The sequence below is a fragment of the Caloenas nicobarica genome, chromosome 4 (genome assembly GCF_036013445.1).
Source record: "Caloenas nicobarica isolate bCalNic1 chromosome 4, bCalNic1.hap1, whole genome shotgun sequence".
Taxonomy (NCBI): Eukaryota; Metazoa; Chordata; class Aves; order Columbiformes; family Columbidae; genus Caloenas; species Caloenas nicobarica.
Genome location: NC_088248.1, coordinates 32487269 through 32559357, shown reverse-complemented (window position 1 = coordinate 32559357; position 72089 = coordinate 32487269). Strand labels below are relative to the sequence as shown.

General features: G+C 40.7%; 1 protein-coding gene across 1 annotated transcript; it reads left to right on the top strand.

Annotated features, from left to right (window-relative positions):
- The first annotated feature begins 22582 nt into the window (after positions 1–22582).
- On the top strand, positions 22583–66163 carry GATB (glutamyl-tRNA amidotransferase subunit B). Its single transcript, XM_065634592.1, has 13 exons — positions 22583–22752; positions 24766–24916; positions 38846–38959; positions 42041–42239; positions 43216–43338; positions 46602–46715; positions 47750–47834; positions 48202–48246; positions 50339–50528; positions 56709–56842; positions 57258–57336; positions 62874–63008; positions 65557–66163. Exons 1-13 carry the CDS (start codon positions 22607–22609, stop codon positions 65683–65685), a joined length of 1644 nt encoding a protein of 547 aa, XP_065490664.1. The 5' UTR covers positions 22583–22606; the 3' UTR covers positions 65686–66163.
- The last annotated feature ends 5926 nt before the right edge of the window (positions 66164–72089 follow it).

The window sequence follows — 72089 nt, the reverse complement described above, 5'->3', positions numbered from 1 at the left end:
TTTTAAGTCCACAGGCCCAGACAGAATCTGAAGCCCTGAAGGGGCTGAAAGCATCAGCCAATCTGATAGTAACATCATTATGAAAATTCATGGTGATCAGGTCACTGACCAAGGGGAAAAGTGTGTTATATGCTGGTCCTTAAGAAAAGGAGAACCCAAAGAACAATCTCACTGGAAGCCCTAGAAATCATGGAGCACATCATCTTTGAATACATTTCCAAACACACACAAAACAAGAAGGTAATCAGGAAAAGTCAGCACTGAATTATTAAGTGGAAGCCATACTTAGCCAATGTATAACTAGCAAACTGGAGAAGAAGAGAGTGCTGGATATAATCCATCTATATTTTAGTAAGGTTTTTTGGAAGAAGTAAGGACTGAGATAATGGACTGTTAGGCAGGCTGAAAATAGGCTGGGCTGCTGGGCTCGTACTGTTGAGTACCTACTGCTTAATGGTTGGCTGTCAAAAGCGAGAAACATATGCCAGAAATTGATACTAGAGTCCGTATTGTTCAGGAACAGTTGAGCAATAACAATGAGAATCCAGAATAGCATAAAGTTTTGTACCTGGGGTGGAATAAATCCATGCACCTATATATGCTGGGAAGCCGCTGGGTAAGTTTCAGCCCTGTTGAAAAGAATCTGTGAGATATATCAGACACCAAGCTGAACACAAGCTACGAATGTTCACTCAAAGACCAAAGCAAACTGAGTACTTGACTGTATCAGCAGGAGCATGGCCAGCAAATTAAGGGGATTTATTGCCCCCCTCTACTGGGTTCTGGTAGACCATCAGGAATCTGTGCCCAGTGTCAGGTGGATATGGAAGATTCGAGAACACCCAGAGGAGGGTCACCAAGATGGTCATGGCCTAGAAAACATCATTTGTAAGAAGCAACTGAGGGAGCTGGGCATCTGTAGAAGAAGCTAAGGGTTGCTAGAAGGAATACAAAGCTAATAGAGCCACAATCTTCTTGACAGTAGATGATGTAACAAGCTGTCTTGACCACAATCTGCAGCTTCAGAGGTTCCAGCTGGACATCAGGAAAAACACACCGCTGATTTGTGTCCTAGAGCTCCTTAATTTGTGCTAGAGGATCAACATATTCCCTGCTCAACATGACTTGCATCCAAAGTACAGACAGCTAATGCTGAACCTGTTGAATCTAACAGCCAGGTAAAATATCTCCAACTGAAATACCAAGAAATTAACAACAACAAACCCCACACACCACACAACAACAAAACCCAGTACAATCTCCATCTGCACCATAAGGCCTCCAAAACTCTGTACTGACTTACCACGAAAACTTTTTTGTTAAGGGGATGACAGGAAACAGGAGTAGAGACTGAAGTAGAAAGCATGTCTCCCTTTCTACTTATATAGTATCCTGTGAAGTTGCCAGAAAAAAGGGCTTTCCAGGCCTGAGCTGTCATTGCATAATGTTTCAAAGCCATACTTTCCTTCTGTGCTTCCCTTCCAGCCAAGATCCGTAAGTTTCCCGCTTACAGAAGGAAAAACCCAAGGCCCTCTATTTGGAGCTACTCTGTATGCCTGCAGTAAAGCTGTCAACATCTAAATGCTCATGTAAACAGGTGCATATTTTAGTTCTTTCTCCCATCAGCATAATAAGTATTATTAAGACTAGGGCAGGTGGCAGATTTTTAAAAGGCTTTAGTTATATCAATGGTAAATTTGAATGGATTTTTAGTCTGCTCTAGTAAGGCAATAAAATATAATAGCCTCTTAACTGACACATTGTTATCAGTCTTATTATGGCTTTCTTCATGCCTGTCAGTGGATTATGGTAATTTTTTTAGTCACGGGTCTAATCAAAGTAGAAGGCTGAGCTACTGACAGCTCAGGAGAGAGATAACTGCTTACATACTGTCATGAAATTCTAACACAGGCAGAAACTTCAGCGTCTCTCTTTCCCAACTCTCCTCCTAGTAAAGCAAAGCAACTTTTAGAACAACAGGTTCCTTTTCCACATCAGACAAAGAAGCAAAGAGACAAAAGTTCAATGCTTTCCTTCAAATTAATACAGCATTCAGAACAAGAATCTTTGTTCTTCTAGGCATCTGGTGTGCTGCAGTTTAGAAATGGTTTTGTGATCACTACTGTAAACTCATCTTAGCATCTACCTCTCTGAAACACCTCCTCTACTTGTTTCTGAGGATCTGGTCAAATCAAACTATTACACTACATGGCAAAAAGTCATAAGTAAGCTTGAAATACCATTTTCTCATTCAAGCAAGCAAGCTGCATTTAGTTTATTCTTCAAAGCACCAAGGAATAGCTTTGTGCAAGCATTATATAGTGGCTTAGAAGGGGAACAGCCAGGACTGTAAATACATAGAGGGTGTGCAGTGTGTATGAGTAGGCATACATTACATGCAATGGATATAATCACTCTGCAGTTGTTGGATTGTGTAATACGTGGGGAATTTGTTTTCCTCAAGCTTTGTGCGTTTCTAAAGTAGACAGAACTACACAGAAGATCCCAGCATTAAAAACAAAGAAACAAACAACAAACCTTACAGAACATAAATCTTTCACATTCCAAAAACAGTGGCTCTAGGGTAATTTGTACTGAACTTGAGGGGGACAGATTAAAAACTGTGGAAGCTGAATTTATGCACAGTTAGAGTGTAGGCAAAACACTGCATGAAGGCAGTTGACATCAGCTCTCCAATAAAAGAAAGAAAACAGAGGAGCCTCCACCTTCCATTCTCTTCAGGCCTGCTCCATGTGCCAGCTGCAGTGATGGTCAGTGACCCAATGTATCTATTAAAAGCATTACTGTGATCAGTAACATATTTCACATTGGCTACTGAAAAAAGAGATGACACTAGTGCTTTATCACAGCTGATGTGAGCTTGAAACACTCACCTAGAAGTAAAAGGATTGACTGAAGAATACAAGTCTGAGATCCCACCTGCTAGACTGTCTACTAAACACTAAAATTTAATAAGTGGCAAAAAAGATGAAACCAAACAAACAAAACACCCAGACAGCAGACTGGTAGCACATATTATCTCACCTGCATTCATCACCACTGATAGTACAAGAGAAAATGTGAAGAAACAGAAGAGTAATCCAGGAAAGTAACACATCCTGCTGCTGAAGACAAAACCAGAAAGTTTTTGCTGAATTTAGTAGGAATGTTACCACAGCCTGGATTTCATTAATATGCCTTTTGCATATAAAAATAGGTTGCGAGTGTCCTTGGTGAGTGACATTCCTTCAATAAAATAATTCCTTTCTTTCTCATGAACCTGTGATATGTCAGAATGCTCAGGCACAGGAAGCAAGCACTATGAAGGTGTCCAAGAAAGAGCCTACTCACAAAACTCAGCCTTTCCCAGAAGTGGCAATATCAGTCTGAAAAGCGGCCTTTTACATTTGAGTATTTGCAAGTCTTCTGCTTCTCCTTCCGCCACTTATTTTATTTTACATGAGTTATCGACTGCTTAAAAAGGCTACAATTAAAAACAAGCTTGGGCAAGTGAGCTAAAGATATAATCTTCACATAAAATAATGCAGACAGGTGCTGAAGTTTCAGTGTTGCCTGATATTACGTTTGCATTATCAGCAATGGTACAAATCATACCCAAAGAACATCTTCATAAAGAAAAGCAAAATCTTAGGAAAAAAAAAAAAATCCAAATTTGTTTTCTGTTGTGTGCAAGCTGAGAGGAGTTTAATTTTCCAAGATGCGTTTAAATTCCTGGCTACTCGAATGGCCACTGTGTTATCAGTCACATGCAATAATAAGAACTCCACAGAGCTTCATGAGTCATAGTATTGAATCCAAAGTTGATTGATGTAAAGGCAAAATATTATCTTCTCATTGAGTTTAAAGGGTTTTGGCTCAAGCCGATAGCAAAAGACATGAAATGAAGCATTGCAAAAACACTTGGAATAAGCTAAACCACTTCTTAAGATTAAAGACAAATTATTATACAATACAGAATCTCCAGCACTTACTGCTTATCATTGTAGGATTTAATGCTATTTTCCGTAGTTCCTATTCTGCAATGAACTAAGGCTATCTGCAATAGAGATTTCTGTAAAACATTTCACCCTGCTTTTGAAAATCCTTAATCTTTTTCACCAGTTTTTGTTATAGACTTCCATCTCATCAATCCTTTTTAAAAGCATACTAATTTCAGAAACAACTGAATCAAGCTTTAGCATAAACAAGTCAAAAAATCTAGCTTGAGGGCAGAAAGCAGTGGAATCTGAAATATTTTCCAAATAAGAGCAATACGGAGTTAACATTTGTGGCTGAAGGAAAGCCACTCCAAGTAGCACAATGGGGTTCAAATTATATATGTGAACAAATACCTTCTACTAAAATCCCTCCTTTTATCAGTTTCATAATTTACTGTTCTCTCTTGACCTGTCATATGTTTATCTCATTCACTATCTTAAGGCATATGGGAGGCAGGCAAAGAGAGAAAACTCTGCTTCATTCAGCAACCAAGTTCTAACTGACCAGAACTATACAACATGAATTCTAACTAGTGTCTATATCTTAAAAATATAGTTTTCAATAGGTCAGTTATAGGCTCTGATTAAATACTATGTGAGCTGTTTCTAAAAAAAAATTTAAAATAAAATTTGCCTTGTAAATAAGAAAACCTAGCCAAACTGGAGGAAACCTTTTCAAACCTCATATCAATACTCATCTTTTGTTTAATGTTATAAAATTCCATCTCATTAACATATGATAGAAATACGTGTATGTCACTGATACTACAGACTGGTAAGTGCCCAGCAGTGATGGGAGAGATAGCAACAGAAGAAAGTATCGCTCTTCTAAACGAAAGCCACAGCTAATGCCACAATATTGAGCTCTGGGATTACCAAGGATAATATATAGTCATGTGCCACACTGTAACACACACTGCTTGCAGTTCTGCTCTGGACAGACTGTGCCCCGCCTTTTAACTGGCACTGAAGCCTGGCACTTCAGTGCATTATTTCACATGGACTTACACACAACAGGAGGCCAGCTTGACTAGCAAGTACTGCCACTGCACAACAATGCAGTAAAATTAACATTTTAAGTTTGCTTTCCCTGTGAGGTATTCTCTGCCTTCCTAGTGGCACGCTTCCTGCCGGGCCGCCTGCTAATTTAAGTTGCTGGAAGGTTCAGCTGATGGCATAACATATGCTTCTTGATGATATTTCTCACTACCATAGCAAGGACAACTACCAATTGCAAAATTCATTCTAAACTGTCCCCTTTAAAGATAACTGGTAAAATACTAACATCTCTTTCAAATTCCCTGGAATAGGAACTTATTTCTCCCTCTACACTGCTACCACTCTATAAGGTTCTGCTTGTAAAACTGGCACAGAAGAAATAGGCAATATGATTTATGCTGATTTTGGCCCAATAAAGGAATAAAAGCTATTATAATAGAAGGAGCTGAGGGGTGAAAGGTATACAAATTAGTTATGGATTCCTGACATCACCTTTGACCAATGTCTTCAGGGGATTCAGGATCTACTCTTAGGGATTGAAGGTTGGTTTGTTTGTTTTGGGGTGTTGGGTGGAATGTTCTTTTTATTCCACTGTTGGGTTTTTTTGGGGGGGAAGTGGGTTAAGATTCAGTAACACAGATCAGTCAGCTGTGAAGGTCACCAGAATAAGGACATGACACTAGAGTGTTTTTCTTCCTACTGTTTTCCCTGTACAGCGCACCTAAGATAATAACATCATCATATGCTACTTAGTGGAATTGAATCAATTATATCAGATTGCTGTGTTGTGTTCAAATACATGAAGCCAAATAATGAGCATTTGGTTTATTGTTCACCCTTTTCAGGAAACTCGGTCTTGTGGGAAATTGACAATCAAAATAAACTACTATGTTACAGCCTGCGGGGAGCGCTTCTGTTCCAAAACCCACAAGTACCCTTGTCTTTCACTGTGGAGGTATCCCCCAACAACAGAGGCTACTGCTGATTAGCAGGCAAATACAGAATAAGCCACCTGTATGGCACACAACAGATTTCTGAACAATATCACTTTTAAAGACCCAGAAGTATCAGGCCACAGATGCTGCTTTAAAAATTATCACTGGGGCAATTTATTGCCTCTCACCTCAATCTTTATTGTTGCAATTATGCAACAATACATGCAAATCAGTCTCTAAATTTCACCACAGCTGTAGTTCTTTTTCACAAAATCCATGGCATCACAATAATAAAAGTAAATACTAATAATCCACATCATAGTCTCATGATCCTTCATCACCATCTCTGATCTGGGGATCAGCTGGACAGTCAAAGTCACATATCTTGGTCCCTACAGAGGCCTGATAATAACAACAGCTTTTTAGTGACAAGGGTGCTCATGGAAATATCCAAGGTACTGAGAAAGGAGAAAGCATTTAAAGTTTTGAGCAGTTCCCAGACTCCCATGACAACCGGCACCATACTAGCCTTTCCTCTTTAGTTTGTTGTTGTTGTTAGGATTTTTTAATAATTCCCTGCTTAGAGGATTCAAGATTTTCTGCTCTTCTTTCTCTTTCTAAAGTCAATCCTCTGAACAAGTTCTACGTATGCTACGACATAGGAGGAGGTCATATTCTTCCCATCTGGTCAACCAATACTTAATAGATTGCACCATGATGATTTCTCAAGAACTTTGGGTAGAGGAGGTCTTACAATCTATTTATCATATGCAGTTCAAGCGCCCCAGCCAGATGGACAGAGCTTGCTTTCCTGCATAAGCTTCTGTCCATTAGAGTCCTCTTTGCTAATAATTTCTTTTTTCGTTGTTGTTTTCCATGCAAATAATTGATTCTCTATAAAAATAACTCTTTAAACACATGCATATTCTAACATTCTTATTTCAGTCCTATAAGGGAACATTATGAAAACAAAATGGCAGAAAAATTAGCTAAAAAGACACTCACATCCCTAAACGTCTATAGGCTTCTCAAATTATAACAGACAATTCTGGATCTGACAGGATGTGTGGGAACAACAGAAGATTCAGCAAGGAGAAGAATTGTAAATACACTCAAGCAACTGCAGCTGGAGTGTAGAAAAACATAGAAATCACAAGTAGAACCTCTGCGTTTAGATAACAGGCCTGTGAAAAAGCCGTAAAGGCACCTCATCATACATCCCTGAGATTCCTACAGGTGAAGATGAAAGCACTGTGGTAAACTGCGCCTGCACGAATCCCTATATACAAGCCAAAAGAAGCAGGCCCAGTTGGTCTTCACCAGGGGCTGAATTCTGCAGTGCCTGCATCTCTGCTCGTGTGACCTCTGCCCAGGAGTTTAAGTGCTGTTTCAGAGATCCCCTAGAAGCAAAGTGACAAAAGTAAATTCGCTCTTTGCATTGCACCTGTGGCCTTTGGTTGTTCTGCATCCTGCCTGCATTGGCTCACACACAAGACAAACCCTATTGTGGTTGCTCCATATTGTGGAATTTTTATGATCATTACCTCTGACTGTAAGATGACCATAAGTTTGCAAAGACAGATTTTCAAAACAAGTCTCCTCTTCCAACTATTTCAGAGTAGGGAAAAAACAAACCCCACACTACTCAAAAAACAAATCTTAATGTGCTACTAACAAGTCAAATGGACTACAACAGCATTAAATCCCAGAAAAATCCCCTAGAGAAGAGTGACTCACCATCTAATTTTTTCAATTACCCGTCATAAAAATTATTTCTGTATTGCAATCATTTCTTTTACAGGAAAGAGGTAGAACCTGCCTTCTCTCAAGCAGAACAATTAGTCCGTTACAAAAAACTACATCACTGTCCAATTACTATTAGAAGTTTTCATATCACAAGTTCGTATACTTAGGCAGAAATAACTAAGTGTTCAAAGTACACAGTGGAAAAGAGCTTGCTAGGTATCACTTCTGTTGGAAGAATCTGGTCGTTACATTGGATGACAGATATGAATTAAATATGTTATGGGGTTTTTTTTAGTACCATACAATAAGAAAAGCAGATGTGCCATTTGTGGACATAAATATAAGCTGAAAGATAAGTGAAGTAACTGTTCAACACAAGTAATGCATCAGCTAAGCTATGGATTCACATCTGGGCATGACATTTCAGGAAAAACACAGACACATGAAAAGAGTTCAGAGAAGGAGAGAGATCAGGGATCTGAAAAATATCAGATATGAGGAAAGACAGACACAGGACTATTTAGCTTTAAGAGATTAAATGGAAACTAGTAGTAGTAAGAGTCTTACTGGCTTATAAAGGAGTGCTGCAAAGAAAGGATTCATTTGTTCTGGCCATTCACTGTGGATAGGACACAAAGCAGTAGTCTTAATGACAGCAAAAGAGAGATTTGTGGTAAATATTAGTAAAAGTTTTGCATTAGTAAAGATTGTGGATGACTGAAATAGGTTGCCTGTAAGGTAGGAAATACCTACTGCCTGTAGTCCTTGAGAACAGGTTAGACAAACACCTGTCAGGAACACCACCAGAATACAGGCTCAGACACAGATGACTTCTTATGATCCAAGAGTATTTTCCAATTCTTTGCATACTCTCTTCCTTTTCAAAGCATTTTGTAGCATGTTACTGTTACCCATTTTAGCCCAGCTCCACTTTCTGGCCTAGGACAGTGCAAGTGTCCATTCACTCACCAAAAGCTGTTGCAAGCAGAACTGTCAGGTCTGAGGACTCACCTGGTGTGAGCTGGAAAAAAAAGAAAAAAAGGAAAAAAAAAAGCTATTGGATAAAAATCCTATAGAAAATGTCTGAATTTGTGAGGAAACAAAAGTAGTCTACACAATAAAGTAATAACTTTGGAAGTACAATCTACTGTAAGACTTCTTGAGTGCTGGTGAAGGTCCAAGAATATTCTTGCTAAACCAAAGCTACGCATTACTGTGGCTGAGAAGCAATACATCAAAGTTGTCAAATTATCCAGTGTACTGTGCTTCATTTCTCTTTCAAAAATTTTGAAAAGCTATATAAATTCAAGGAAGACATACACATCATCTTGCACCTGACACATACATGCACATACTAATTGTGTTTAGGAACTGAAATAAAAGAAATTAAGAAAGAAAAGTTTCAAAAGTGACGAAGCAAGAACACTGTAATATTTGCATGCCCTATCTGTCTCTGTGTTCATTTGTCAAATAAATCACAGCACAAACAGATAACCTGACTTATCAAAGCATTTAAGAATTTTTTCATCCCTTACACATGATTTAACAACTCTAGCATTTATTTATGGAAGGAGGAGGTAGTAGATAAGAGGGAGTTAATAAAAGGGTTATTAATGAGTAGCACAGTACCATTAATAAGCATGGGGGCAGACGAGGCAAATACTTTAGTAATAAATAATAGAATTATTTGAAGTGTGGCACACTGGCACGAAGTCTCTGAAGGTCTTTCTCCTTATAAAAATAGCTGTTGCACCACTGTGCTGATTAACCTCCCAGCTTTGTTATGTTATTTATCTTCCAGTAAGAACTGGCAACCAACAGGATGCCTACAGGATGAACATTACAAAATTTCATGCAACTATATAGGACAAACATGGCAAATTACTCAATATTATAGTTGGATTGATACTTATGCTTATTTTATCTTAAAATCTTGCTACATTATAAGCTTATTTTTTAAAAATATTTTAAGATGTGTCCAGTTGAGTGAATAGTCCTTATTAGTATGAAATCTTATGGGACTATTTGTGCAATCAAGGAATTACCCAGGTTAGGAAAGAATGAAGGGTTTTTCCTCCATCTTTCAGATTAATTGTGGAATGAGGCAACAATTCAATATAAACACTATTATCAGCCTCTGGAACTTCAACTACTTTTGTGAAGAACCGAGTCAAACAGTATATTCATAAGGAGGAGTAATTTACAACTTGGTCTCACTGAATTGAAAGGATGAGAGTGCCATTAGTTTCATATGCCCACGCCAAGGCATAGAATAAGTGAATAGCTTGTTCTACAGCTGGAACAAATGTAGCAGCAGAACAACTGGAATCCTAGACAGGATGGCAAAACCATGACAGCCCTCCTGACAGTCCAGCACATTAGCACAAATCTACACTCTGTCATGGCTTGTGCCAATACACCAGAGCACGGACACATGCCTCATTCTCTGCCATAGGAGACATGGTGTTTATGCCTGGCATAGAGGTGGAGAAAACAGCAAATACAGTGAAATTCGTCTGCCACCAAGACCTGGTAGCAGAGGCAATGATGCCTCTCTCACCCTAGTAGAGTCTCACTTGGTGACTATATTCAGATTGGGTCAGACTGCAAGATGACATTTACTTCTCTTCTTGCATATGAAAGGAAGAACAAGTAGACCACTCACTTCTCCTTTCCTGAGGAACATCACTAAAGGCCCATATATATACACATTTCAATAAACTATAATACATTTCCTCTTCTGACTGCATTTTTCCTCCATTTCCACTCCAACCTAGTTGAAAGGGTAGTCAGTCACTGTTTGGCTAGATCCGAATTGTCCTAATATGTAAATTAGATCCCCCTCTCACTTAAATACCCTGGAGAGAAATTTTCCTGCATTTAAATCATTGTACCACCCATTACATGAACAACGAATCCAGCCCCAAGTGTTTGCCTGTGCTAATGAATACATAACTAATGAAATAAAGATTAATTAAATACTAGTGCAGTGACATAAGACAGGAAATACAGGATACTAAATTTTACTAATGATGTATTTGTGAAATGTGTGAACAAACTCCGGAATGAAAGGTTAAAACATCTTTGAATCTAGACATCAAAACCAAATATGCAATACACTCATTGCCAGCATGCAATACACAATTACTGTATGACATCTGTAACTGCTGTGGCAAGTCAGTAGCGCAAGCAGGATGCAGCCCAAGCCATAAGACATGAGACACTGCATTTACCAGTTTACTACTAGGCGGCAGTGCTGCAGGGCACAACCTGTTCATAAAATCCTCTACCCAATGAACAGACTTTCTGGACTGGATACCATCCTAGACTACATTCATTTTATATGGCTGTAATGGCACTGTCTTCATTACACTGAGGTTTGATTTAACTGGCATTGATGAAAACCAAGCTTCAACCGCACCACAATTCTGTTTGCTGCCATTGATTACAGGAAGAAAACATCCAGCAGCATCTGCACTTTGCCAACATACAGGACTGCTGAGAAGCAATTTGAGCCCCGTTGTCCGAACAAGGACATTACAACACATTATAACTTAAGAAGAGCATCAGGTTGGTTTTAAACTACATTTTAACACAATGGTACTTAACCAGTTTTTTCTGAAGTTCTGCATTGCCAACACTCAGAGGAACACTAATAATGCTTTATTTCTTCAGCCAAAACCTTACTACCTCTTCAGCTTTCTCACACCAGTTTTGGGACAATATGCTTAGGACTGCACTATCTGAACATGTTTTTCTACTTGGAAAATCCTCATAGGTTTCATGTTCTTTCAAAGGCCCCTCCCAAATATATTTCTTTTGTATTGTTAATGCTGTTGTTACTGCAATTCAGGCCACAGGAGTTCTGTTTGTTTGCTGCTTTGCTGTCATTGGAATGGAACTGAGGGAAGCTTTCTTGCCTCACCTAAGGGTAATTATACTAAAACTGGTATGTGTTTGTATGATTGGTCAGCTGTTATCACATCATCTGCACCAAACCAGCAGTGTGCCCTGGAACACTGTTCTTTTTGCAGTTCTTTTCTCACATACAACCAACGATGCAAGAGGGAGCAATGTGAACCCTACCTCAGACCTACTGTAACTGTGCTGAAAAAAAGTAGAAACATTGCTGTAAAATCTGGGTGGAAGATTTATATTACCATTATCCTCTAGATAATTCCACTGTTGCATATAGAAGCCAATATATGAAGTGATTTCCAGCTATCTCTTAAAAAATTCATCTCTGAGAACTAACCCAGCAGACAAATACCGAAGGTCAGATTTTTGTTTGTTTGTTTAATAAGTAGGTAAATAAATAGCATTAGACAAGCCATGTTTAGGAAGCCTAGGTCAATGGTACTTAAATAGCAGTGTGTAGGATGGACATCAACTCAGAAGCCTGAGGGGAAACAGGGTTTCTTGGCATCCAGAGCCACTTGGTAAGTTATAGTGGAGAGTCTTCTCCAGACTGCAGAGCTTCTGAGAAAAACTACACAGACTATGGGAAAAAGAATCACTGCTGCTGGTAATAATGAAACTTGGTGATAAATCTGCTGGGCTCACCTGACAATCCTAGAAAACCAAGTCACATTCAAACCTTTCAAATATCTTTCCCAACGTGTGCTCGCCTGGACTGCCCCTCTTCTCATGTTAGTGACTTCCAGCCATGCACAGAAAAGCTAGGCCTTTGCTGCGTTCAAACAGGTGTCAATGGGAGAACTGCAGAATAGATATGAGATTAATTCAAATGTGTGTGGGGAATGACACAATGATATCTAGAACCCTGTGTGCAACCTGTTGTCAAGATCCATTTATAGCTTAGGTTTCAAAACAGACAAAAGAATTGAAAGAACTCAGAAGTACTTAAGTCTTGACTGGAAAGAGCCACATAGGTATCCAAGTCTGTGAGTGCTCACGTGAACTTAAGCAGAAGGAAGGCAGGCAGAGAGGTAGCTAAATCAATGTTTCTCTCAAGGTGGGGCAGTAGGCTTGCAAGAAAAATAAAGTACAAAAGCATTAGTTCAAGTTTTCTGTCATGGACCTGCTTCCCTCTCTCTCCTCAGAGGGATTTAGAACAGCAACCTACAAACTTTTTGTCAGCAGTAAAAAAACATAAAGGTTCGGCTATGCTCTGACCTGGTCCCATTACAACTAGACACATTTCTGTGCAAATGAATCACAGGATAGACGACAGAGAGGAAACACTAGCTACTATCACCATCGCACATCTTGTTAAATTCACCTCACTAATACTAGAGCAGATCATGTAAATTACCTGCCTAGTAAATTGGGTCCTTTGAGTTTTCAGTTTGGTATAATCACTAGTTTGATTAATCATGTGGCAGTTCACTAATTCTGCTCTGCTCACTCAGAGGAGTGGATACTAATGTTTTTAATGTTTCTTTTTTTAAAAGCTTCTAGAGGGCAAAGTCCATCTTTAACACAAATTATTAGTTCATTCCTAAAAAGCAAACACCTGGCTGACTGATTATGGATGCCCTTGAACAATCATAGTACGCACCTGACTTGGTTTATTTCCACTTCTATCAACAGCAGTGAATCAACAGCTTACTAACTGAAAATACCTAGTGCCATCTTGGGATCTCAAAGACTGGATACTCCATACTCTCTTCATATTTACTTTCTATAGAGTTAGTAGTTCTGTATCTTCCAATTGCAAGGTACATTTTGATATTTGGTATTCAATTTATAGTCCCAGCTTTGATAGTGTGGTGGCATCATTAGAAACTGCACCCTTAAATTTTATTTTATATTATTAAAGAGAGTTTAAATAAAAAATGAGAATATGAATCTTAACAGCTTAAAAATACTACGTAAGAAAACAACCTCACATCCTTCTTGATTTAAGCCAGTCTTATGATCCGGATTTGGGAGTTCAAACTCTCAACACTAAGAACTGCTCTTTCAATAAATTCACATCACATGGATTTGGATCCATACTTAAATGTATAACAGAAATTCAAGCCTGAACATCTAAGTGAATACAGCCACACTGTGAAGAGATAAGCTATGAATGAATAGCTTAATTGGACACTTGCAAAATTAACTTGTCAAAAGTAATTACTCTATACATGATCCGACTGGAAATGTTTTATATCGACCCCATTTAAAATAGTATTTAAGCTATTCCTTGGCCTCTGAAAGATATATTTACAATGTGCTGCTTATTTACTATGCTACTACCATGCATTTGCAAATATTTCAAGCACTCTTTGGTACAAAGAGACAACAAATTCATTTTGTGTTCAGTTCTGAAAAAGCAGATACACTGACTATATTTTTCGTGGAAGTTTTCTCATTCTTTCTTAAGTTCGAATAAAATAATCCTGACTAAATTTATGTCTTTGCTTTCTGTGTATAACATTAAAAATGGATTTTAAAATGGAATAGCTAGAGACTGTGAGACCCTTAGTGATGGCGAAAGACCAAGTAAACATGACCACAAGCAAGACTCTGTAATGACAAGACATCACAACTCACACAGAAACTATTGTGGAAGGTAGTTTACCCGTTTTCATTGAGGGTATAAGCTACTTTGCATTACCAAACACTATATACAATACAGTATGTCCAGACCTGCATGTTTCATAGCACAGCTTATCATACTGCTCTTATCCTTTGTGTTTTCCAGTCACTGACTGCCAGTAGTAATATTTGTTTTTATGTCTGCCCATTTGTTTTGTGTGTTTTCTTTCCAATTAACACTTAATTCCACATCTCTGAACATTGTAAGAAAACAACAAACATACTTTGGGGAAGAGGACTGCAAGAGGAGGTTAAATCTCTCCCTCTCAGGACCTAAAAGAAATAGTAAGTTTTACATGACTCACATAGCAGCAATAGAAACTATCTAGTTCAGGAAGCATTTTATCTAGTATCATGAGATAGCAGACCATAACTGGAAAAATAAAACCTCCTGATACACAGATGTAATTCTTTCATCCATGCACAAGGCAGCTGCATATCTATTCAAAACAGCATCTCGCTGAATTTCCATCTCAGTAACGCTGGAAGCAGTAATCCAAAGCGTGCTGATGAGGCCAGATTCATCACATAGCCTTCCAATACACAGTCACTACTGCATGCCTCGCCTAGCAGAAAGGTCCTTCTATACATTCATTAAAAACATATAAATTGTCTAGTGCCTGGTAGAGTATCACTTCTCATACTTCCTATGCAATCACTTATTTGCCTTAATCTACGCAGTAGCAGAGAAAAGAGACCAAAAGTATTGTTAGAACAAAAGCCAGCAATGCATTCATATACTGTTACCACTACTTAAGCCCCTACAGTGAGCACTAGGAGAGAGAAAAATACTACTAGATAGAAAGCTGTGCTACCATACTATAAATGCTAATACTTGGAAAGAGAAAGGTGTACAGCAAAGCTAGAAAGGTCAGTCTCTAAAGTTCATGAGGCAAAAGCATTACTGCAATTATCTAACACATTCTAACTCTTGGTTTTGGTTCAGCAGCAGTTTTGGGATCAATCTGAAACTCTGACTGAAGTCCCTGAGAGTTTTGTTTGAACAAGGCCTGTAGAAGCAGCCTTCTGGCACAGCTGAAGTGCACTGTGCTGCTGCTGGCTTGTACTGAATTCCTTACACAGGGTGCTGTACCAGCCAATCTAAGTAGGAAATAGAAACTTCAAAGATTATCCAATTTATTAAAACGTAATGAGTCATTAACCCAATATGTGCAAATCACATACCACCTCTTCCATTCTGGCTTCAGACTGCAATTCACTTACCAGTTACTGAAGCACCTCAGTCCCAAAGCAGTTACTTAATTGATTGGTTAATAGAAGTTTCTACAGAGAGAATTTCACTTCCATAATTGGAAGTATAAGGGGCAAATCTAAGACAACGTTAAAAAAAAAAAACACACCACCAAAACCCAACCAAACAAAAAACCCAAACAAACAAAAAAACCCAAAACAAAAAAACCAAAACAAACAAAAAACCACACAACAAAACAAAACCCCACACAACTAAAACAAACCACAAAACCAAAGCCCCCCAAAATCAGCACTTAATTATTTTCCTTACCTTTAAAATAATAGTAAAAAAGCTACTCTACTATCAGTGTCCTTTATACACTGGCATACAGCTTAAATACAGCTGTTACCCAAAAGACTGCACAATTATTCATATTTTTTCTAAGGAATAAACTGGAAAACAAATGCCCTGTGATAAAATACACGCAAAACACTACCCCAAGAGTCTTCAGTGGGGCCACGTTATCACACAAGCAAGCAGGTCACAAGTTCAAAACAAAATAGATTCTGGTTAGTCAGCAGCCTCTCTGAAATAGGCTGCTGTTACTGCTGGGTAGCAGTTCACACCAGTCACCACAAACTGATGGTGCCACAGAAAGCCCAAGAATAGAATAAACTACACAAGATTAAATACTTGATTCAGCTTTGTTAGCAGTCATTTCCGTTAAGGCGCTAGATACACAAGTAACAGAACAGGTAATACGTTTGTGCTGCTTCTGTGTGTTCTATCCTGTTATGCACCCAAAGGCTCTCATTTCTGCAGGTTGTCACAATATGACTGTTTACAAGCTCTCAGTGCCTATGAATAACACACTAACCATCTTTACCAGGTCCATGGAGAAATCATAACCAGGATTCAAAACCAATGAGTCTTTCAGAGTCTGTGGAGGCGGGGGAAGAAGCAAGCAACAAACAGCATCCCTCTATGCAATCTACTAAATAGTGGTACTTTCTTTTGTATTTCATTCAGCACTTTGCTATGAGTATTTGGCACTTATGTAGGAATAAGTATTATTTAAATTGTGAGATGGATGAAAAATTTCAAGGGCACTGCCATTCTCTTTTCATTCTCAGAAGGAAGCAATGCTTACTTTTTTTATTTAACTATAAGAACAGTTTCCAAACACACACGTATGTCGTAAATACAATACAGAGAGGAAAAAGACCCAACAAACACCACAAACATTCTTGTCACTTATTAAAAAAAGCAGAACCTAAATCAGATTTTGCTTCTAATGCTACAGGCATTGTGGGAAGATGAGGACAGCAGTACAACTATATAAGTAATAAAAGTTAAAAAAACCCCTGTGTCTCAGAGTAAAGAGATTATATCCAGCAGGATAAGGGTTTTGACCTGTGTTCTTCAAGCCCACTCAGGTGATGCATAACACAATGTATACCTGTATACATTTGAAAGCAAGGAATATACAGTCTTGAAAAAAAATAACCCCTTATAAATCAATCCTAAACAACCAAAACAAAAGTCTGTGTTGTTGCACAGAAAAGAGGTGAGACAGGGCTGTCTCACTTCAGGATCTGGAACCTTATTCAAAGCTTTTAAGCATTTATCTGCAGTATTTTCTCTCTTCTTCATTTACATTTCTGCTCTGTTTTCAGTGCAGTAATTAATCACAAAATTCCATCTGGTCAACAGTTTTAGTTCACATCCTTACTGCTTCAGACAATTAAAAACAATCCTTAGTGCTAAGAATAATAAAGGCATGCCCTAGAAGCACTGTGCTAAGGCTCTGGAACATAATTTTCTCTTAAAATATAACCTCTTCAAGTTGGCTTCAATCTACAAGTAATCTCATATTTTAAAGAAATCCCTCTCTGAAAAGCAGTACCTTGACAGGATTTAAACTTGAGACTATCTTTAGATTGGTTTTGATTAAAAAACTAATTTCAGACTAAAATAACGTCATTATTATAACTGGCTTACTCCAAGCATTATGTTACTTGACAACTCTTTCAAATAATTCCTTCACTTTATTCATGACAGAGAAGTCAATAATAATTGAAGGTTTTGTTAATTATTAATGCCATCTCTTAGACAGGGAAAACACTTTGATGTGTATTCTTCATTTGACTGTTCAACTAAAATTTTTCTTCTTTAACAAATTTAGCATAGATTGTTGTGTCTATTTTTTTCCTGGGATGGGGCTGTCAGCTGGAATCTTGTAATTGAGTATATGAAACTGAAGCTATAAACAATTTTAAAGGATACCAGAATGGACAATCTATACCTCAAGCGCAGGTATAGTTTGTCTGAAATTAAATAGTTTGACAAGCATCAAGACTATGTCAGGCTACCTTCAGAAACAAGAGATTAGGAGTTAGTCTTGTACTTCGTACAATAGCATTTAGTCCCTTCCCTTATCCTGGGGTCAAGGGAGAAAGTTCTTGTTCAAGTACTGGTTATGTGAAACCATATGCTGCTGAAATCTTATATCCCTGACCTTATATATAAGTCATAGATAGCCTGAAACAAGAGTTGTAACGAGAGTTGTGGCTCTTAATTTAGGAAGTAACAGGCTTCAGACATAACACAGCTTTTTGAAATTGCAGTTGAAAATTGTAAACAGAAGAAATAGAATACACAAAAATGCAATGCAAAAAGTAATAAAACACAGGAACAATTCAGTCTCACTTCTATATATTTTTCTCTGCTCCATATTGTAACGAACAAAAATGGATGAAGGGAAAACCAAAGGCTAGAAAAAAAACATTTTAAAGGCTTTCTTACAGATGCCAACACAACTAGGGAGAATATACAGGTAAATTTTAGATCAGCTGAAATATTATTAATCACTTTCTTCTGCATGCTCCATTAGACACTAAACACATGAGATTCATACAAGAAGTTTATAGACTCTAGACACTTTGGCCTAGTGTCTGCTATTTCCAAATGTAGTTCCTACTGCTTGAAAAACATACTATAAAAGAAAACCACCACGACACATTCCTTGTAGACTGAACTGTATCTAAACATAAATCCAATATGATTCCTGAATTAGAACTCAAGCATTTAGAAAACATTGTATATTATAACAAGTCCAAATCAGAAGGAGTGATCACCCTGGAAACAAATCATACCGATTTCCAACTAAAAAAAATTAATCCCTAGGCAGCTGGAAATCATACCAAAGGTAGCATAGGCTCATAATGTGAATTTTCTAATAACATAGTCAAGACACACCACCAATGTGGCAATGATATACTATGAAAATCTCTTACGCCTATAATAGCTGAACTTTACACTAGAAAAATAAAGAGTTTAATGTATTAAACAATGGGATTAGTAGTAATACTCACCATAAGACACGGTTAGTGGTGTTGAACTCCCTCAAACAAACACTACCTTAGTGGAATGGGCTGTAAGGGTCCCCAGCTACAATAAGCCCAGTAACCACTTTGCTTCCAACTACCTCAGTGTCCTGAGACAAAAGGAGCACACTATGTACCAAAGTGCTAGTTTTCAAGATCACCAACACCCGATTCAAATCACAGGTGTGGTCACTTGCTCACTGTAGCACTCCTGGGCAAGACATGCCATGTGAAAACCAGTACAGAAGAGGCACAATATAAGGGTTTCTCATGGCTGAACCAAAGATAAAAGTTTTCTCCTACAATACAGCCTCTGAGGAACAGTGAATTAACCTTTCACAGTAATATTGCTATCTGCACATTACTTTTCTATTTCCATTACTGTTTATAGAAATGGCTTGTGCATACATATTTATTGTGTTAGTTTTTTCTAGCTGAGTCTTGCCCTTATTTTCAACTTGTGAGTAGTAACACTTTTATGAAATAAAATAAAATGGCACTACCTGTCTGTCCATAGAAATTGATGCCACTTTGTACATTAACACACTTAGACCCCTCAAATCATGAGGCTATTCATATTACCCATTCTATCACTGCACGCACACATGGTCAGCAGATCATACAAGGCAGCTCTCTTATCTCCCTAAATACTGTCTCCAGTGGTCAAGAGAAACAGCATTTTCCAATCTGCAAGACCAGGTACATTGGTTTGTATTTGCCATCTCCCATTATTGGTAGATAGATAAACTGAATCAATAATCTAGGCTGAAAATCATTGCCCTTATTAGTTGAAAGTTGCGGAAAAAAAAGAAAATTTCTCTTTATACCTGTGGAGAAAAAAAGGCTTTCAAGGCACACAGGTGATTTTAGGGGCCTAAAAGTTGGAAAACATCCCTTTACCATAGTTTACTCCCAAACTTAACAATCTTCTTCATTACTCTTCCCTGTAGGGCAATGTCTGATTATTTGATAGACTATGGATCTACACTTCCAAGAGTCACACCCTCCGCTTCAAAATCTAGCAGAGGCTCCTGCCTGCTCCTTATTTCACTTGCTGAAATAAGACACTGCAGGCAGTCTGTGAGGTATCTAACAAACACCCCCCATTCCCTGCTATACCAAAAGGAGATCTCACAATCCACAAAAGGCCTCAGCATGTGTGCTAAACTTGGCTTGCAAGAAAACAGAATTTAGAGCTCAGACCCTAAAAACTGAAATTCAGAGAGATCTTCTTTCAAATACATGGGACAGACTGCATGTTTATGGCTTAAATTATATGCTGTTGGGGTTTTGTCCTCTACAAAATTCCAATATCCTCTCAGGCATTGGTTTAATTCCTGCAGTAATAAGAAACTCAGAGCAAACTGTCCCCTGGGTCTACCCTCTCTAAGACAGACGTCTACATAGTTAGTGCTGAGCTATCATTGTACAAATCTTTATGCAGTGCTGGAGATATTTTCCTGTTCCAAGCCACAGCATGATCCATAAACACACTGCAAAGAAGAGGCTGCTGCCTAGGGTATATAAGGAACAAATATGTAGCCTTTCCTACCTCAAAGTAAGTTGCTGGGAAAGGCAATTATTCCCTGCTTCTCTGTGATTGATCAGCTTCCTGTATATGGATGTGTGAGCTTTGATCTATTACCTACTTGGTCACTGGCACAGGTCTGCAAAGAAAAATGTCTAATAGGATTTTTTTCTGGGAAAGAAATTTAAGTAGCATTGAGACAACTTTAATAATGAACAATGGCACTTACCAATCCTCCTTTGTATGTAAGATAACACCCATACAGCTAAAAGTACCACGGGATCTGTTTGGGATGCAGAAGGTGGATTTCAACCCCTCTGTGCTGTCTACTCCCTTTCCAAGTAGTCCTTATTATATCAGGATAACAGGCTTAAAAGAAAGTCAAATAACCTGAAACCATTTTTATACTAGTGAAGCACTTTAGAGCTACATTCAGAACCTATCCTCATAGCTGGGTTGAAATGACATGTCAATCCCTACAAAGTATCAAATAATAATTAAATCCAGAGTTCAAGAAGGACAATTATTAAAGGAATACATTTGTTGCAGAAATAACAATCATATACTTCAGCCTGAATGGCATTCCTCATCATAATACATTGCATAAGCCCCCCACAAAGTCCAAAAGACAATGGGGTTTTCCTCACATTAAAGTTACCAAAACACTCTTACCTGTTCCATTGACTTAAATAATGCTATACAGGCTCTACATTAGGTTATCTCATATGTGAAGAGGTTCACAGTAGGAGAGAAGGCAAAGGATCACTCCGATGTTCTTTCATTCTCCACAACACATCCAAGATGGCCTGTGGCCATTTCTTCTTTACTGGAAAGGAATTTTGTCTTGGTCGCCCTTTAATATACAAGGGAGGGATATTCCCCAAGAAAAAGAACGTGACAAACTTGTTAAACTAAGCTATATTGTACAAGTAACTGCAGATCAGTGTCTGTTGAAGGTATTGCTCACCTCGTTCTTCTTATGAAGAAAATCTTGTTAATTTAACTAATTTAAAAATATAAATATATTAGAAAAATAGTGCTATGGAACATTTTCTTAGATAAATTTTGTTCTACATGATTCTGAACCACTCAGCATCTCATATTTGAGCTTGGGAAGACAAGAGGGTATAAAGGTTGCAAGATAGTGTCAAGTGCTTATGTACACCACTGTCCTCTGCTGGAAGAAATCAGTCTTACTCATACGTTTGTGACTGATTAGCTTCTATTAGCAGTTGCTGACATATAGCAAAGACGACATAAGCAACAGCTAATGTAGATTCCCATTTAAGCTCCACAGGCCTGTGGCTTAGGACAGAAGGTTGTTAATTCTATTGTCTGTGCAATGTAGCTGAGTAAACAGCATTTAAGATGTTTGCATATGCCCCGAACAGTTTTCTTCATTACTGCATATTTGTACAGCAATAACAACCCCAGGCCCCACAGAGACTGGACCTTGCTGCTCTCCATACACAGAGTTAAAACCCAAGATTGCAACTGCATGGCACCATATTATTTGATGCCCAAGATTTGCAAAATGCCATCTGTAAAACAGCAGCTAGTATCAGCATGACACCAAAGGAAAACCACACGCAACTCCTTTAAGGACCCGAGTCTAAGACATTTTAAACAACAGCTACAAGAAAGACACGATCACTGTCTTTTGCTTCAGCATTTCTAGGACTGACATTAGTTTTCTCAGGACAGGCGCAGGCCCAAGTCTCAAGGCCTCTCAAGACCCCCTCAGATTGCAGTACAGCTGCTTCCCACACTAACGCTACCACATTTTTGCGTGCCGGGGGAAACACCTCTCAGGGAGGAGGTAAACAAGAGAGCTGCGTGTGAGGAAGACTTGCACCTGCCTGCTAACAGGCGCCACTACAATGAGGCACGAAGGCAGACGAGGCCTTTCCAGAGCAAAGGTGAGGGACAAAAGCCCCACGTTCACCACAGGCTGAGCAGAGCCAGCCTTCACCCAGCCCCCGGTGAAGACGGGGAGGTGTGCGCCTGCACCTGGCTCCCCCACCTCTACCCTGAGGAGCAGCAGAACCTTCCACGGCCCCTTCGCCTCGCCAGAGCTGCCCGCAGCGCCACTCACGGCCGCCGCACCGCCCGCCCTCGAGGCGCCAGCCTGCGCGGGGAAGGCGCGGGCAGGAAGAGGGGCCTGCCGGGAGCTGTAGTCCGTGTCCCCGACCCGCCGCTCCGCGCTGCCATCCCGCTCGCCGGACTACATTTCCCAGGGGGCGCTGCGGGAGCCTCCCGGCGGGGAGCGAGGCAAAATGGCGGCGGCGGCGGTGCGGGCGTGCGGCGGGGCCTGGCGCCGGACGTGGCAGCGCGGCGCTCTGGGGCCCGGTCCCGCCCGCCGCGGGCAGCACGCTGCGGCCTGTAACGCGAGAGCCGGGGCAGTGCCGGCGGGGAAGAGCGGGTACGGTGCCGGGGCGGCGCGGGGAGAGGGGCCGGTGGAGGTGGTTCTCCGCTGAGGCGTCCCGCCCTCAGGGCGGGGCCCGGGAGCTGGGCGGCGCGGTGGGAGCGGCGGGGCCTCCTCTGAGTAGCGTCAGCTGGGCAGTGTGAGGCAGCTGCAGCTTGCTGGTGGCCGGCAGCACGTCCTTAGCACCCGTTTACCTCACACCCCTTCCCAAATCTCCTAATCCAAGGGCGTCAAACTCGTTTTCAGCGGGGGCCACATCGGCCTCGCCGTTGCCTTTGGCAACGGCGAGGCCGATGTGGCCCCCGCTGAAAACGAATTTGATGCCCCTGAATTCAACAATATTTACCTTTGCAGTGGGGCTGTGTCCCTCTGACACGTTGTGCTGTGACAAGAGACAGACACCGTGCAAGCGAATGAGAAAGCGTTAGCCCTCGCATGTCCGGAGTGTAAACAACAAGGGCTGCACCAATCTTCACGAGTGTTTTTGAAGGGTTATTCTGGTCGAAAGGAAACTTGCTCTTCCACTGGAGGACTGCGAAACTTTTGACGGTGTGCATGGAATCGAGCATTTTATTCCTGCTGCTGCTCTAAGTTACAGCCCGCGCAAGCTGTTGTGTTCTCTGGTGAAATGGAGGTTTCTCTGTGCACAGCTCATCACCTAAAAAATTGTGCAGACACTGGCACAACTCTGCTGCTGATTCTTTAGAGACACAAACATAAACCTTGAACAAACATGGCAATAATCTCCAGGTTTCTCATCAGTGTTGTTAATAGGACTTGAGGACTGATGCACATATTTTTTTATGCGCGTGTATGCCAACACACCAATTAAGTGGAGCCTGATGTAGTTTTTAATGTCATGATGTGTTGGGAATGCATTTCTAAAGAATGCAGGAAACAATTACTTAAATTTGCCTCCAAAATTAAAAACAAACCAAAACCAACCCAGCATTTTTCTTAAACCTTGAGGCATTTTTATGCATAGTTGAAAATACCAAAGAAAATGTTATGTTTCAGTTAAAGAAAGTGTATTAGCTTCTTTAAACATCTGAACCTTATTCCTTTATGATAATCATCTTCATCCTAAAGCAACGATTAAAGTGGTATCTGCATCACTAGTTTGGTGTTTGTAGGGATGTCCTCAGCTGTTGCAGGGCAGACAGAGAACTAAAATCTTGTCAATGTATTATGTTCACCTTTGGAAGGAACATTGTACTTGATATATTGGTTTGAAGATTTTCCCTAGCTCACTTATCTCCTATAGCTATCTGGGTACTTATACTACTGAAGTATTCTGCCATAGAAATGTGATTTTGTCACTGGATATTATTTGTGCCACTTCATTTGTACAAGGCCAGATAATTACTTAGAGAAACTGTCAAGCAATTCACACTGTAAAGGTGACCTTTTTCTCTTGTCCATATAAAGGTTATGGATGTGAGAATTGCAATTACTTTTTAGATGATACAGAGAAGCTTTATTCTGTGGAATATGTTCAGAGGACAGTAGCTCTCTAGTTGAAATGATGATTTCTCTATTACCAGATTACTAATGTTTATGCAAATATGCTACTCACACTGCTCTAGAGAGCCACCTTTCCCAGCATGCGACTAGCTGACAAAGAATACATAATTTATTATGCCACCTGTCTGTTGGAGATTTATAAAGCTACCTGAGAAGTAATTGATATTTATGATGATTTTGTGATTTTCACAAGGTACCAAATTAGGGTTCATCCAGCATGCAAATTTGCCTCGTTAATTAAGATTTCTCATGTAAGGAAAAGTTTAAAGTTTCAGACCATTACATTTATTTTTTTTTCAATTGCATTATTTTCTGTATATAATGAAGGCACTTTGCTATACAATCCCCTCTGTATATATAGTCAGTTAGTTCTCCAGTATTGCAGCACAACTTTTGCCATTACACTGTAGATGAATTTACAACATAATTTACAATTTTTTACAATTATAATTTAATTTTATTTTCTTTTTCCTCTTTGCTTTTCAGTCTTGCTCCATGGATGCCAGTTGTGGGTCTGGAAATTCATGCACAGATCAGTTCCAACTCAAAACTTTTCTCTGGTTCCCAAGTCCAGTTTGCAGCACCTCCTAACTCTTTGGTATCTTTCTTTGATGCATCTTTACCTGGAACTTTACCAGTAAGTTATGCTTCAACTTAATTTATATCAAGATTTACGTCAGACAACTTTGAGTATGTTTCTAGTATTTTGTTCTTCCCAAGATTTGACCATAGAACTGCTCTTATATATTTTTCTATTTTCTGGTTGGTTGATAACATGAAATGCCAAGTGCTGTTTCTTTTCAGTTCACTCACTACCTAGTTATCGCTACAGAAACTTGATATCCTCTGCAAAGGAAAAAAATAAGGAGTATCTCTTCAACATATTGAATGAATCACAGCATTTCTCTGAGACCAGAGTGGGTGTATTTGGTTAGTATGCCACACAGGAAATTCCTTAGATATGGGAGATACTTAAAATCCTATGAGAGGAGAACATCTTAGACTTCCGAGTGGCCACTTGATGTTACTTTGCCATATGTTTGTTTATGTAGCTGTCATTTGCCATTTGGAATGTCTCACTATGGAGGTACTTATCTTCCTAAGTAGAAAGTCTCTGATTTAGGAAAGTGTCAACCATTCCTATTTCCAGAGCAAAACAATTACCTAATAAGTCTGAATAGCTAGGTAGCACGTAGCAATGAGATTTATTAGTGACAACGTCATAAATTTTTGAAGTCACAGCTGATTATAACTTTGTGATGGCTATGACAGTACTGCTGTAGAATTCTCTGGAAATCTAACAAGCTTAATATAAAAATAATCCTTAAAAGGTATAACATAAGCTCTTACTATACAGTGAAAATAAATATTGAATAGACTTAGCATTGCCTCATGCAACAAGCATGCAGGGACTATAATAGAGTCAAATTATTTAATGCAAAAGTGTTTTGGAGTATTAGAGTGGAAGTTTGAATTCCAGTTGCAGATGTATTTTTTTTAATCTATTGGAAGCTTTTCATCACCATAATACAGCCTTAAATAATATTCTGAAATTGAGAATTAACTTATGGCTGGATTTCTAGGGTCTCAATATATGCTGTGTGATCATTAAATGAGAAATGGGTTGATGTATTCATTCTGTATTTGCAAAAGTATTGAAATCTAAGGAAGTGAAGTTTAGATGTCGATAAAATTTGGACTTCACTCTGGTCTCAGTGACAATTCAGGGCTGAGTTTCAGATCTAACTATATGGGAATTTTGAAAACTTTCCAGAGAGAATGGGAATCTTATGCAATCATTTGGTTTGAGAAGAATCTAGTTAGACTTAAACATGGAAAATTAGTTCCTTTCATTTGGGGGCAAGACTAGGTTAGGGAATTAATAGTTACAAAATTTAAAAGGGTTCAGGATTTTGGCTTCAGACCTTCTACTGTACATTCTGTTAATGAACAGAAATCCTCTTAAATGGTCTAATGCTTATCTTCAGCCAAGTAGAAGAACTGTTATTGAATGAACAAACATGAGTATTTATGAAGAGTTTCATTTTTATACATGTTACTGTTTTGGGGTGGGGTTTTTTTTGCTTTCTCCTCTGTTGAAGTGCTTTGCAGATGAGGTCTCACAAAGGTAACGACCTTTGTGAGAAAACCCCAGTACATGTGGGCTTTGGCAGAGAATATAGCTGCACCTGACAAGCATCAGCAGGATGGTTAGCTTAATTTAAAAGTAGTGATGCTATGTTAGCTTCTACCAGCTGCTTTTAGCTGTATGAAGAGAAGAAAGATTTTTCTCACTGCAGTACTGGTGAAAATAGAGTTGCAAGTGAATGTTACGAAATAACATGTTCTTGCATGTTAGAATTTGACACAAAATCCAGTCAGTAATGATAGCTTTATTTTCGCCTTATACTTGCTGCACAGGAATTAATGTTAGAGACCGATGCTTTTTTTGGAATCAAACAGTTGGCCTTATTTTCTTGAAATAACTATATGTATTTATACACGGTAATAGTATCTGAAGTAGAATTGGATTTTGGTGGATTTTGAAAGATGGAATGTAGTTTTTGAAAATTTCCCAGTATTTGAAAAAAAAAAATTAACAAATGTTAAGATTATTGCCTAATAAGTCTCTTTAGAAGGTAAATATTTGGCTTTTCCTTTTGACTCTGTTTTGTTGAAAAATGAAAAAATAGGAGCAAAGTTTAATACAGTAGTTGTGCTGTCCATAGCAGAGAATAACAGCTGTTATAAACTGAGAATTATAGGGACACTTTTCAGTGTCACAGGGATTTAAATTTACTGTGGGACCATGAAGTGGTTGTGATAGACAACCACGCTAGTATTTGCTGCTTCACAATGGGACCAGAAAGAATAGTGCTAAAGGGAGCTTTTCTGGTTGCTATACATTTCTGGGTCACTTATGAGTGTGGGCGTGAGCCTTTGCGGCACTCTCCGCAGGAGAAGGGAAACTAGAATAATATATTTAGCCCTCGTGCATCTTTCCTCTTCATATTTTCTTCCTGTAATGCAGTACAGCTTATTTTATGCTTCTGCTGCAAGTAGGCCTTAGGAGGACCATCACAGAGTTAGTGTCATGGCTATTTCACTGTCCTGCTCTCATAATGTCCCTGTGAGAGCCAACTACAGGCAAGACCAGCTAGGCAGATACACTCCACTTTGGCATGAGACAGCAAAAAAGATATGGCAAAGCTTTGGTTGAAAAAGTAGATTTAGAAGTAGCGAGACTGAACAGCACGTTCCATGCTACTCTGTACGCTTTTTGTGCCCTGTGGTGATGGAGCCCCTCGCCGCTAGATCAGATAGCATCTCAAATAACTAATGCTCTCCTTTCTTTGGGACTGCATATGACTACATTACATTTCATGTAATGAAATACGCAAAGGCCTGATTTTTTTACCTGCTGAATGGACTTGGCAATGATCTTAGCTTGGTGTCTTCAGAGGGCTGATTATAAAGGAAGTATTGCGCTGCACGTGGTGGCATACAGTGTATCATACCTGCAGATTGATCTAAAATTCTTCTGAGGATCTATAGAGGTGGTTGCACTGGTGGTCTGATTTATCCCCTTTGAAAGTTCTGAGAATCTTTATAAAGGTTTATGAAGATAAGACTGGGCTCACAGAAAGAGAATCCATAATTATCTATTCTGATGATTGAGGTGGCTGACTAAAGGCTAATTATAGCTCAACCACAGAAATAAGATGGTAGATCTAGTAGCTAAGGGCTGAAACCTTTTTGTCTGTGCTTTGTCGCTAATCACACCAAAAGATGCACATTTCACATTTGTCTCCTGCATGACTGAAGTGAAAGCCTGATCCTATTTCTTTGTAGGCAAGTGTATGAAGAAATAATCTAGGATTTACATAGCCAAGGTTTAAATTAATAAGATTTGAATGAATGTTAGCCCTACAGCCTTAAGTATTTTGAAATTTTTGAAACCTTCTAGTGCATTTGAATTTCATTCTTTTCACAGTGTGAACAGCATATATTTTTTTTTTTTAAAGATAGGGTTTTCGGAAACACTTGGTAATGATCAAGCTCTGTTTCTAAAGAAGAAGAGGTAAATACCTTCTGACCTCAGAAGAAACAGAGTAAGATAGGTGTTGAACACTGCTGTAGAATAGCATATGAGATGCATGATTTTATCTGAATATTTTTTCCTGTTTCACTGGACATCCTTGAGGCCTTGACAACTCACTCATTGCTGGTGTCCTGTACTGAGATTTTCATATCCTGTTGTTTTAAACTCCTTTAGTTTTCCCTCTGTAAATAGTGTAGAAGGAAGGATTTTTGTCCTACTGTGTCTTCTCTCACCTGTATAATGACAGTCAGGCAACCAGATATACCTTTTCATGGAAGGAAGCAGGGCTCGAACAGCTATTAGCCCTTGTTCCTCCTGGTATTGCACTGCTCGCAACTTAAACTCCAAACTTTGGCTTCTCCAAAGCTGAGGAATGTCACTGCAACACCAGGCAGTAGCAGAGAGCACCTGGATTGTGCTGTTATCTTCCCCACCTTGCAGTGCTGTGCTGTTGAGATGGCTGCCCAGGGATGTGACAGGGGTAATGCCCAGTTTGGGGATATAGAGGGTGCTTTAGTTCCCCTTCCTATACTGACACTGCGTCCATCCTTGGCAGTGGCAGATACCTAATGTTTTTCCAGATGTCTTGGGTGATAAATCGTCAGACTTTATGATGAATTCTAGATGTTATTAATCTACAGAATTTACCTAATGCATTTGCTTTCAAAGGCACTCAGAGGTTTGTATGAGATTTTGGTGGATCTGTCTGTCAGCTACACATATTGGAACAGAAACAGCATTTGAGACCAGAATGGATACTTTACAGCCTGAAACTAGATTTTTTGATATCTTGTGCCTGTTAAATGTGGTGATTGCAACAGCTGCTTTACCAACTTGTGATTTCATTTTTGTTTTGACATTCCTGCTGGCATGAATATGAATTTACTCCTTTCTTATACTACTTTGCTTTCAAAAAACCCCTGCTTCTTAGCTTGACTTTTGATAACTACATTTTAAATTGCACGCACCTTTCTTGGGGAACTGGACAATCTTCTGATCTTTGCATGCGTGTGAGTTTAACTTCCACTACATAAACACTTTAACTGCTTGTTACTTCTTTCAGCAAAACTGTAATAATTGTACTTAGGGGAAAAATGAGATATTTTCTTATAAATTGATGGTACCTTTCTGTTGTAGTCCTTTCCTGATAACATTTGGGTTTACGACATGCATTATATCATAAGTGGTTAACAGTCTTTAGCTGCTCACACAGTCCCAGCTTGCTGGACTTGCAGTCCCAGTAAGCCTCTGAAAAGAAAATCCTCCTTAATTTAGAAAAAAACTAGTGAAGTGAAATAGGCTTTCAAACCGTTGCTCTCTGAGAATGCCTTTGCAGTTCACAGACCCTGAAATTTCTGAGTGCATGATGGATTAAATCCTGCCTACATTATTTCAAGCTATTAATCAGTTCAGTTCCATTGTACTGGTCAGGAGAGGTCTTTGAACGATGAGGGAGGCCTGCTTCAGGCTACCTTCAGGGCTGGATTATGGTGCAGGTTGTTCCTCATTCTATTTCTCTTTCATAGGATCATTCACAGCCCTGAGATTAGCTGTAGAACTAGTCTCCTTCACTGGGGTCTGAGAAGTGTAATACTTCCTCGGTTACTGCAGTTGCTTAGCTCAACTTTATTTCATACTTAACTGTAAATGCCATTTTTCTGGAGACGCCTCTGCTTTTGTGCTTTGAAGTATTTGGTGACATTTGTTGCTCTTCTCTCAAGATTTGAAAGAGCCTCCTGTAAGATTTTCTCTTGCTTTTTGTTATGTCTCATTTATTTGTGAGAAGTTCTGACACTCATTCTGGGTGTTTTAATCTTTTTGTCAGGGCTAACAATTCCTGTAGGGCTTTGTCTCCTTAGCGCCTCGGTAACTATTGAGCTCTCTTTCTGTTTGTTGTGCTTGTTGGCTTTCTTGTTCATCCTTAACAGGTCCCTCTGGCTGATGTAAACTTGCCAGTTAGAACATCATTGAGTTGATAAAACATCTTGCTATCACCTATTTCAACAGATCTTTCAATGCATCAGTGATGTTATCTATGTATTTTCTCTTATCTCTTTTTGTGTGGTATTTTTTGTTGCTTTACACAGATATTTTTCTGCTTCTTAGTGGGGAGCAGGAGTTTGCAGTATCTTGTTTCCTTTCTTTCACACAGTTCTGTTACTGCAGTTATTGTACCATTTTTTATACTTTTGGACAGCACAACTGTTACATGACAACTAGACAGATCGGAGTCTCCTCCTTCTGCATTCAGTCTGAACTTGCTGCTGAATTGCACATTAGCTTTTGCAGTAGTATTTGTTAGTGGACTTGGAATTTTTTTATTTTAAGTTGGAACCATGAGTGGATTTTTGGGGGGATGAATTTCTATTACTTCTGTTATCAGTCACTATATATGCTCTGGCATCCTTAAGTGTTTGATGTAATTTTCTCTCGGTATGTAGTGTTGTGTATTGATAAGGATCATGGCCAAAACCATTGTGGCAAAACTAGTTCCTCCAGCCCCAGGATTCAGGAGATGACACATTCAGTATAGGATGAACTGCAATTTACATATCAATGACAAGCTAACGAGCCACAGCCCAGGCCGGCTGGCCGATACCGGGGGTGGGGGATGTGTTGGAGGGCACATAGCTCCATCTTCTGATATGCTCAGCTTGGCACACAAAGGGGAAAAGCTGAGACCCTTCAACAAGACTTGTCGAGTCTTGTCGATCTTTTGCAATCACCCCTTCCCCCCAGACTTTCCTTTACTCGGAGAGCTAAAAAAAAAGCTCAGCTAAGAGAGCACTGCCAGGGAACCCACCACCCCGAGGACCCTCCGCCAGGGAACCCACCACCCCGAGGACCCTCTGCCGGCGGGTAACCCACCACCCTGAGGACCTTCTGCCCACCAGCCTTGCCGCAGGAACTGGACCAGAAACCAGAGGACACTGCGCTCCTGAACTACAAACCCCAGCATCCTCACCGTGGGACACCGGAGGCCATACATCATGATACAAGTCTTGTCATCCACGGTGCGGAGTTGTAAGAGTGGTTGGATCCCTCACCCTTTTCTTTCTTCCTTTCTCTCTGCTCTCTCCTTCTCTCCTTTTTTCTATATCCCTATTTCTTTGTCTCTCCTTCCGTGAGTGGTGATATATTACTGTCTTTCCCTGTCTCTTATACCTTAGTTTTCCTTCCCTCTCTCCCACTCTTTCTCTCTCTTCCTTTTGAACATATAAGTAACATCATCTTAAGCTCTTTTGTTGGATTCCTGTTAAGTTTTGTATTATAGCTACTAATGGTTGCCAGTACATTGCTCGTAGAAGGACTTTTGCTGTTAATGTGTTGATAAGTTCTGTGATATCATAAAATACTTTTGCCAAGCCACTATTTGCTGTAACTAGTATTCCAACACGTACTTTTAGTAAAACTCATAATTGAATTGGACCCCTGGAGTGATTGTCTGTCATTCACTTCACATAACTGTGCAGAATTAACCCAGAGTTAACTCACACCTCATCTCATCTGTTGAGTCAGGGCGCGTGTAGCGTTCAGAGTTAACTCATCCCATCTGTTGGGATGGGACATGTAGACAAACAGTCTGGTTCCGTGTAACTCCCTTGGTGGAAATCCAAGGTAGTGTATTGTATATATGTATACGAAAGCAGTGCTTTGTTAAGCAAAAGTTTCTGTCACAATCATGGTTCTACCAATTTCTTAGAATTTTAACTTTGCAAACTGACATATTGCTTCCTTGTTCTTCTTAATATTTTTTTCTTTGAAGAGTTTTTTTCATTGAAAGGTATGTAGGAAACATTGTCCAACAGTAATGACAGATAATTGTAGACTGGGTCTTTGTTCTCTTCATGGTTAGCTGTCTGCTGTGTAATGTTGCGTAACTGTCAGGTTTATGTATTTTGTTTCAAACTTATCTTGGTGCAATTAGGCTGTAATTGGTTCCTGGGGTAAAAATAATTTCTTTGTGTTCTCTCTGTTTATCAGTCACCTTGCCACATTAAATATATTATTACTCTGTATTTGATTTTGAGAGGATTATGTAAGGTTCTGTGACTAGTTTTTTTTCTTTACATGTGCAGATTTTTCCACTGTAACCATTGTTTTTGTCCAGAGATGCGGTAGATGCCCCATCCTTGGAAACATTCAAGGTTAGGCTGGACGGGGCTCTGAGCAACCTGATCTGGTTGAAGATGTCCCTGCTCATTGCAGAGGGCTTGGACTAGATGACCTGTGAAGATTCCTTCCAACCTAAACTATTCTATGATGCTATGATTCTATGATTGTTTTTTGTACAGAAACGCTAGTTTTGCAGTTTCACTGCCAAGTTCAGACAAATTTGCCTCATGAAGAGGAAATGAGCAGTTGAGTCTCTTCTCCCCACTGATTTCAGCTTTATTTGGGCTGCTGCTATTCTGATATTTGTGACACATTATACTCAATTTGGGATATTTGAAATGGGGAGAAGATGGGGGTATCATGGAGGAGAGAGTGTTGAGGTCACTGCTCAGGTAAAACCAACAAGGTTTTAGTCTTCATTGGTTCTCCTGTTCCAGAACACCTTTATTAAAGAATTTTAGCTTGCTTTCTGCAAGACTTGTTGCATTATGTCACCTATTGTTTTCCTGAAGTCCTGTCTCTATATGTGATGGACAGCCTCTGGTTTACTCTCAGTTTATACATTGTGCTCTCTTAAGAGACATCTGGGTCAGCCTGGAGGGAAAGATGGCTGCCTCTCTGGGGAGCAAATAAGCATGTTTCAGGAGAGGGCAAATAGAGGAAAAAAGAATGAGAGAGTCATATCAAAGGGCTGGGAGTTTTTAGTGTGTTTTTAGTATGGGCTTTCAGACACCCGAAGATTGCAAGAAGGAGCAGAGAGCAAATAGCCAAGGCTTAGGAATGATAGAAAATGACAGTCAATGTGTATCAAAGGCCAGAATTTGTTACAACTCAGAAAACCACAAGGCTGGCCCTCACCGAGCCTACAAGCAAAGGACCATCTATAAGGATAAACAGAGCAGGGGCTGGTTTATAAACTCTGTTCTGTCCTAAGTGCTCTGAATTTTCTGTTTAACAAGTTAAACAATCTAGGTTATACTGAAGAAGGCAGATGTTATTCATGTTTTAAAGCCTTTATTTGTGGAGCTCAGTGTAGGAAAACAGGTCTGAGAAGGTCCACCTCAAAGCTCTGGTTGACTTTGGATTTGATCGCATTCTGTAACTTAGATGTTAGCCATTGCTCAGTCCTCTACCTCTAGAAGCATTGAAGTATTTTCATTTCATCTTCTTGATGGAAACACCATAGAAACACAGTGTTTGATTATGGATATCATGAAGCGTTATATTGCCATTGTGTTCTTCTGTCTTCCCTGTGGGTTCTTCTGCTTGGAACTGGTTCTGCTTGGTAGAAGTGTATTTGATTTTAGCTGCTGCTGCTGAGATCTGAGACATGAAGATCACTGGTTTGGGGCAATGCCACTGGATTGGCTGCTTCCCTACCACCCTAGAAAATTGATTTTTTTCATTGAGATCTGAGCACTTTGCCCACGCAGTGGTCTGAATGGATTTTTCCTTCTGTGGTTTTTTTTGAGCAACTCCTGTCTCAAAGGGCTGAGAAACCCAGAAGTCAATCTGTATTTGAATGGCTTTGTATCTGCTCACACCTTCCTGGTTTTCTTACTCCCAGGGGTCAGCATCTCTCCCTACTGCCGCTGAATTTTGCTGATCATCGCTGCCCCTGGAATATGCTTCCTTCAATTCTAAGCCTTGTGATATGTTTTGTGTAGGAGCATATGGTTTTGGTACCAGACTGCAGAAAGATAAAGTTACAAAATATATTAAGGTATTTTTAATGCCTGTCCACCCTCCCCCCGCCCCCCAGCATCTTCCTTTGCTTCTTCAGCTTCTCAGTTGCCATTTGGTTCTCTTTTCTTAAGCTGGAAATTCTTTCTATTAATCGAAGATCTTAATTTAAAATGTCTGGTGCTTCCTCCCCTACTCTTTTGCCTCTTTCCTTATGGATAAGAACATAATGCTCATATTAGGGGAGGAGATATGCTGTGAAGTAGACACTGGGCTGAAAATCAGAACACCCTAAATGAAGCTTCTTTTCAGATTTCCCCTGTAGTTAGAGACCTCAGGTTTTGGAACATGTGCACTCTTTGCAGACCAAACAAATGACAAGACTTAGGTTGGCTTGTTTTTTACATTTTTACTGTATGCTTAGAGGGATAGGGTCTGATTGTATACCTATTGAAATAAATGGATCATTTGGGAAATGGTTAGCTCTTCATTTATTGTAATGTACATTCTGTACATGCATAGCTACAAGGCGGTTACGCCCTTCTGTGTGTGTGGGAGGATGCCAAGAAAGAAAACTGCATTGAAGTATTCATCTGCAGTGTCAGACTGAACAGTCACAATTACATTTGGACTAAGTAGATATGAGTAGTTTATTTTGAAGTTTAACTTGTGATTGCACTTCAAAGAACCATATACGGAAGCAAGTTAGTACTTTTAACACAGGAGGAATAGTAAGTCTGAATATATCCATTAGTGGAAGCAAATAAAAATAAGAGTGATATGAAATGGGAGTGCTGGGAAATATGATTAGATGTATCTGTTGAGGTTTCTAAAGATTACTGCTGGGTCTACAGAGAGCTGGCTAAGTACATTGCATTGCTTCCTTCTTCTAGCTGTTATTTTGAATAAAAAGGAGCTAAAATTAAATGTTTCTTAGATAAACAGTCCTGTAGTTAATCTGATTAATGCTGATTTCTTCATGATTGTAAGTAGGAATGAAGGTCTTCTTAAGATAGCTAATTAATATGAAATCTGCTTTATTAAAATGTGTGACCTGGAATCAAAAACTTTTAAAGTTTCTAGGGACTTATTTTCATTTTACTGTTTTTAGTACAAGGAATACTTTGTTCCATAATTTAGGTTTCCTGGGTGCTGCTGTTATGGCAAAGATTTTTTTTTTTTTTTTTTGCAGGGGAGAGATCTAGATGTTTCTTCTCTTTTCCTCTCAATTATCCTATATAGTACTCATTAGCAAAACAAGAAGCTGCATACCTACTCTCTTTAAAATTTTAAAATGATCATTTACTAAATATAGAACCATACATCTTCACCTAAAAGGGAGCCAGCTTTCTTTAATGTTAATATAAGGAGTAAACCTGCTGTTAAAGAAAAAGCTGTTAAAAAGTTGCTTTTGGTGGGAATTTATGCCGTTGAAGGTATTGTGTATAGTTTTGTGTAGATATTGAATAGGCTTGTATTTCAAACCAAGGTCTGGACTAAACTGACCTTGCAAATAAAGATGATACATTTTTAAAAGGAGTCTTTCCACTTGCGAACTAGATGTAAAGAATAGGTGAGTATCAGAAAAAGAGAGATCTTGGCTGGATTGTTCTTTCATTCCTTTAGGCGCTCAGTTACCATGGTGCTCTAGCAGGATAGTGTAGCTACAACGGAAATGGTGTTGTGATGCCATTGTTAAGGTTTTTCTTGAGTTTCCAATACAAACAATTTACATTTCCTTTTGTGATAGCTCTCTAGGATTTTCTTTAACTACCTAGGAAAGATGCTTCAATTTTAGAAGACCAGAAATATTTTAAAAAGCTTTATGGGCTTTTGTGTTCTGTCCATAGCTATTGCAGAAGCTGCATAGCTTTCTTTCAAGGCCAGCACTTTGCTAACATACCAGACTGGCAGCTTGTCAGTTCAAGCCAGTAATTTAAATCTTTGGTGCTAGTCAAAGCTGTCAACTTAATAACAGCTTACTGCATAAACAAGCTTGGGGGACTTATTCTAGGTCATTAGTATGGGAAGTTTCACATACTGAATTGATGTTTATCAGTGCAGATTATTTGAAAAGCTAGGCTTGTTTGAAGGAAAAGTAGTAGTTTGCTTAAACAACTCTGCTTTCTGTGCACAGTCTTGATCACTGGAATGGGTAGTGGTAGTCACTTCAGAAATGGCGAAGTTAATTTTTGATTTTTGAGGAAGTAGAGGGCCATTGATTTTTTATTTATTACGGGTTTTTTTGAGCCAAACAGAGCAGATGAAGCAGATTGGCATGGTAGACATCTCAGTATGCCATAGTGGGAAAGGTGTGCTTTGCAATGCCTTCTATCACCACTGAGGTTGATAAAGTAGCACAGGAGGTTGTACTACTGAGTGAGTAATGGTGTGTATACAATGATTTGTCTACCATGATCCAGTACACTGGGGACACATACACATCACATTCATGTAAATGCTTAGTAATAATACACAGAAAATAATCAATATTTCACATTTTTATGCCAGTTCTTCCCCAGAGCCACGAAAATGGTCATCAGCAGTAGTGCAAAAGCTTGTCACTGGTGTAAGTACCTATGTGGGATTTATTTCCTTCACCTTGAAACAGTGTTATCCCTTACGGCAATGAGTAAGATACACTCTACCTTGTTTGAACAAAAAATTGAAGAGCAAGTTGTCAAAGGCAGTAGTTGTAGTGTAATCATTAGCTAAACTCCACTTGTATTTGAAGGACTCTGACTGCAACTTGCGAGCTGGGTTTTGTCTTATTCTCCAGTTACTACCAGTCACAACCCCTGCACCATCAGGAAATGTAGCAAGACACCAGTTCACTACTTTGACACAGTGGTGTTTTGAATTTACATAGTCCTTGTAGAGCCTTAATGGTTTCTGATGACCAGTTGTTAAAGGGCTGACTGGCATGGTCCTCCTTAATTTATAAAGCTGAACAGGATCATGCCATAAGGCTTTAGTAGAAGGAAATTTTGCCTGTGTATTTAAAAATACATTATTTTAAACATTGAACAATTTGACTCGCACTGTTACGAGCTTCCTTAAACAGTAAAAAAAGTGTTTGTACTGTCTGGAAGCATTTAATTGTTGAAAACAGGAGCATCTACTGTATAATGAACTGCAGCTATGATACCAAAATAATATTTTGTAGTTACCAATTCTACTTAGGTTATAGTCTGGACTACTTGTGTTCATTTTGCTGTGGATCAGTATTTCAAAGGGCAACTGTTCTTCCTTTTTTCTCATTTAAAATTTGCTTTATGGATCTTTTACATTTTTTAATAAATAAAATATGCCCAAACAGATGATGTGTTCTAGTTAGCCATATATAACTACACTAAAGATCTGAACGTTCCCTCGTTAAATGTCTTAAATACTTAATTTCTTGTCTGTATAAGCAATTTTAAAGTTACATGAAGAGTTTCACGTATTTTCTCTTATTATTTTGATTTTTGAAATATTAGACAAGTAAAGCAAAGATTCCTTTTCCAGCTGAAGACATGGGATGATGAGGAATGTACAGCTGCTTAATCTGTTTTCAGAAATCAGGATGGAGAATGTAAAAAGTAAATACTGCCAGAAAAACTGAAGAAAACATTATTTAAGCCTTTTATGTTCTGGTCAATGCAGCTGAAGTCATGTAGATTCTTTTACATAATGTGCCCCTTTAATGCTCCTGCTGTAAATTGACTTCCTGGCAGCTGTACAGTGCAGAATAAGATGGATAAATTCTGTTCCTGTTTCAAAATACTGTAAGTGTGAGCATGTCAGAGTTGTTTTTCTTTTCAGTTTTATCCATTTGATGTTAGTTAAACCAACTGTTAAATTAGTGAGAGCGCACTTGAAAAAAATCCCATGAAACATTGCCAGTTAGTACTTTTTGGAGTGGAATTTTCTTTCTTCTCTGGATCCTGACCCTGCCGAGGAGATAGAAGGGTGTAGCTCTCAGAGTGATGGGTTGGTGGTGAGAAACTGCACTTAACTCCTTTATTTCTCCATGAAGGCCTTGCTGGGTCTTCAGATCATGTGGTGTTCTGAGAGAACCTTCATCCCTGAGGTTACCTGGGTACCAGAAATGCATGTGTACTTGTAGCCATGGGATCAATTGATGTCTCTTTGGTTGTGTTCTAGCAAAGCAGGTAAGTGTGCTTAATTTCATCCTGATTAAGCAAAGGATGGAATTCTAGATGTAGATACTCATGAATTCACTGTGGATCTGTGGTTACAGGTGTTCTGAAGTGTTTTACTGAAACAGCACTGCAGTCCCTAATCCAAGTCCTGTGGTTCCAGTTCCGAGTATGAGTTGACAGCTGGTTACAATTCAATTATCATTTGCTATGATTTGTTTCTTGCACCCTTGAAGATTCAAAATTACTGGAATGTTTGCAAAAGCTGCAAGCCAGACAGTGCACAGCACCTTATGTGGCATGACAAAACGACTGAATGGCTTGTTTTTTCGTCTTAAAGCTTTGCAGATTTGTAGCTACCATGACTTTAATGATGAATAAGAACTACCCACACAAGGAAAGAGATCTGATGGTGGCTGAAGGCTAGCAAAACTGAATATATGCTCCGTATAAGGCAATGTGTGGGAGACACATTTGTTACATACTGAGTATCTGAGCAAAACCATGTGTCACGTTTCCTTAGGTTCTCAACAGGAGATGCGTAGAAGCAGCAGTGATGACAGGCCTGGCACTCAACTGCAGCATAAACAAGAAGTCCTTGTTTGACAGAAAACACTATTTCTATGCAGATCTGCCTGTAAGTATGCAGTATAGCTGGTCCCTTTATGGCTGTAGGAAAGGACAAGTCTGGAGTACGGATGGCAACAAGGTATGAGTGAAGAGACGCTTTTTCTGTTTTCAGTCAGTGCTCTGCTCACCCGAACAGGATGCTGAGCTGTGCCCTGATGAATACACAGCTGTACCCTGGTGCTCAGTGATTGAGTATGATTGCTCTGATTGCTGACTCCTTTCTTAGCTGCACGATTCCAATAGCTTAATGTAATTGAATTGGGAGCTGGAGCTGCTTTGCCCCTTAAGTTCTCCATTCCTGGTGTTTAGTACTAATCGTCTGTTAGGGTAAAAGCAATCTGATAATAGTCCTTCATTTAAAGTGAATGTATAACATACACAGGTTCCAGTGGTATAAACATAATAGTGTCTTTTTTGTGTGTGCTTAGGGAACTAAAAATATTTAATTTCCCTTTTAAGCTTTGTCAGTCAGTAGTTCCAATAAATAGTAAAAAACCCAAACAACTAAGAAACTGATTATTTGCACTATGGTCTGTTGGTAGCTTTCATCTTTGGTAGAAGGTGTCACTGGAAGTCAAATGCATTTTGCCATACTTGATATGAGTGTAGAAATATTGAAATAATTTAAGAACCTGACTTCTGTCATTACAACAGGATGCAGCAATGTTTGAGCCTTATTTCTGTTTTAATGAAATTAAACCTTTCTAATTTTTTTTTCTGTCAGTTTATTTTTACTGAATGTTCAGTTTGATACTAACCTGCCAAAGTGAGGACACTAGTTTTACTTCTTGTGATTTCAGGGTGAAGATCTGATGACTGCATTAAAATGTCTGCTTCTAATTTATCTGAGAAAGATCAGGCATTTTAGCTTATCCTCTCTTTACGTGAGGTGTGCTGGTCATCCAGAGAAGCAGAATAGGAGATTTCTCAGTTCCCAAATTAATGTGTAGAGGGGCTGCATTATTAACCAAACCATTTTCTCTGCCACTCTTTTGTTCAGGCATTGGAAATATTTTGAAGTTACACAAAGCATATTCAAATACAATTGCTTCCCACCTTAGAAAGAGAATTATGTTATAGTTTTCCACTGGAAACCTGGGTCTCAGAAGAGATTTCTGTTCTGTTTTTGTCTAGTTTGGCAACTTGTGGCTCTTCTGTGCAGTTGATGTAATTACTGATATGGTTTCTGGGGATAACTTTGCTAATGTTTGTGAGCCATTAAGAGGCCCTTTTGTTGGGGGCTCTGTAGCGAGCTGCTGGGAATGGGAGACAAAAACTTACTGTTTTGATTTGCCAATACCTTTTTTACACGCAAAACCATCTTAAAGACCATTTCCAGACCTGAAGGAGAAAAAAAGTGAAATAGCAGGAAATAAACATGACTTCCAAAATTCCTTTGCATATCATAAAGAAACACCAAAAACATCACAGGTATGTTTGCAAGCCACCTTTGGTGCTTCTGCCGTTAAACTGAACACATTCTCTCATACTCTTGTGGTGTCTGCTGCTATCAGTCTACTGCATAGAAGCTATATGGAAGAATGTAGTTACAGGGAAGAAACTGCATCCATGTGTTTATAGGAGAAGAGTGAGGTGGAAGAAGGTATCTACAGCACCAAGTGGCTGCTGTTGTCTGCAGACATGAGTTAGAGGATCCTCTGGTCAGATAAGCATGGAAATTTGGTCGAGGAGATGCTGACACATTTTATTAGCTTGAAGCATGTAATTCTGGCTTTCTACAGGCTGACTTCTACAGTTTTAGCACTGACAATAAACTGCCTGACGTGCATTTCATAGTGAAACAGTCTAGCCAGGAACCCTGTAATAAGATGCAGAGTTTAGGCTAATGAACTCTATAGAACAGATAAAATAAATCCAGCTCTTAGGGCTGTTTGACAAAGGGATTATTGTTACTCTTGAAAATGGGGCTTTGGATGGGAAATGGGATTCCTGTTATTTATTGTCACTCACTATTTCAGGCTTTTAAAAAATTGTTTTAATGAGAAGTTTTAGGAGATGGGAAGAGCTGTATGATTAGCTTAGGCTGTGTAGAGTCACCTATTTTATTTTTCTGATAGTGATCATGGCTAGAAGGTCATACACTTCATTGCATATATAAATTGAGCTGTTCGCAGGGCCAGACCATTGTTCTCCATTCCAGTATACTGTCACCATCTCTACATTTTAATGCAAGCTCGTCCTCTCTGCAAAATATACAAATGCTCTCCCAATTCATTAAAATCTGGTAGGTTGTGGTTTTTTTGTTTGTTTAGTTCTCACCACTGAGAGCATGAGCAGGCTATGAAGGAGGAAGAGATGGGGACCTTACCTCGACGGAGTAATGGATTCACTTCTGTATTTCTACCTCATTGCAGCTATTCCGGTACCTTGTCACTGGCAGCCCCTTTTCTGACTAGGTGTTTCCCCTTTGAGTGGAGTCCCAGGGATAAGTGTGCCTTCCATGGGATTGCTGTGTTTATCTTTGAAATTGCTACATTAATGAAATTGAGCTTTCTCATTTTCTTGATTTACCCCACCCTTCCCTCTCTGTCTCTTCCCCTCTAATGAGTAAAGTTCTGCACAGGCAGAGAGGGATATTTAGCCTGATGGGAGGATTAGTGATAGTCCCAGCTTGGGGATGGAGTAACTGACTTCAGACAAGATTTAACATGATCATGAAACCACAGGAGTGGAAGAACCTCTTCTGGTCCATTTCCTGCCCCAAGGCAGTATCAGTGAAATTTATGTCATCCTTGGCAAGTGGTTGTGCAGTTGATTATTGATTATTTCTGTATTACTGTAGTGTCTTATACTTGCCTGTGTTGAGGAGTGCTCTTATTTTTTCCAGACCTTTAGCTTTTCACAGTTACATTGAATTCTAGGCCTATCTTCTAGCTTGCTTTCTTCCCAGCTAAGCAAAATAACTTCTGAATTTACATGTGCGTGTGTTCTATCCTCTTATATAGGTCACTATGGAAGATGTTGCATTTTCAGTTTTTTCTTAGTCTGTAATATTTGCACTTGGCCATGCTGCTGCTTTCTGAAAAGTGAATGTTTTATTTGAGTATAAAGCTGATTTTGTTGACAGGCTGGCTATCAAATCACTCAGCAAAGAGTTCCTATTGCGGTGAATGGAAGTCTGTCATACAGTCTCTGCATAGACAACAAAATGAGCCAGATGGTGACCAAAACTGTGAGGATTAAACAAATTCAGTTGGAGCAAGACAGTGGAAAGAGTCTCCATGATGACACAAGGAGCCAGACTCTCGTTGACTTGAACAGGGCTGGTAGGCCTGGATTGTTTTCCTATTTTTCTCCTTTCTGTGTAAGATGAGTCTTTAAAGGTACATGGGTGACAGGAAACAGGCGAAAAATAAAACCAGCTTGATGTCTCTCTCCTTGAAAATAAAAATACATCAAAATGGCTGTTACACTTGAAGCAGGGGAATACTTGAGTTTTTTAATGGCCAGTGGACCTTTCCCATTGCTGTTGATGGCGGTTGGCAATAACAAGTAAAAAGTCTGTTTGCTCCAGTTTGCTCAAAACTGTGTGTATCAGCCACATACAGCCACTCTGCTGTTTACACTCTCGCCACTGTATGTGGTGTTGTTAAAGTATCAAAAACCTAGTGATTCAAGTTTGCGTATAGAAGGAACAGCTGTTAGAATTTGTCAGTGCATGAGTCAGACATTTATTATAATTATTAACTTTGAAAACATGTAGATTTTCTCTTTAAACTTTGAAATTGTAAATGGAAGGAACCAAATCAGCACATAACATGGTCAGCAAACCAGATGGCCCAGCCTAACTGGGACACAGTGCTCCGGTGTCCACTGAAGTTAAGCGCTGTGGCTGCTCATATTCTTTGAAAACTGGATCCTGAAGCTAAAAACTAGACTACATCTGTTTACAGTTCTGTCTTTTCCAAATGAGTATAAGATTAATGAACTTGAATCTGGAATTGGATTGGCTTTAAATTCGAGTTCTCCTAGAGAAAGGCCGAAGAAGGTTGTGTCCTTCTGATCTGTGTGTTCTCAAAGGGTGGAGGATTGTCTGTGGTTTGTCTGTTTCTTTAAAAAAATAGGAGGAAAAGTTTTTATAGCAATCTGCAGCTAGGCCCATAGTGACAGTTACTAAATAAGGCACGGGGGTTTATTTATTTCAAAAAAAGCCCAAGTGCTTTCGTGTGTTTAGCCAGTTTCACTCTAATATGCCAAGATCAAAAGCTGTTGTTGAAAATCTCCTGTCTCTTTCCCTGATAGGAGTCGGCCTCATGGAGGTTGTCATGGAGCCCGATATGTGCTGTGGGGAAGAAGCAGCTGCAGCAGTCAGAGAGCTTCAGCTCATTCTTCAAACACTTGGGAGCAGCCAGGCAGTCATGGCAGGTACAGAAGGGGGAAGGGCACTTTCCCTCATCGCCAGTAATTCTCTGTATTTGCAGGAGCTTTGCAGCTTCTGGTTGTTTTGCTCTGTGGTTGCTTGTAACGCATAGCCTTTTCTAGCTGTTGTTTTTACAATCCTCAGAGCCTGTGCTAACGTCTGCCATGCTTCTGGTGTCCTTGTGGGCCTGCCTTTGTCTGCAGGGCTTTGCAGTGCTAGATTTTATGTTGCCTCACACAATAATTTTGCAGAATGAACCTAGGTGGGAAGGAGTGTCCTCAGGGTTCTTGTGGTGTTTCTCCCTGTCTGTCCTCATCTTGCTTGCCACAACACTGCAGCACAGAAAATCCGTGGTAAGGATTAATTGTAGAATATGAAGTTCTGGGACAAAGTAGTGGGAGCATGAATCATCTTGTATGTTGTGTGTAAGGTCTCAGCTCGTCATAAAATGGGTGTAGGCAGTGAACTTGTGCTGATGTCATGGGTGAGATGCGGTAAATGACAGCGCATTAGCGGACATGGGTGTTGGGCTAATTTGACAATCAACGAGACTGCAGCTTTTATCCTACTTGATCATTTCACACACTCGCTCTGTCTCTCCTTCCCCTCCAGCATTATGTTCACTACATCTCAGCTTCTCTTCCCACTAGGGAGATCACTGCTGGTCTGGCGAGGCGGGCCAGAAAATTCTGTTGTTTTGTGCTGTGCAGCAGCCTTGCAAATACTAGTCTCAGGTGTTAGAGGCCAAGGTCCCTAGGCATCCCCTGGCATTTGTCTGCATGCATTTCTCTGATCTTCAGGATACTCTCCCACCTCCAGGATCTCTGTAGCCAGGATCACTATCTTTCTGAGACCACTTCTTCTTTTGGAAACCCTGCTTTTGGCACCAGCACTTCTTTCTGGAACCCTAAGGCCCCAATTTTCTCAACAGGTGATGTGCAGAAGCACAGCATGTGATCAGCCTCCTAACTGGGGATTCTGTCTCGTGTCTCTCTATTAATTGGAGGATTCAGGTCATGCTATTTTTGCTCACTCCTAATGTTATCAAAATTTACAACCAGCCCATGGTTACAGCTATCAAATAGCAGGCTTCTGCTTGGGAGTTTAAAAGTATAGTTTCAGGCATTCATCCCCTCTACACATCCACCCAATTATCAGCTGCCTATGAGTGTTCATAATGTAAGCTATATTTTTGCCTGTGACGGTTGACCTCACTGTTCTGGCAAGAAATTCAATCCATAGTGTATATATACTGAGTGGATGCATCTCCTAGAGGACTGAGTCAGAGTGGTCCATGTATCACCCATTATATGGGATCCAATGAATGCTGGCTAGTGATGCAAATCTAATTTAATGCATGGGGAAATAATAATTGCTAGACATTAAGTATGTCTTTGAATCTTTTCTCACATTAGTGTTACATGTCAAATGGGGCACAGTTGTTAATATTAAGCAGCCAGTTTGCATGCTGCTTCAAAGGCCTTCGTGGACATACATATATACCATCGCTTATCATTACTGAATTTGGCACTAAGATTGCCACTGGAATTGCACTATGATCTCTTTTATCTCAGTGAGATTTTTGACTCTAGAGAATTCCAGTATTGGGAATGCTTTTCCTCCAGTGTAGTTGACTTTAAAAGTATTTGGATTTTTTTTTTCAAGGTGGTAGTTTTGGAGTCTTTCTGTTGTGGTTTTCACTCCTCATAATTACTGTCTTTCAAATCAAGGCTTTACGTCTCGTATTTTATCTTCATTCTACTTGTGTGTTCAGTGAAGACAAGTGCCTAGTTTTTATCAGGTGTTATTTCATTAGCAAAAAACAGATGAAGAGATTATTTCTTTGCAAAGTGAAAGGAAAAGAAGCTGGGCTTAAAGGAAGGTTTTTTTTAAGAACATTCGGGGCCTGGCACTGTTTTCACTTATGCCTGATTAACTTCATTGTCTTGTCACATTGACACCTACATCCAAGTAGAAGCAGGTCATGTCTCAAAATGAAGCAAGGGCAGGATGAGACTATACCTCTCTTGGAACAAGTACTCATTTCACCCCAGAGGGAGCACATGCAAAACACTTCTCTTGGAAGTGATGTTGGGTCATTCCAGCACCTTTGTCCTTCATTTGCATGTCTGGCAGGACTCACTGAAGACAGGAAATGAGTGTGCTCTCATCCAGCCTACTTTTACAAAGTGTACCAAGGCCTCTCTAGGCAATTTACATCTATTGATGGGAATGGATTCTGAAGCTGTAGCCATCGTCACAGTTTAAACCTGAGCTATCTTTTGCTCTCTTTAATAATGCGACTGTATCTAAAGAGTGTTTTTCTTTTTATATGCGTTTGAAATTTAAAAAAAAAAAAAAAGAAAACAACAAAGCCGCTAAGAGGAAGGCTGCAGATGTTCTCTGTGCAATATGGGAAGAATGATGTTTCTTTTTAATACAGCCTCTCCTGTTTGTTTATTCCCACCAGTTGATCAACTGCGGCAAGGCTTTTCTTCTCAGAAGGGATGCCTTTAGAGGGACAAAACTTAGAAAATGCAATTACGAGTTACTTGTGGTTGAGTCATTAAAGATCTCCAAGCACATTAGTTCATTTTGGACTAAAAGTGCAGGATGTTTTTATATATAACTTTATATTCTGTTTCATTTTTTAGCAGGCAGGGAAATTGGCAGGGTCTGGCTGTGGGGGAGGAAGATTGCAGTTTCCTGAAGGAGAGGAAGAAAATTACAAAAAAATTGACTACCCCTCACATTTTGTCCTTGAGCTGTAAATTTCCAAGAACACCTTAGTAAATCTGTTCAACATAACTATAAGTTCTTGTGTTCCATGGTAGGGTAGTATATATCCATCAAATTGTAATTCAAAAAGGTATTTTTATGCTCTTTTTAGAGGAATGAAAGCTCACAATCCACCACTTTGTTTGTCTAATTCTGCCCTTTAAGAGCTGTGAATCAGAAGCTTTTTTCACTACATGGCTTAGAGGATCTGTGCTGCACTGCACCATGCGGCTTTCTCTGAGAGGAATTATGAGCAATAATTTTTTTAAAAAGAGTAGTATTCTCAGAAAATTTTGAATGATCCAAGGCAGTGGCTTGAGATGGAATCACAAACACAACGCTACAATGAGGTGGTTTTTTACTCCTTTCTGGACATACAGAAGTCTGCTATTAACGCTCTGCACATAACATGCAGTTTATTAATGCATGCCAAGGTTTTTACTCTAGTTTACAGGGCAGACTACTCTCGTGATAAAATTTCCTTTTACAGAGGGTCAGCTGAGAGTGGATGCCAATGTTTCTGTGCATCACCCTGGAGAGCCATATGGAGTGAGGACTGAAGTGAAGAATATCAACAGCATACGATTCCTGGCAAAAGCAGTAGGTAAATGATGGTTGCTTCATTATAAGAGCATTGCAGATATTTTATGTGGCCTGACATGAAATATACCAGGTTCCCTAGTGCAGTAATTGGCCTTAAATGCCCTGACTAGCTTCACCTGGGTGTCCCTTCCGTGCACCTTGCCCGTGGGTTCCAGGAGTCACATTTAAACGCAGTCTGGGGCCTTCGGACTTTGCCTGAGCTACATCACAGGTGTCCCAGTTTTCAGTCCTGTCTCCTTATGGACCTTGGAGCTGTTCTGTAGTCTTGTTCCCACTGGATGGACCCTGGACCCAGCTCATCCCCTCACTTGACTGAGACTGTCAGTGCACCCTGTTAGTCACACGTGGCTCTGCCCATGCTGCTCAGACTAGTGGGACTGCACCAGTGAGGGCACTGCCTGTACTCTGGTCACCCTTGGTTCCTGACTTATCCCTCCTTGTGGAGCAGCCCCACTCCTGCTGCTCCCTGACAGAATAAATCTTAGTATGGGGTACTCTGGGGTTAGCAGCCACGTTAGTCTGTGGTTTTCTTGCAGAGGTAGCCCTCTGCCTGCAAGAAGAATAAAGCAGATTAAATGCCTAGCATGTTTAGTACTGAAATATGTTAGCAGCGGCTTTGTGTCCTCCAATGTAAATTACTGTTTTCCACTGAGTACGGTTAAGTAGTGTGTGTGAAGTTCAGATGCAGCTTGGGTATGAGCAAGAAAGGATGATGATTACATCTCCAAAAGAAAACTCAACTGGGTGATTGGAAGGTCACTAGGAATGTATGGCTTGGCTGCAGTGCCTGGGAGAAAATGTTTTCTATTTAAAGGGAATGGAAGAAGGTGAGGAAAACATGCAAAGAAAGAAACAATGCTGGAGAGTGAGACAGTGACTGATAATTCTGCCTGTAACAACTGCTGTTGATTTTATTAAGGTTAAAACAACACACTATTCCATTATTGCATAGCAGTGAAAAATGAAATAGTGGAGTCTACAAAAGCTAATAGTACAGTTTAACAAGCTTATTCTTCTTTCTTTTGTTTCTGTCAGACTATGAAATACAGAGGCAAATTGAAGAACTTGAAAATGGAGGAACAATTCTGAATGAGACAAGAGCCTTTGATTCCAAACTTGGGTGAGTTTTGACTTTGAAGGAACATCAGGAATAGCAGCTTGGATGTCATGGATACCTAATAACATGATCAGGAGAAGTAACATAGTATTGCTCAACTTCTGTTCTTCTAAAGCTGATGTTCACAAGCATAGTCTCCTCACAGGTATAAACTTATTCTTAAAGTTGAGGCTTTTTCACAACAGATTGTGTGCTACATCAAACAGTGTCTGTGTGAAAATGACTGCCCTCTTACAAACACACATGCATTGAAGTTGGCTTTAAGAAGCTCTCCTGATCTTCATGAGGCAAAGTTTTTGTTTTGTCTTTTTGCCATAAAACTAATTCTGTGGTGTACCTCTTACCACATCTTACTTGTTTTGTTTTTTAGGTGCACTGTACCAATGAGAGACAAAGAAGGAAAACAAGATTATCGGTATTTTTTTTTAATGAAGTTAACATTTCAAGAACTGGTATTTTATTTCATTTCTTCAGTGTAGTCAGTGTAATGATCCTGTGAAGTTAGTCAATGTAGTGAGTATGCATTAGACATTTACCTTCCACTGGAAGGGGAAAAGACCTATCGAAATCAGTGCCAGTTTGAGCAGTTCAGATCTCTGCTAAAACCCACAGACCTTTCCCAAAAACTAAGTGGGAGTACCTTAGCTCAAAGTGGGTGAATTGAAGATTTACTTTGTGGCCAGTACAAGTGTATTCTTAAGAATGCCTGATATAAAACGTAAAAATATTCTGAATTAAGCATTGCTCCTACTTTAAGTAAATACTGAGGGAAATGTTTTCAGATAGCAGGCCCTGCCTCTCCGTGCTTAAATTCTGTGATCATAGATCACAACCACTCTTTGAAAATCCTAACTACTGTTGAAAGGTGTCAGCATTTGTAGGCAGGCTTCTACCCTAAGGTCTTTGTAGACCCAGTGAAGATGTTACCTTGCCCTTTGTAGACCCAATGAAGATGTTACCTTTCCAAGTACTTCTTGCCTTCCACCAATGTGAGATGACAGCCATCAAACCATAAACAACCACCCAAGAAGGATTTAGTCAGAGGACGAGGAGACAAAGCATGAGTCCCATTGGGAAGCAATCCTGCTGGGAATGAGTGCTGGGGCAACGCTGCAAAGCAGCAGCACATCTGCTTAGTGCCGCAGCACAGGAGACAGTCGCAGCGATGTCTAGATGGGATGGAGAAGAGTGATGCAGCTCAGTGACTGCTGATTGCTCTGGGCACCCTACCTCCTGCTGTGTGCATGCCTGCTTCCTCCCCTGCTTAGGGCCATCTTAGCACTGATCCTCCCCAGCTTAGCATCCCAGAGACAGTCCCCCTGTTACTACCAGAGTTCGCTTCCCAGCTGCAGAATTATTGTTCTGCAGGAGAACTTTCAGGGCCTATTAGCTTTGCCATATCTGTGTTCCTGTTAAATCTACATATGTTCTACTACTGATCTTACTAGAGCAGCGAAAGGATTTTGAAAACAACCCACAAACTTTAAATTTAAATCTGTGGTTTACAATTATTGTTTGTAGAAATGCAGGAGAAAAGGCAGTGATCGTTTTATGAATGGTTATTTTATGAATGATTATGGTAGGGGCTGGCATGGGGCTTCTTTAACAAGACTAATTCAAACAAGTGCAAAAGAAAATTCATTAAAACCTAGGCAAACCTGGAGTCTAAGATATTTCAAATAAAGACCAGAAAGATTATTACTAGTACTAAAATTATTATCAGTATTAAACTGGTTTTCAAATTTTTTGTAACTTACTGCTGCGCATTATGCATTAAACTTAAAATCTATGTTTAGGCAGATTTGAAATAGAACTTATTATAGTAAATGTAGAGGGTGCCCAATGTCCTTTATTCTGACATTTTTGAACCCCTCATTTGATCATGTAAGAGTGAGGTTTCTGCTTCAATCGTAGTTGTTTGAGTGGTTTGAATTGGACTTCTCTTTAAGGGAGCCTTTTGTTCTGTGATGGCACCCTGCTGAGCACAGTAACTTTGCTTTTAGCACAGCATGATATTTCATCAAGATTTTCAAAGTTAGTCTGGAAAAGGTTACAACCTGCCCAGATCACTCCTGGCAGTTGGCTGTCAATCTGGGCCCTGCCAGTCCGCTCCCATTTTTGTCCAGATCCACAATTCATGCTTGATGCCAAAAGGAGTGAGTTGTTTCCATATCCGTTCTTATTGTTTATTATTATTATTGTCGTTGTTGTTATTATTTTTATTATTTTGGGTGTAGACATGTTTTAATTGCTCCTTTTCTGTCATCAACTCTTGAACAATCAGTGGCAAATACTCAAAGGAAGAAAATTTGAGGCTTTGCAGCAGTTCAGGGGCTGCTCTCTTACTACTTAACAGTGATATACCAGGTCATGAATTTTAGTGTTTTGTTTCGTTGAAATAGTAATACGACTTCCAGGTAAGTATAAACTTGTGATATGATTTTTATTCCTTGTTGTTTAGCTTTTGATTGAATATAATTATAAGAGTTTTTCTTCATCTTTACTAGGTTCATGCCAGAGCCAAACCTTCCTCCATTGATTCTGTACGATGCGAAATCGTTGCCAGCTAATATGAACCATCAGCAAGTGGTAAATATTGATTGGATTCATGAGAGGCTTCCTGACCTCCCCAGTGTGAAGAGAGCAAAGCTTGTTGAACAGTATGGGATTCTTCCTGAACACAGCTTTACCTTATTGGTAGGTCTATTGATCAAGTGCTAAAATAAGCGTAGAAACTTCAAAGTTGCACAGTTTTTGAAGAGATTTACAAATGTCATATTAACCAGCTGTCAGCTCACATAGGTGGTTTTTATTTGGAAATATTTCCAATGCACACTTCGTACTTTGGAACCATATACATAGAATGGTGGGGAAAAGAAACCACACACAGTGCACCTAGAAGTGTTTCTCATGCAAGGTGCAGTCAAATAACTATTATTTAATATTGATCTTGTCTGCCTACACATGGATGCACCCGTGACTGACTGCAACAAATATACCACTTCTTGCTGACAAGCCCTTGTCTGTAAGTGCCTGCTTGTCTTGTCTTTGGGTCTGGTGCAAGGCTGGGCACATTGTCAGTATTTAACAAATTAATAGATGCATTTTCCTGACTACAGAAGCAAAACGCAAAGTTTAAATCTTTCAGCTTCATGTGCTCGTTGACCTAGCTTCCACGTTATTTTGAAAAAAATCCAGACATTCTTAGGTCAATACACTGAATGGCTGTACAACATCAACTTTGACCTCACAATGCAGTTTACCAGGGATGGGTTCAGAAGGGGGCATGAAAAAGAAAAAGATGTGGTAAATATGGATACAAATAAGGAAGTGACAGCAAAATCTCATAACTTCCAAATTTATTCTAAAGGACTTTGAGCTTCTTAAATACAACTCGTCATCTCTGTTTGCTAATGATAACTCTGCGTGGGGGTTAGCATACCCACCCAAGATTAGACATTTCCCATAGCCAGCTAAGCTAGGACGGTGTCCTGCTTTGGTTCCCTCTGTGATTAGTGGAGACAGAAGGAAAAGGACTTCTTTAGAGTAAGATTCAGAGCAGAACTGTAAGTACTTTAAATTGTCCTCTGGAGGAGTTCTTTTCCTTTGAGTATAAATGGAGGGATAGCAGTGCACATAACTTGACTACTTAATATCCCTCCTTTGTGTGCCTGTAATTTATTACACTTGTACAGAAGCTGATTCTACAGGAAAAAAAAAAGGTTCTTCCTTCTGAAGAAAGCTGTTAGGAAAACTGCTTTTGTGGTGGTGTGCCAGTTTAGTGAGTTGCAGTTACTGTTTGGTGAGCAGGTGAGTCATAAGTGTCATAAAAGTCATGAGGCTGCAGTGATAGCGTTGAGAGGTGTCAGTAGTTGTTACGTTTCTATTTCATTGTATAAGCTGCAAAATGTGATATCGCAGCCAGTATTCCTGTCCGTGCCTGCCTTTCTGCACATCAACGTATTTCTTATGTACTAAAATAAACAGACCTCAGATGGGTAGGCAGGTCCCAAACCCTTTTTTCTGACTTTTTTTTTTTTCTTTCCCCGCTCTGTGGTGGATTGACCCCAGCCAGCTGCTAAGCACCACAGCTGCTTGCTCATTTCCCCTGCCAGTGGCACAGGAAAGAGACCAGGAAAAGCAAAAGCAGGAAGACTCCTGGTTTGAGATACAGACACTTAAATAAGTAACGTAAAGAGAAAGGAAAAAAACTCCAAGGTGATATGAATGCAATCACTCACCACCTCCCACAAGTAGACCGATGCACAGCCAGTCTCTGACCAATGGCAATGACTACCTCTCCCAAAATCCCTTTCCTTCAGTTTTCCAGGGCATTATATGGCATGGAATATACCCTTGGTCAATTTGGGTTGACTGTCCAGGTTGTGTCCCTGCCCAGCTTCGTGCCCATCCTCAGCCTACTCACGGTGGGGGGCAGACTGGGAAAATGAGAAAGTACTGCTCAGCAACAGCCAACCCACTGGGCTGTTCTCAGCACCACTTTAGTCACACATCCAAAACACAGCACCTCGTGGGCTGCTCTTAAGGAAACAGACTCCATCCCAGCCAGACCCAGCGCAACCACACTTTTCACTTGGCATCAACCCACTTCTTGTGTGTTTCAATTTTGCTGGTATTGGTGACTTCAGCTGTGCGCTTTCTGTCGTCTCTATCAGCTAGCCCTATATTTCTGCCTCATCAGCTGCCCTTTCTTTGCACCTGTTCTCGGAAATCCACTATTGCTTTTGCTTTTGCTTTTTTCCTTTTAACTTCTCTTTCTTTTTGCAAGGTATAAGATAATTAATGAGCTCCAAGCTGAAATTTGGGATTCAGCTTGTAATAAGATAATGCATCCATTTGAATGCATGAAGTGAACATGTTCTTCATGGCAGGTCTTCTTTTATTGTGCATTAGAATGTCAGCATGTATACTCTCCATAAAAGTTGCTTGCTTGTTCACTGGGAGACTAGTTAACCTTAATTCATCTGAAAATGGTACGTCCGTTGCTGTGTTAAGCTTACATCAGAAGTTGCAGAAGATTGCTGATAGGGCCAGATGCACAAATCTAATGAGCATTCTTTCAGGTTAGAGCGCCCAGGAGTGCTCATTAAATAAATGGCATTGGTAGAGGGATGACTCTAAATGCAAAATCTCTGTTCTGCGCCAGCTTGTTAGAGAGGACGTTACGCGCCAAAGTTATAATAAAACAATCCCATACTTCAGTGTGCAAGTCAGTTTCTGAGCTCACTTCATGAGCTTTATTCTCATATGCAATAGCTACCTGTACATCCTTCAGAGTTGAGAATCTGAGAGTCCTGCTTTGCCTAATTACAAGATATGTAGAATGAAAGCAGAGCAGTACCCCTTAATATCTTTATCTGAAATGTCTTAAGTGTAAAGTGCTACAATTTTGACAGTTTTCTATAAATTGCAAAAATAAATGAAGTTTCTGATTTTCTTCATGAAGAGCCCTTCTTATTTGTAAAGAGACAGTTCTTTGAGCCATGTAGACTCCATGGTACTTGGGTGCTCAATTTCTGCATGCAGTTTCTACTTTGCTGTGCAAACTGGTGGGCTGGCAAATACTTCAGTCAAAAAGGATTTCTGACAACTTTGTCAGTTACGCTATTATAATATTTTTATTTTACTTCCTTTTGAGTCAAAAGACCAAGATGTATTGGCATAGACATGAATGTGACATTTTGTTTTCAAAAAGCATGCTGAAGTCCAGGAAGGTCCAACCAAAAAATAGATCAGTTATCACAGTACAGCATTAGAAAAAAGCAGTCTGATCACTTCCTTTCTCATCTGAATTCCAAGTCTTCCTGTACATTTACTGTTCTTCTGTTTACTCAGATAAAAGTAGCAGTTCCACTTGGACTTGGGCTTATTTCTTTGGTGGAACAATTACATTGGTGAATCCTTGGATGGGATGCTGTAGAAGTTGCTTTTGACCATTCTGTTTATGACATGCCATCCTCATACACGTTGATGTGCAGGTGACTTTACGCTTATTTTTAGAACTTCAATCATTTTATAAGAAGCTGTAGGAAAAAGTTTGAACCTTTTTTGACTGCTCTGTTGTCTGCTTTAATAGGCTAGATTTTCTGGGGTTTTTGCCTGACAATCTTGCACATTTTTGCAGCAGTTGTTACCTCACAGTTGGTTATTGTGGGAACTGTGATGGTGAAAATGAGAATAAGAAAGCAGAAAATTACTTTTATTTGTTGACATTGATTTAGTTTTATTCTTCAGTTCTTTGGGAAACATTATTGGTCTTCAAAAGCGTAAGTTTGCATTACAGACCCAATGTCCCTAAAGATTGTACCTGTGGTATTTTGTAAAATAATGTATTGTTTTACGTTAGAGCGTGCAGTGGTTTTCAGCTCAGACCTATCTCAAGGGAGAGGAGTGTGTGCGTGTGTTGGTAGTTGGAGTGAATTTGGCACAAAGAAAGTTGACCAAAATGCAAAGCAAATTAAAGTTCAAGTAGTACAGTATCTAGAAATTGAAGCCAGTCAAATTATGCCTGCGTTTTTGTAATATGGCAAGAAAATAAGGAAAATGTTTCATTTCTGGCAGTCATTGTGATGTTTTGACATTCTGCCTTTTTCATTTCAGTCTAGCATTGCTGGGTTTGCCTACTCTTTGGCTACAGAAAATGACAGTCACTAAAACTAAATGCAAAGGAATTTGGGGGAATATGTCTATTTTTATGTGCACAAGTAGTGAATATGGGCTTTGGTACCTGGTAGGATATGTGTAAGTCTGTCTCTGAGTACTCCTGTGCTTTTCTCCTCTTGCTGCCTGGAAATCACCTGATTAAAATGTGGAGGCCGCGTACATTTGTCCTTGGTTTTTCAAAGGTCTGGCAGGAGGGTCAGAGCTGTAGCTCCAGCCAGTCTGTTGATATCCAGAAATGTGAACGTGCCCACTGCTAGAGACACACTCTCCAGCCTACCCGTGACGAAGGCGTTGGACGTGCTGCCTCTGAGCTGTGTCACCTGCGTTCGGACATGTGCCATCTGCAGACATTGTTTTCCTGTGTGTCATGTTGTAGCTAGACCTGCTCTGCCTGCGGTGTTTGTAAAACCTGCAGCACGCGCAAAGAAACCAGCATTTTTACATGCTCACTTCTTCCTGCCTAAATTGGACAGGTGTTTGTGTGGAAGAGAACCCGCTGTTTAAATAATTACTGTTTGTTTGTTCTATTGAATCCTGAGGTGAATTAGAAAGAGTACAGTATTTAGTAATGCATCATTTTAGTAATTCCACTTACACACAGTTTTTAATCAAGTTTATTGTACTTCGATAATCACGTCATTGCTTTACTGGTTTTTTTTTTAAACCAAATTTGTTCCTCTAGTCTTTTTAGCCTCAGATTTTACACAATTTGATTACGAAGTAAGTGCTAGTTGAGCTTGTAAGAACACAGAGGAAGAAGGGAATTGTGTCTGTGTGTAGACAGATAACTAGGGAGAGTTGAAAGGTTTGCCTTGGTGCACAAAAGACCTCAGTGGCTGTCCTAGATTGAGAAATTGGTTTCTTTGCTCACACTCTTGAGATAGAGGGGATGGGTCTGATTTTTTTTTTCACACCAGTTTTACAGCACATCAGCCATTAATCCAAGTACATTTTGTTCTGTTTCACAGAACAGAGAGCAGTAGTCTGTAGTCTTCTCAAAAGCCATACATCATTACCAATGAAAAATGTGGTATCTAGAGCTGGTGGAAGTTTGTGTTGTGAAAGTTTTGAGGAGGAAAGTCTAAAATTTTGTATCACTATAGTGATAAATTGCCTTTAAAAATAGTGCAAATGGGACTGCTCTGATGGGATGTGTTTGAGTGGAAAAGTCAGGCTTTGGTTTAGTGTGTACCTGTACTCTTTTTGCTCAGAACTGTTCAGAGATCAGATGCAGTCACAATGTGCTTGGGAAATGTTTTTGCTGTGATGACAGTATGCTTAGAATAGTTCCTTGGCTGTCTCTAAACTGTTACCTCTCAACTTCTGAGAGCTGGCTTGTCCTCCTGTGTGATTATGCCACACACTGCACAAGTCCAGTGCATGCTGGAATTGGATTCCTCCTTGAAGAGGTAGGAGCTGCCACCTAATATCTCTTCAGCCTTCAGTAGACCTGATGAGTTCCATGCTACAGTTAAAGATCCATCAATGCCTTGATGACAAACAGCACAGCATTCAACAGACTGTGCAGTATCTGTTCTTCTGAAAACAATCTCGGATTTCACTTAGGCTATAAATTGAATTCCCTACTGTCATACCTTCTGAGCATTTAGGGTGCTGTGGCAAAGCTTACATAGCTTCTCTGAAAAACTAGAAAAATAAAACCTTGCTTCTTACAGTATGACCTTTCCATATCATTGAAGGGCAAATGCAAGCTAAACTTATTCCTTCAATCCAAAATAAATAGAAGTGATTGCAAGATCAAGAGTGAAACATCTGTGGACAGTTTCAGGAAAAATCTCTCCTTGGTAAAAAAAAGGTAGTGTGGCAGCCTGTTAGATGGCAGCATTATATTTTCTAGCATTATATGGACTTAAAACCCATGAGAAGATGAGAAAGCTTCTCCCCAAATGCTAATTTTAGGGAGGAGTTAAGAGAAAAAAGATGGCTCCTTTATTGGAAGGTCCATTGAAACAGACAGGCTGGCAGGTAAGCTGTGTGTACCTATTCTAGACATAACATAGTTTGTTTGCTGTTATGTTAATAAAATTACTCCAAAGTTGTGTGACTTCGCAATGAATTCACAAAACCAGGTTTCCCTTAAGATTTAGAGTATTTACACTCCAAATGTAATTGTATAATTAATCAAGTTTGCACTCTGGTATCTTTTTGATGCATTTAAGTTTTCTTAAACAGAATGAAGACGGATTAGCAGAATTCTTTGAAAATGTGGTAAACCAGACCCAAATGAAGCCAAAGAAGGTGATCGGCTGGATTATAAATGACCTGCTCAGTCACTTGAGACAACATTCCGTTACAGTAAAGGAAAGGTCAGGCTTCTTGATTGCTACAGTGGCGAAACAAAAAGTGATCCATTTCTCGTATACCATGAATAGTATCATGTCACTCCCTTGCTCGCTTCTGCTTTAGTTATTATCTGTGCAGTTGGTTACGCCAGGCAGTACCACGTAGGCCTTGGTGCTGTCATGCTGAATGAAGTTAATCAAACACCTTGCAGAGAAGAGGACCATGTATTTAAGAGCAGTAATCAGAGTCTTACTTCTTTGGAATATGGCAACGGTAAGCCATACTCAGGCTATCAATACTGAAGTTGAATATAGTGTATCATGAGGATAAATACTAGCTTGTCATGCTACACTGTGTGATCTTCAGGCAAGCAACAGTAGCTTGGATATACTACTGCACCTTATCCTCTGAGGTAACTTCTGCCTCATTTTTCCCTAGCCCTGTCAGTTCTTTGCTCCTGGCTGACCTTCTGAACCTTCTAGTAAAAAAAGACATTTCTTCTACAGCAGCAAAACAGGTAAGTACTTTTTTGTTTTTACTGTGCTTTGGATCTGTGGCTGCTTACTGCATTTGTGTAGCAATTTTATAATTGGTGTGTACCCGTATGTTGGTTGCTTTAAAAGGAAATTATTTAGAGTGTTGATGAAGGATAAATTTTGTATCTATTATAAACATATAACAGATGAAAATGCCTTGTGTACATATAATCTTGCAAATAGATCTGCATGTTCAGTGTTAGAAGGGGGCGCAAGGCAAATCGTAAGAGTTAAGCAATGTGAACTGAAGTCAGTTAAATAAATCTTGCTTCTGAACAGACTGGACACTAGATCTCGGTTTCACAGTTTGGGTCAGACCTGAGTGAAAGGTCAGTGGGAGCTAATCCATGACTTGCAGTTAAGCTGAGAGTATCAGTTACTAGGTCCTAAGGGACAGTAAGGTGTCCATTCCCAAGTATTAGCACGTGGAAAAGGATATAATTCACCTGAGTGTAACCACAAAAAGAGTTCTACTTTGGTGTACCCGAGTCAAAAGTGGAGGGGTCTGGCCTTTCTTTCATCCTTGCTGCTTTGAGCAAGTGTTATCATGGACCTCTCAAGTACTGGTGGCAAATTTCTCCCTCTTCTTAAATATCATCGTGTTTAGGGCGGTCTGAAAAATCAGCTCTTGATGACTTGTATCTAAAACTGTGAACTGCTTATGGTGAATACAGTGACTGCTGTGTCTATAGACAAAATTTTGAGGTTTTTTGTGATAGGGAATAGTCTGTCATTCACCTTACAGTGCTGCTGGCTCTTTTATGTGGAATGCATTGTCTTTTCAGATTAATTATCATCCTCTAGATAAGTACATTAGATGACTGCTTCTTCTCAGGTGTTCATAAATGAAACTGTTAATGAAGACATTTAACTTGCAGTGAAGATATTTAACTTGCCTTGTCTGCTTTCAAGCTTTTAACACTCTGAAATACACAGGGTGGGTTTCCATCTTTCTAGCACATATTGATTTAAACCAAGTACAACTTTGGAATAGTACCGAAGTCAGTTCAGGCTTTTTTTCATGATTATAGACCAAGCGTAGCTGTTGCAAATGTGGCTCTTTACCCTACTTGGAGACACTTGCGCTTCTTGGTTTGTTTTCTTTTTTGGAGATGCTTGTGGTTCTTAATTAAGTTGGTCTTGTTGGTTTGCTTCTGTGAATAGCCAGCTGCATATGACAGGCATCATAAATAAGGATTTAAGTGCCTGACTTCAGGCATGTGCATTTGGTCGTTTTGGACTGGGAAAGTAAAAGCTTCAAAAAGGAGATAAAGTATTAGTAGGAAAAGCACTGGAATGCAGAGTGGTTCTGTGCCTGTGGGGTTGTGGCACACCCATCAGTTTGGTGTCTGCGTTTGAAAGGGAAGCTTCAGATCTCCCGTCTGGTCTGAGCTCTCAGCTTCCTTGTGGAGGTAGAGATAGGGTACTAATGCTCTTCTACTGGAGTTTCTTGCATTGTGATATATTTGTGCGCCAGCACTTCTGACAGGTTATGAAATGTCAAGAATTTCAGAGATGCTTTTGTTTAATTACCAGCTCCTTGTAATGTGCCTGTTGTCCTCAGTGTTCTGAAATTTGACACAGAGAAATAACAGTACTGTTTGCCATCACTGAGTGATGCTATCAAACTGCAGAAACCTCACCACATTTAGAAAAGTATTTTGGTTGCCTGGATGTCAGAAAAATAGCAAATGTTTATAACAATTCTCAGCAGTAGGCAGAGATACTGGATGGCCCGAGGGCAGAAAGGGCTATATATACACACACCAGCAGATGAATTGCAGTGCTTGGGGTGGGCTAGAGTGAACTGCAGTGGTAGAGACAGATCCAACGAGAAAGGATGGAAGGGTTCGACAGGGTGAGCACGCAGACATGCACACACATACGTGCTCGCTGCAGGAAGCTGTTAGCAGTTTAAATTTTTTAAGAGGTTTTGTGTTCAGTCTCTGCTGTATAAGGCACTAAAACACAGGCAGATGAAAGCTGTGAGCTCTGATTATAGACACAGAACATTGTATGGTAGGATGCATATGCCAAGGAAAGGGCACTGTGTGCTCACATAATTACCACTTAGGTAATTACAGAGCTCACGCCCAACTTGCCATCAAATACAGCATCCTACTCCAGAGGTCTCTGAGGCAGTTTCAGGCTGGTGTGCCTGTGCAAAGGGGAGCAGCCAGCGTGCACGGCCATGGGGTGAGCATGTCCTGGATCAGGGGACCTGCACAGGCACGTGCTGCGACCCACCCCAGAGGCACTGATTTGAAGCCCACGATGGGAGGTGCGGGTGCTGCTCACCCAGGGCTCACACCGCTCTGCTGGAGAGGGAGCCCGAGGTGGGGCCTGGCGCCTGGCCTGCAGGGCTGGCAGTCAGGACACCCCTGGGATAAGGGGCCTGCCCTTGAGTTACGGCGTTGTGGGGGGAGACTAGTTCCTGGGCCTGGGAAGCAGAAACTTGCCCCTGCTGCTGAGAGCCATGCTGGAGCAGCTCTGTGTGGACACCCTTGTCACGCGTTCATTGAGGATCTGGAGCACAGCAGACCCCAGGTCTTGTTTGCTTCTGCGGTTGCATAGGTCACCCACATCAGAATAATTTCCAATAGACCCACTTGGCACCCCTATTTTCAAGTAGACAGCGGGGAAATGAGTATGGTACACAAACCTAAACAGAACCATCTGCTTTGACAATTACGGCTATACCATCTGGTGGGCTGGACCCAGCCTGCCCCTCACTTTTGTCAGAGGCTGAGGGACAACTGCCAGACATCAAGGCTTCCATCACTGGAAAGGAGAGATGCCCACAGGACTGACTGGGGTGGTACTGCCTGCTGCTTCCCTCCCACCCTTGGCAGCAAATCACTGCAGATCTGGTTTCCAGTTGGAGCATTCTCAGGCACAGCAGTCAGCTGGCACATTCAGCAGTTGCAAAATGTTTGATATGATGCCCGTAGCATCCAGACATGCAAGTCCTGATTAATTCATCTTGACCAATGGTTTGCTGCTATGCCTGTGTAGGTAGAGACTGCAGAACATCATTAAAATCTAATCACGCTCAAGCAGGAATCAATAGTAGAAACTACTGAGATTTCAGTAATGGAAACGAGGCCTGTGATTCTCTTTTTGGCTCTGGAGACTTCATCATTTGATCCTCCTGTTCTGGTGCAGGCAGTTTGTGTAAATGAGTTGAAATCATTTTTTAAACTGCTTTCTTTAGATTCGTACTCCTTGCCAAGTGGAGAAACACGTTTTTAAAAGTGCATCTTTGACAGGTCTTGGCCACATCTCTTTCTGCTTTCCTACATACCTGTAAACAAGCAAGAGCCTTGATAACATTGTCGCTTTACTAGCTAAGCGGAGATGCTTGTTACCAAGTTGAAAAGTACACATGGTGCAGATGTCACGGAGAAAATCTGGTGCCTTCAAGGTTTCCAATGGGCAGGCTTTTCTCAGTGCCAGGAGATGTTTGGCACAGGAATAGCAGGAAATCGGAGCTGGATCTCTGACTGTCAAGCTGTCCTGCCCCTGATCTAAGTCAGCCTGATGTATGGGTCACTCCTGGGTAACGCTGCCATGGTCGGCTGCGTAGATTTTGTTCGCTGCAGATTTTCCCCTCCTGCAGCCCCTGGCATCCTGCTTGAATACATACCAGTCCTAAAAATCACATCTGCCTTTTTTTCGGGAGAGCGATATTGCTTATTCATTATCCAGCCCCTGATTTGTGCAGCGCTTCGGACTCTCCGGGGTGTTGTGCTGGGGGCTGTGCTGTGTGAAGAGGACAGAGCTCCTTCTGAGGGGTGATGGACTGTCCTGCTGCCTCCGGAGGCCTGGAGGACAGAAAGCTTCATGCCTGGTCCCTCAGGGAAGGAGCAGGAGGGGACTGCCTGGGAGTAGCAATGGAGTGCAACAAATAAAAGGCAAGCGGCTGTGGGTAGGTTGAATCTCTGTTGGATGTATTTCTCCCTAGGGGTCTTCCAGGTAGCACTGGCATGATGATAATTTTAAGTACTGTGCTAGAAGGAAGATCATGTAGAAGACAATCATATACTGTACTGATTTATTTAGATGTAAACATCTGAAAGCTTCACTTACAGCACTTGTAGCTCAGGCTACTTATCAGTATCTTTAATAGTGCGATCTGCCTTTAACCCTCTTAGGGGGAAAAAAACAAGATATATCTGCCACAATACAGCTGCATGTCATTACCATCTCTAAAGGTCTCCAGCAGAGTGATAAAATTCCATAAAAAGCTTTGGGATGCCACTGGCAAATGAATCTCCTCTTGCAGGAATTGTGTCAATGCATGGTTCTTAAATACCTGTTGCGGCTACAAAATTGTTTAGCTGAAGGTCTTTTGTACCAGAATATTCTTCATGGTGAAGAAAATTGCTGGGGTAGTTAAGATACCATCCGACATACCTCATTTTTCCTAAGTTGTCTTCTGCCCTGCTGTTACTGAACGTGCAGTTTGAATGCCCCTTCTCATCTCCACATCCCAGCCTCTGAATCCTACAGCGAGTATTTAATGCCGAACTTTTGACATGACATCCATTTCCATATTGGTACACAGCAATGGCCCAAACATACAATTACATCTTGGGCTCAGGATGGAGCACCAGCAGCTGTTTTAATAAGGATTCTCTTTCTCTCCTCCCACAGCTCTGAAATAAGAGCAAAGGGAATACACAAAATGACTGTCCAAGGAAATTGGTTTTTTATAAATGTTCTCTCCCCTTAAGTTTATTCCAGGGCGATAGCCCTGCTGCAGCATAGGAAAACACACTGGCATTAACAAGTGATTATTCCGGAGGCCTGGGTTCGCCCAGCGTTCCAGTCCCTGGAGGTGATGCATAGCTGGGCTGGAGCTGCTGTGTTCATTCTGCCTGGCACTATTTTTCTTCTGCTTTGTCATACATATCCTCATTACAGCTTGCTGATGCGGACTGGTAATGGGATGAGTTACCTGGGATTGGACTTGGTACAATAGTCAGCTAATGGTCAGTTCCTGGGCAGAGCCATTTCTCATGGAAACACATTTTCTTTGCTGCTCTCAGGCAGTTTCGTGAATAATGCCAGATGAGCGCGAGTGCTGCCTGCGGAGCAGCCTTGCGGTCAGCGGCAGTCTCTGCCGTGGTGCCCCCTCTCCCCGTGAGGGAGCAGCGGCTCAGTGCAGTGAGGCAGCTGGGGGCTGCGCTCGGCAAACTTCTTGGAAGAGGCACCATCGCTGGGGGTAGCGGCAGCTCCCGTTCCTGTGGCAGGCTGCAGAGCACTGGTTGTGAACCATTAACCTGCAGTCGTGCGTTGAGTGAAAATGCTTTGCCTTATTTCAGGATGCAGAAAGGGAGGAAGGGTACAATAGCTCTTTCGGCGAGGCACAAGATTAAATCTTGGGTTTGTTCACATTTAGGCAAACTGCTCTCGCTTTAACTAGAATCCGGCTTCTTGGATCAGGAACTGAAGTGCTGCATGTAAACAATGTTGATACGTCAAGACACTGACCTTTGCTACTCGTGATTTTCAGGTGCTTGCAGAATTGTGGAAGGGAGAAGGGAAGACTCCTCTTGAAATTGTTAAAGAAAAGAAACTTGGACTGATACAGGATGAAAAAGAGCTTGAACAGATCTGCCAGGCGGTGATTGATAGACAAGAAAATGAGGTGATTATGATGGTGCTGGGAAACTTGTGCGCTATGGCAGTCTGTGGCACTAAGAAGGGGGTTAAAATGGCCTTTTTTTTTTTCTCCTTTTGATTAGCATTTGAGCTCTAGAGCCAGCACAGGAGCATTAAAGCTGCTGCTCAGATATTATCAGCCTTTTCTTCTTCTTTCTTATTTTACTAAGTGGTGGTTTTTTGTTGTTTTTTTGGGAGTTCAGGCATATGCAAAATGATCAGCAGAAGAAATTACCAGTCTGGCTAATGCGCTAAGTCATTCTGAGAGACCATAAAAATTAAATGCAGGCAAGCAAGACTGTGGGGCTCTTTCCCTCCTCAGCTATACTGCCATTAACCTGACCTGGCAACCTGGCCACATAACTCTGATTTTTATGTCATCTGCTGTGAGATTAGGGCAACACCATTAACCCGTTCTGAAACTGGAGATGGAAGTTACCTCCAGTGAGACATACAGTAGTTATGGAATTAGAGACTCTGTCAGAGGCTGGCAAGGCAAAAATTTTCTGTGCCTGTGTCTCCTTGTCCTTGTCTCCCTCCACTGCCAAGGAGAGGAGTCTAGCTGGCTCTCCGGCCCAGCGATGCCTGTGGGGTGGGGAGCAGCTGGACCCCCATGGCAGTGGCGTCAGTGGCTCCCGAGCTGCCGTCTGCTCTGCGGCTCTGCTGCTGGGCCGTGGCAGCAGCACAAATACTGCAGGAGGAGAGCTCGGGGTTTGGCTCTTCCCCATCTCCTTGGAAGGACACGCAGCAGCCCGTGTGGCTCATCACTCTGACAAGGTCTGAGCTGGGAAAAGGGGAAAAAAACCTGTGTTGATCATGAAGGGGAAGAGTGGGAAGGGAGCTTGACAGAGTCTAAAATGTTCTTTATAAAAAGCAAAATGAAAACAAGTGCTTATATGTTCTCTGGAGTGAAAATGCAAAAGCAGAAGTGAATAGCTTACTTCTAATAGAAACATTGTCTAGATACATTTGCCATTTGGAAAAAATATTAACATCTTTGGAGAACAATGCCACCCACCTCAGATCTCATCGGGGGATGCTAACAGCTCTGCAAGAGCTTTTGGTAAAGAAAATGAGCTTGCAGTAGGTCGGCGTGACCTCCATCAGCCTGACTCATTTGCAGAGCCTGATAAAAGTGTGGCTGCGTTTTCAGACTGGTACGGAAGCACAAGTGTGGATAGAAAGAACATTAGAACTGATTGGGAAGTGCAGAAGCCAAAGGTCCGTAACTACACTCCCATTTCAGTAATAATGCTTTCTCCGAGAATGTAATTCCTCTCTGGTTTCCACTGTTTTAGTCAAGCCAAATGCAGTAGAATGGTCTCACTTCCCTACTTTTTCCAGGTGATCCTTTGCCAAAGCAAAAGCTGCCTCAATGGCCTGTAATTCATTGCTTTAAATTGGGGCGAGAGCTTACCTTACAAAATAGTTAGCCGAGTACTTGACAGGGAAAGAAGTACACCTTGCTTTTTGATAGTAACTTTCTTTAAAATGTACTAACGTACAAACAGTTGCTCAAGCCAACACCTAGCACTTTATTAAAATGCAGTATCTGGATTGTACTGTGTTCTGCTCCATATAGGTAATTTCTGGCAGATCAGGACTAATGAGTCCTTTCCATATTGTGACATTACAGAGAAGATTTTAGACTGCCAATAATTTGGATACTGTAATGAGTAGAAATATTTGCATTTGTGCTCGGTACTGGCACAGTGGGTTGTTCATATGTTCACAATCCTTCCCTTAATATCTGTAAATATGACATCCTGTTTAATTGAAGCAATCATGTTTTGCCCAAGAACTCTGACAATGTAGAGAACGTCTTCCCTGCCACATGCACAACATGAAGGCCAGAAGCTTGTCTATCAGCAGGAGCATCCCTGTTAGAAATGCCTGCAACTGAAATTTCCAATGGTTTTTTTCAGTATCTTAGTTTTAAATATGGCCCTTGCTATTTTGCAGGTGATTGTGCATCAAACATTAGCTGTCTGATAGGAGGTTGTATTTCTGATCAGCTAATTAATTGTTATATTGCCAAGGGTTCCTTTTTTAAAGAAAATAATATGCTGTTACAGAAACATCTACATCTGTGGTTGAAGGACCTCACAAATATTATCAAATAGATTGTGATTCAATCCAAATTACTTGTTACAACTGAACAGTATATTGAGTAAAAAGGTAGAGCGTATTAGGAAAAAGAAGTCAGTCTCGTTTTTCTGGCTCTTTTCCAGGAAGTTGCTGTTTGAGTTGCAGACACTGTTACGATCCAAAAGTGTTTTCTGACTTTTTCAATAAGAGATCTTTGTATTAGTTGTAAGGCCCTGCTGCTGTAGGGACTTCCTGTTCTCACAGGAGCAGAGCAGGAGCTTATTGGAAAGCTGAAGGCAGTTTTTATAAATAACATCTTACCCAAAATACAGTGTTCTACCACAATGGTCCAAAGGACAAAAATATTCATAACTTAGCAGTGAATGAGTGAAAATGTTCCAAGTTTACGGTAACAACGGTGTCTGTTTTTTTTTTTTTCTTTAAAGGTTATGGCAATAAAAGCAGGAAATCAAAAAGTTCTAAATAAGTTAATTGGCCTCGTGCAAAAAGAAACACTAGGACGATCCAATGCTGTCCTGGTGAGGCAAATACTAGAAAAGAAGCTGTTGGAGTAGCCACGAAAGAAAACCGCTCAAGTGTCTACAGAAAACATGTGTTTCGTTCTGTCGCGTTCACTGCAAGTGGACTTTGGTGGCTCCTCGTGCATCCTCAGGACTGTTGGTTCTCCTTCCAGCGGTGCCCCATCCCAGCTTTCCCCAGATGCATCAGCCCAAGGCAGATGAGCAAAGGCACAGCAGGAGCTGGAACAGTCATTTGCATCTCCCTGACTTCGCTGTGGCATCTGGAAACGTGATTTCCATCCAGCCATGGGAAACAAGTTCCCAGAGGTGCCAGTGAGTATGCAGAGAGCTGAAGCTGTGTTGGTTAGTTTTGTAATAAAGCAAGAGGAGACTCAGCTTTTCTACTTGGCTTTTTGCAAGAAGGGAAATTCACAGATGTTGAATGCAAAATCTGGTGGTGCATACTAATAACTCACTGTAAATTAGTGTGAACTCACTGGTAATGATGATTAAAACGCGTCACAGTAATTAAGATGACCACGTGTGCTTCCATGCCTGGCAGCAGGGAAATGTCCACTGCTCTCACTCTTCCTCGTTTCTGAGGGATGGGAAAAAGACGAAGTTGCTAGCTGCTTAAATAAGTGCCTGAGGCTAGTGCCACAAACAGATATAAGTACCTGCATCTTAAGAATTAGTGTCAAATGGTTTGCTCACCCGCTCCTTGTCATGTACCCAAACATCTGCTTTTCCTCCTCGCAGCTCTTTCAGCTCAGAGGAGAGCCTAGCGGATGGACACCTGAGCCTTTCCAGGGGTCACTGCCCATTTTGGCCTCCGAGGTTCCACAGAGCAGACCATTCGCTCCAGTTTGGCTTTCTCCTCCATGGCCAAGCACTTGAGCCACTGTTAGAGATGCTGCAAGGCCAGAGCTGCGTGCTGCTTTGGCACGTGTCCCTCTGCCGTCACCCGGAGCCACACCACTGTGGAGGTTCCAAAACTGAGCGGGATTCGGCTGCGTTCCAGGGTGTGCTCCAACAGTTAATCCTAAGGTGGTTTTTATACCTTCCATTTTTCAGCTCCCAGCTTTAAGTATGCACTGAAATCCAGGGTCCTCGAGTTACTTCCCAGTCCCAACCAACTTTAGCTGTTCAAACCATTAACAGGGAATGCAAATAGAGGCAGCCTATTGAATTTACACTTATTAGGGAAAGAAATCCCATTTAGTACCAGGGGCTTGAAGCTCTTAAATCCCTCGGGGATGCTGCTAAGCTGTACATTTTGAAGATTACTTTTATCTCAGACCTCAGAGATATTTCTTCATACTTGTTCTTTAGGACTGGCCTGCAGGGCAGGCGCTGTCACTGGAGTGCAGCAGGTGTGTCCCTGGCACTTAGTCAGCTTTTGCAAATGCAGTGCTTGCACCACGAGTTCAAACTCGGTGGCTGGCAGTTCATTCTCGTGAGTAGTAGCACCAGTGTCTGTCCGGAGGAGGACATCTCTGTACAAACTGGCTCACGGGTCAAGTGTGAACTCTTAGTTACAAGCAAAAAAAACCCAGTGGTTTTTAAATACATTTAATGAATAAAATGTATACCCATTATTTACATGAAAATAACTTTACAATTCAAAAGTCATACGGCTGACAAAAAGCAGTAACATGGTTGCAATCATAAACTGTGACCCTTCCAAAAAAAAAAAGAAAACACAACCACCTCCCCCCTAAAACCCCAAACCAAACCTGCAGGATTTTCATGTAACCTGACCTTCACACAAAGGCTTTTACTATGACTTTTCACATCATGAGCAAAAAGTACAATTTTTACTTACAGTGGTGTGAGCTTTCAGGTATGTGTCCAGTCAATAAAGGTTTAGATTATACAGCAAACTTTACATTTTGGAATTCTGTTCAACTCTTGTCATGGCAGCAAGAATCAAAAAGGCACAAGGGCTTCTGCATGAAATCTTGAATCTGAATTTATAGTCCCTCAGTTCAGAAGAACTCAATTGTTTCCCAGCAGTGGTCCTCCAAGGCTAGTGCTTTTTGTTGCACAGCTTGATGCTGCTGTGCTGTTTCCCCTCTGCTGTAGTGGGTGCCTCTTCAAAACGAGAAAGCGAAACACCGATGTATTTGGAAGAGTAATAATTAAGCTGTATTTAAAAGGAGGAAGGATCTCTACCACTGTAGCATGGCTATTGCTGGTACATGTCTTTTTAATGGCTACTTCTTAGCCACTCTTTTCCTATGTAATTACTTCCCTAATATGGTACAAAAATCTGTTAAAAATCATGAGCCAAGCACAGCGTTAAAATTTAAATGGATTTACTGTAAATCTCAATCTATTTGCACCTCCACCTGCCAGACACAATGGATAACGAGAAAGATTAAAAAGGGATAATTGTAATATTCTTCCCCTTCCAGGGAAGGGAAAGAGCAGCTATAGTCTATAAATCTTGCACTATATTATGAAACAGTCACTTCTGAAATTTTGGAAGAAATCTTTTGCAGATGCACACAAAATGTAAATTTCTTTCTGATAGGAAAAAGTGGCTTGAGTCAAATGAGATCAAGATGATGAATCTTTTTAACATTTCTGGAGATGGCAGCTACCAAACTTCAAAGCCGTGGTAGCTGGCAGCGCTGGGCGCTCACAATGAGCAGGCTCAGCGGGGCCAGCCAGCGCTGCTCCCGCTCTGGCAGCCTGCGGTAAGGGGCTCCTCTATCACCTGGCTCCATTTTGATCGAACCAATACAACCAAAACGCTGGATTTCTGCCTGCCAAGGGCCTGATACAGCAGCCTAAATTCAACCAGCACCTTCCTCTGGGTCCTAAGTGGAGCTAAAGGCAAATTCTAAATACTGCGCAAGTGAACTCTGTACTGCACAAAACAGCTTTGGTTTGTATTTGCATTGCAGCAGTCGACAGAGCACATTAAAAGACAGAAGCACCAGCCTCAAAGGATTTAATATCTGCTGTTGTAAAGACAAATTTTTAAAAACCCATAGAAAACGCGAGTCCACAAGATAAAAGGCAGAGCCTGACTACGAAGTGTTGGATGTCAGAACATTTTTCAGACCAGGAGACTGTTCTAAGTGTGGTTGTATCAAGGCTGAGATCTCCAGAATTAAGATTGACGCTTTGACCCCAACTTGCAAGTCTTATTTAGCTCCAGCAGTGCTCCCTGATCTGCTGATGGCAGATGCCATCTGTGCAGCAGCATTAGGCGGGGTGAGTTAAGGACAGTTTCGTGCAGATTTTCAGCAGTAACTGTCCACAAACAGAGGGCCAAGGAAAGTGCTCACAGATTAAAACCTGACACCAGACACTGTCATGACAATCTCATCTGCTCGTTGCTGGAAGTCCTTTAGGAGGTCACTCCTGAGGGTGGAGAGATGATACCGACTGTCCTGTATAGCTGGAGTATCCCATAACCGAGGTTGCAGAAGAGGAGAAGAAAGTCGTCTAAAAAGATGCTGGCAATGCTGAAGTAGTGAAGAAAGAATTTCTAGCGCTCAGCCTTGGCTGCAGAGTTTAATTTTAACTGTGTTAAAAATAGAAGCATATGATAGGAACCTTAGCTAAAAAATTTACAGCTAGAGTATTCACGCTGTGATTTCACTGGCGCCCCTTTCCACTCCACTTTTGCGGCGTGGTGTCAGTGTACAGTCATGTTCTCATTTCTGTTCCGAGCACCCCCCTACCTACACGCTTCCACAACCACTGACCTCTGCCGCACCTTCGCAGGGATTTATGGCCTTGTGTGTATGCTCAACATGTAGAGCGTGTGGTTTTTTCACGCAAAGGAAAACAAATTGGGTTTTCACTCAAGTCTCTTAAACTGTGCAAGGGAGAAGACAGAATAGGTTGCTGCTGGTCTTTTCAGCCTTGTTGTCTGCATCTTCCTTGCAATGCTGTTCACAAATACTCTGAAGTTCATTGGATTCTGCTTCACATGATGGCCATTAAAACCAAGTTACAGCAGATAGGAGGTCAAGTTTTATTGACCCAAATGCTTAGAAACTTACCTGCGATGGGTTGGCTGTTGAGTGCAAGTCATCCGTCACCTCAGAAGCTGCAAACTTTCAGGTAATATATAGAGAGAATTCTATTGCTAAACAGTGTGAGGAAGGCAATCAAATATGAAATCCTGTGTTGTCATGACCTGTAATTTGCTACACCTTTTCCTGCCCATTATGATGGCAAATTTAAACTCCATCAAGAAAAGCCCCTGGGCCAAGCCCAGTCAGTAATTAGGGATGACTGCAGCGGAAACAAAACCACCAGGAACGCTCCTCTCCTGAGTGCTCCACTACACGCCCATCAGGCTTCACAGCCCCAGTTTTGACTGCAATGAAGCAAACTGACAAATGCTCAGGTGCTGCCAGGAGGCAACGAAGATGCAAAAGAAGGTAGAGCTGAGTGAGCAACACAGCTGTGCATGGTCCAAATGAGCACGGACCAAGTCCTCGCCCCAGGACTGTCCTAGTCCCAGACCCTCCACATCTCCTGTAGGATATACAGGCATTTCACAATTGTCTGCAGCATTTGCTGGCCAGTTGTATGTACAGATGGAGAGGGACCATGACCTTCGTTGTTCCTCCCCTTTATCTGTGTGTGAAGTCCAACTCAGGACCCTGCAAATGACCCCATTCACCTACTGGCTTTTCCCCCCAAAAAAGACTGGTGATGGCTGTGCCAGACCCCACGTTACCCCAGCACATGCACAGACAGCCGATTATTTCATGCCACATCCATTGCCCTGACATTGCAGCCTTTGGAGACAGGCCTAGAGCTGGGTTTGGTACTTAGAGCTGCACAGGTTGTACTACCTACCATGAGCTAATCCTAACAAGAGCACTTGAAAGCCAACGAGTTCAATGTAGGGAATTCTCCTGCCACGCACAGGCGTTTTGTGTAAGCACAAAGCTAAAGGTCTCTGACTCGTGGTCACATCAGCCACAGCTTTCATTATCTAAAGCATTTACTCCCACTGAGCAGGCATAACCATCAGTAAGTTTTACTTTACCTTCTCATTTCTATAGCTTGAGAGGCCGCATTTTCAGACTCATCCTAGAGGCCCCAAGGTTTTTCCACACTGAAGCTCAAAAACCGGTATTATGACTCTGGAGTTTTACAAGAGACACCGGTGAGAGCTGCCAACTCCCAAGCTGTGCTTGGACACCGAGAGACACCTCAAGAGACGTAAGTCCTTGGCTCAAGCTGTGGCAAGGGATACCAAGACCCAGAGCTGCTCCCTCTCCTGTGAGGACGAGAGGGCACCAAGTCTGAGCTCTGGCCAAAATGACACAGCAGCACTGAGCTGGACACAGTTTAGTTGCCTTGGATTTGACTCATCCATGTTGTTTTTTTGGTCTAAATCCGAGCCAGTTATTTTTAAAGTAGACTGCAATAAAATACAGCTGCTGACCTTTGTCAGAAATGTAAGTTTGCAGGTATTTAGTCCACAGTACGTAATTGTATGCGGGCAGTCTGCCGAAGCACCAGAGAAAGTTACTTGGTTGGGAAATGCAGCCTTTGCACAAAAGTTCCATCAGGGCTTTTAGCCCAGAGACTTCAGTCTTAATTTAATCCAGCTGCCACACAAGAACCATTATAATCAATGAACAAAAAGAAGATTTGCACAGTCAGCAACAAAACGCCACTTTAAGTACCTACATATTTGAGAATCCAAGTAATGCTCCTATTCATAAATAAGAGGCTTCCAACTGAGCATGTAACAAATGAAGTACATTGACGCTGGGCCACAAGGTGTTCAGAAAAGCTGGGGGCCCCTAAAAAATAAAGTACATTCAGTCAGAGCTGGGCTGTCACCGGCAACAAAGTCACTTAATAGTCCTGCATTCTGCGGCTGCCTGTGGTCGGACAGCTGCCACCACCGTCACGTTATCTGAATACCTATGTATGCCAGCCTGACACCACCTTAACAAGGGGCAATTTTTACCCTCCTTCACGCAGTTCTGGCCCAAAGCATCGCACAGCAGTTCCACCCACTTGGACAGTTACCATTGGACACCCTCGCATTCATTTTTCAAGTTTGCTACAAGCTTTTTCTTTCTGGTCCCCAGTAAATCAGAGCAACACAAATGTCAATTTTTACTGTGTTTCCGCAGAGGCAAGTGCTCCCTGCTAATCTGCAGTGTTTTACCTTTGGTTTGCTCATTAACGTAAGCAGCCCGAGTGTCACGTACCCACTGTTTCTGCTGGTAATGCTCAAAAGGTGCAAAGAAGAACATACTGTAATTATCTAAATCAGATCTGGACACAGCAGCAACATTACTGTGCCAGAGATATGTGAGTTAACAGAAAAGAAAGAGGAGAATCCCAGTATTCTACTCATAACTGCAGATGCAGTTTAAATGTTACAAATGTAATAGGAGCCGTCATAAAAACTGCAGGCGTAACAGAGCAATTTCAGTAAATACAGCATAGTAAATTGCTTA

Excerpts from the sequence above, each read along its gene's own strand:
- GATB (XM_065634592.1), top strand. The coding sequence starts at position 22,607 with ATGGCGGCGGCGGCGGTGCGGGCGTGCGGCGGGGCCTGGCGCCGGACG. Across the intron at positions 22,753-24,765 it reads GTGCCGGCGGGGAAGAGCGG|TCTTGCTCCATGGATGCCAG; the intron begins GTACGGTGCCGG and ends TTTGCTTTTCAG. Across the intron at positions 38,960-42,040 it reads ATTTCTATGCAGATCTGCCT|GCTGGCTATCAAATCACTCA; the intron begins GTAAGTATGCAG and ends TTTTGTTGACAG.